We start from the raw sequence: 71,705 nt of genomic DNA, 5'->3' as shown, positions 1-71,705 counted from the left end.
GAAGGATTCTCCCTTATTGCTGCTCCCCTGACTTGGTTAACGCGGAAGAGTGTGAAGTTTGAATGGACAGATGAGTGTGAGCAAAGTTTCTAGGAGTTGAAGAAAAGATTGACTACTGCCCCAGTGCTCATTATTCCGTCCACGGATGAGGGATTTGTGATCTATAGTGATGCATCCCATCAAGGCTTAGGCTGCGTGTTAATGCAATGTGGCAGAGTGGTGGCTTATGCATCTAGGCAACTAAGGAACCATGAGAAGAATTACCCGACGCATGATCTTGAATTGGCAGCTGTGGTATTCGCTCTCAAACTTTGGAGACATTATTTATATGGAGCAAAGTGTGAGATTTATACAGATCACAAGAGTTTGAAATATTTGTTTACTCAGAAAGAACTCAACTTGAGGCAGAGGAGATGGATGGAACTAATCAAAGATTATGATTGCACGATCAACTATCATCCAGGAAAGGCAAATGTTGTGGCAGATGCACTGAGTCGGAAATCATCAGCAAGATTAGCCGGTATGTGGAGTGTTCACAATACACTTATTAATGAGTTGAGGTCATTAGAAGTTAAATTAGAGGCGACCAGTTCTGGAACATTGATGGTTATTTATGATGTGAAACCAGTGCTAATTGATCGAATTCGAGAAGCGCAACAATTAGATCCATTTTTGGTAGAGATGAAAAACAAAATTAAGGAAGGCAGAGTGAAGGAAGGCAAGAAGTTTGAATTTCTTTTGAAAGAGGATGACACACTCATGTTTGGGAATCGAATTTGTATACCTGATGACGTTGAGTTAAAGAGAGAAATTCTAGCACAGGCTCATAGCTCACCGTATGCGATGCACCTCAGAAGTACTAAGATGTATTATAATTTGAAGAGAAGCTATTGGTGGTTGTGCGCACCCGAATTTCGTCTCGTCGGGGCACGCATGCGCGCGCCTAAATGCAACGCGGCTTGGGAGTGTCCACCTTCCCGGGGACGCGCGACGGACGCACGTGAGAAGGAGTCGCCACTACCCGTTTACGACCCGAAAGTCGAGGGCCGGTGAGTCGCCCGAGTTTAGGGGTATGGGACACACCTAGTATGTTAAGGCAATGGTCTGTACGGAACCGGAAATTCCGAATTCGAGGGTTCTATTACATGTGGGCCTATATCCCACACGCCCTTTCGATACTCTAGCTTGCTAGGCTTGCCATTTTATTTATTTACCGCATGATTAAGTTCCGCTCATCTTACGCGTTTTGACACCGTAAATTCGAAAAAACACTCCGACCGTCCGCTCTCCGACCGAGATTCTTATATGAATAAACATACAACATAAATCATTACATTGTCCTCTCAAATAAATAAAATACAAATTACAACAACTGAATCCCGGTCGGTTCGCGTTCGGTCATTATTCCGCTCGTGCTCACCGTGTGGTTTGAAAAAAAACTGAAATTGAAATTAAGGTGCGCGCACTCGGTGTTTAAGGGATTAGATCCCGTAATCTACGATTGGGGCGTTGAACCCCATGTGAATTGTATCCTAAAGGATCGGGCTCGACCCGCATAACAAATAAGTGTAAAAATGTAACAAGTAGGCGCAAATAAACAAACAATGAGATTTATTATTGCCGAATTTACGTGAGTTAATCAATTATTATCCGGGGTATCTTGGCATACAAGTCCTACCCTAAAACAAACAAAAGGGGTGATGGATAGGGTATGTAGCATTCAGCAGCATTTAACGGACTCGACAGACATGATGTCCATAGTCAAGTCTCGAATGAGTAGGTTATTTTTAGATTATTCTGTATCGTGACAATATGGCTTTTACAGATTAAGAGTGTTTTCACCTAAAACCCAAAACCTAACCCTCTACTTGACTATTTGCCTATGTTGATTATGCCGAGTTTGTGATTAATCCGTTTTCTCATGTTTTAACCCGTTCTAAACACAAACCTACACTAGAGTGACGGCAGGACGAGAACCGGTAATCATGCCCTTGAATCGGTAAATATGTGTGTGCATGAAAATCAAGATTACGTTGTACGTATCTCGGTGCTTTTGAAATTGTGAATTTTGAAAAGGGCATGACTAACAGTTTTTGAACTGTCGATGCGATTACAGATTATTAATAAGTTTGTATAATTTATTTAAAAGAGTCCAATGATTTAATTTAGCCAAATTTAACGTCCCGATTACCCGTATGTAAAATTTTAGGTTAATTAGAAATTTACCGAATGCTTTGGTTTACGGATTTCGAGCTGTCGAGATAGCCATTAGTTGACCGCCCAATAAACTCTAATTTCCGACATGGTCACATTGTATACATATAATTACAAAAAATAAATGGGGCACATGCATTGTCGGTGGGTGATCCAAGTGGGAAAGGGTCGGATATTTTTAGAAAATGTCCAGGGGACTAAATTGAACTATTTTAAAAGATCGGAGACTGATTTGAAAATTCGGATGGAGTTTCGGGGACCGATTTGAAAATTCTGAAAAATTGGGGACTATGTAAAAATAACTGAAAATGCCCCAGGACTTGTTTGAAACGAATTTGAAAATCTGGACTGATCTGGAAACGAAAAAAATGGCCTCAGGACTAAACTGAAACAACTTGGAAAATTCCTTGGGATACTTGGAAAATTCTGGGAATTTCAGGACTGATTGGAAAATAGTAAAATGACTAGGACTTGATTGAAAAGAAATTTTAAAATTCGGGGCAGATCTGAAAAGGATGAAAAATGGCCCCGGGACTAAACTGAAACAACTTGGAAAGTTATTTCGGATGCTTGAAAAAATTCTGAAAAATCCAAGGACTGATTGGAAAATAGTAAAATGATCGGGACTTGATTGAAAATAAATTTTAGAGTTCGGGACAAATCTGAAAAAAATAAAATGCGTCCTCTGGACTGAAATGTGACAAAATAGATAGTTCATAAAATCGAGTTCGGGACAAATCCGATCACCCACGCAACCCAAGAACACTCATTTCACATTATATCCATCAGGCAAGCAATAACATTCAGGAAAGGAGCCCTCCACTAAGTCGAGAATTTACCTTGTTTGAGAAGAATAGGGGCAGATCTGTAAATAAAGAAAAATTTCGCCAGGCAAGTTGGGCTGCTGTGAAGTGGGCCGAACTGGGCCAGTGAGCTAGACTGGGCCGATGGAGGGCAGATTGGGCCGAATTGGGCCGGATTGGACCTCTACTGGACTGGGCTGATGGGGGCGGATTGGGCCTAATTGGACCGTGGGCTGCTGGACTGGTTGGGCTGCTTGCCGCGGGCCGAATTGCTGGGCCGGCACGGGTTGGGCTACTGGGTGCACGAACAGTGCTGCCGATCGCGCAAACGATACCGGCCGCTCACGAGCGTCGCCCCTGCGATTCGGAAGTACGGCAGATCCGGTTAAAATAAATTTGAAAATAAAGAAGAGAAGAGGGATGGTCCCGGCGGAAGGCTCCCGCGATGAGGAATTGAAGGGATCGGATCCCGTGGAGTTATGTCCCAAGTTCGAGCACGAGGAGGCAGCGGACTCCGATGTCTGAGCCAAGGAAATTCCGGGGAGTCGTGGGCGAGAGGAATCGAGCTGTGAGGAATAGCGCCCCGGGGAACTGAGGGGTTTTTTTTCTCTCTTTTTTTTTTGGAGCTTCCTGATTTCTCTCGCCAACCTCCCGCATTTTTTTCCTTTTTTCTTATTTATTCAATCCGGGCGAGCTTAGGATTTTCTTGCCGAATGTGCTGTCGTTTTTTTTCCATAATGAGCTGCGAGTTTCCTTCCAAAAACGGATTACGGTTTCCTTTCGAATTCTTCGGAGAATTTCCATCCCGAGAGAGAGATCGAGAGAGCCGGGCATTTTTCTTGGGTTTTCCTTTTATATCCAGCTGAAAGAAAAGAAAAAGAAAGAAAGAGACGTGGAGAAGGTGGCGGCTAGGGTTTCGTTTTCTTTTTTTTCCATTAGGGTTTTCGCTTTTTTTTGGAAAGAAGAAGAAGAGAAAATAAGAAGAAGGAAGAAAGAATCGGGGGGTAAAGGGAGCAGAAGAAGAAGGAAGAAGAGGACAAAATAGGGGGGAGGGTGGAGAGGCAACGGTCAACTGACCGTTGCCACCTTTTTTTTTTTTAAAAGAAATTAGTCGGTCAGACCGGCTCTGACCGACTTTGACTTTTCTGACTTTTTCTTTTTTCTTTTTTTTAAAGAAATTCGAAAATTCAAATTTAACGCGCGTGGAGATTAAAATTCTCATCTTTGCAATTGGATGTCCAAAAAATGATCCGTGACCGGCATTAAGTCTAGAAAAATTTATGGATCAATATCGTGCAATAAAATATTTCCCGACCTTGAGTTTTCTTCTCAGATTTTAAAATTGACGTCGACGCGCGCGAAATTCAAAGACACCCCGTAAAACTATTTTTTTTATAAAATTGATGTTAAAAAATAGAAAAATGTCACTTTTTCGAAGGCCATGAATGCTCGAGCAATTTACTAGAAATACTTCCCTCATTCGGGGTGACAAAGTGACAATTTTGTCCATTCTGTAGCCGATGGACCGAAATGGGGTGCTGACAGTGGTATAACATGAAAAAGGAGATAGCCGAATTTGTTGCTAAATGTCTAGTATGTCAGCAGGTTAAAGCAGAACATCAACACCCATCCGGGTTATTACAACCTCTTCCGGTACCTGAATGGAAATGGGAGAAGATCACCATGGATTTTGTCTCGGGACTTCCACGAACACGAAGAGGGCATGATTCTATATGGGTGATAGTTGATAGGCTGACAAAATCCGCTCACTTCCTACCAGCTAAAACGACATTTGGTGCTGATCAGTTGGCACAATTGTTCATTAAAGAGATTGTGAGGTTGCATGGAGTGCCGGTATCTATAGTATCAGACAGAGGCTCATATTTTACTTCCAAGTACTGGAATAGTTTTGTTACTGCTCTGGGCACGAAGCTGAATTTGACCACTGCTTTTCATCCCGAATCAGATGGGCAGAGCGAAAGGACCATTCAAACATTGGAGGATATGTTAAGAGCGTGTATCATAGAATTTCAAGGTAACTGGGATGACTACCTTCCTTTGATGGAATTTGCCTATAATAACAGTTACCAATCTAGTGTTGGAATGGCTCCTTATAAGTCGCTTTATGGTCGGGCTTGTCGAACACCTTTGTGTTGGAATGAAGTTGGAGAGAGGCAATTAACTGGACCGGAAATAGTCGACTTAACGGCCGAAAAGGTCAAGGTTATCAGGGAAAGATTAAAGACCGCTCAAGGGCGACAAAAGAATTATGCGGATAAACGAAGGAAGGACCTCGAGTTCCAGCAAGGGGATCGAGTTTTCTTAAAAGAATCACCTTGGAAGGGTATTATGAGATTTGGCAAGAAAGGAAAGCTTAGTCCCAGATATATCGGGCCATACGAGATTCTGGAGCGCATTGGGAAGGTGGCATACCGGTTGGCTCTATCCCCTGAACTGTCCCGTATCCATAACGTGTTTCATGTGTCAATGTTGCGTAAGTATATACCGGACCCATCTCATGTTCTGAGTTATCAACCGGTGGAGTTAAATGAGGACTTGACATATGAGGAAGAGCTAGTGGAGATCTTGGATAGGAAAGAGCAGGTCCTTCGAACCAAGAAAATTCCCTTAGTAAAGGTGTTGTGGAAGAGTCATTCGAGAGAAGAAGCCACTTGAGAACCCGAGGATTCTATGAGAGTCAACTATCCATACCTTTTCCCGATATCAGGTAAATAATTTCGGGGACGAAATTTTCATTAGTGGGGGAGATTGTGAGGCTAGTGTCCACCAAACATGCATATATGCTCATATACATATCCATATGCACATGCATGGTTACATAACATACATGTATATAATATACCCTTATTTTTTGGCTGGATCTTTAAATGTATTTAATATACCACAACTTGTGGCTGGATCATTATCTATATGAAAATAATAATAATAATAATAATAATAATAATAATAATAACGAAAAAGTGAGAAATCAGATAGAGATGAGTGTAGAATGGGCCAAGTGGCCTCCTCTTCAGCAGCCCTTTCCTTCCCACCGCCTTTGACCATCTTTGACCACCTTCTTTTTCTTCTTTCCATCATTATTTAAGCCATACCCTCCCTTGCTCTACCCCTAGCAGAAAAAAAAACGAAAATGAACCAGAAGAGAGAGAGAGAGAGAGAACTGAACTGAGTTGAGAAAATCCAAGAGAAGAAGAAGAGGAAGAAGACTAAGTTGGAGTATTGATTAGTAAGTTGATTATCTATGATTTAAACATTCATATTCACTATATTAGGTATAGTTTGGTGATTCTTCTTGCAATTATCTTAGCTGTTCAGGGTTGAGAAGCTTGGTTGATGTATTCGGAGTTAGTTTTATTTTGTGTTAGGATGAGTTTGGTCACCCATACGAGCTGAATATTTCGGTGGTGAGGCAAGGAGCAAATTCTTGATTGCATTAGTAGGTTTCTAATATGAGCGGAAATGGATCGGATTAATAGAAATTTGTGTGCTCTTTAGCTAAGTTGACTTGCTGTAAATGAGAATAGAGTATGAATGAATCTGATTTGAAATTTATCATGCACTATAATGATATCATGTGATGGATTGATTGACTAAGGTCTTGTTTATTTGTACTTTGGAACCAAAGAAGTACTTGGAATTCCTTGCACTCTTCTTAAATTGGGCTGATCAAATTAGTCATCCATGTGATATAAATTGCAACGTACCATAAGTTGGTGTAAATTGAGGAATACATGTGCATATCATTTTGCATCGTTCCCTATTAAGAGAGTTAAGTAGAAATCGAAAGAGATAGGGAATGAACATCGTTAGTTATGAATGTCTTACATTATAGCTATATCGAGGAAGTAACATGGTGGTTAATGCAAATTTTTATTCTTATTCAGCATATTATCTAATCTTTGTGCTTGAACTGAATAGGGGCTGGGGAGACTGAGACCATACCTTTGGAAGGCTCGACTCATTAAGTGGTCATTTCAGGGGTGTTTGTGAGTATTTTCTTCCATCGTAAAATGATAATATATCTATATATATATATATGTGTGTGTGTCTGGTTATAGAGGTGATCGTGGCTAAATGATTGCGGAACATAGTTGATGTGCATGCTTTGTATGATTGTGATTGTTGGACTATAGCCATGGGACCGCTGGACCCGGCGGATTATAAAAGGGGCCTGATCGGCCGCCGAACCCGGCGGAATACAAATAGGGGCATGATCGGCCGCTGGACCCGGCGGAATACAAATAGGGGCATGATCGGCCGCTGGACCCGGCGGAATATAAGTAGGGGCATGATCGGCCACTGGACCGGCGGAATATAAATGAAGGTCAACTCTTACCGCCAGAGGTTAATGGGCGGCCCCCGCTGATGAGATATGATATGTGAATGAACAGATAATTCTTTGAGGTATGCGGGGTCACGGTGCCTTCAGAACTTGTCGCAAGGCAATGCGACCCCATGGCTATATTATTGTTGTTTGGATTTGGTTGCCATATGAGTTGTGTGAAAGTATGATCTTGGTATTGGATTCTATATCTGGTGGAATGCGGACATAAGTAGATACATGATTGATTGTGATGAATTGTGATGTTAACATATTAGTTCATTTTACGTTGGAATATCGTACTCACTGAGCTCACCCCTTGCATACATTTTTCTAGATGAGCTAGGAGCTAGACTAGCCGCACAGGAGGACTTTGGATAACGGGAATCAGCGCAAAGGATTTTGGCAAGTAGGCCCACCCATAGTATAGGTAGTAAGTGTTCGTAAATGTTACAATCCTGTTACGACCTGAAACTTTTGTTAGTTGGTTTAGTGGTATGGTTGTAGCTGAACACACTATGGAGAGCATATATGTACATTAGAATCCGTTAGACTCATTATATATTCATGTAGAGCATGCCGAGTTAGTTTAAAGGTTGGATGTGTTGTAGAAGTATGCTATATATATATATATGAATGCTTTTCGTTCAGTCTGTGTTACAAGATGATTACAACTGAGTAATCTTTGAGAGTTTTATGCATATATCTGAATTAGTTAGGTGGTTATATGTTTATATAGAGCTTGCTGGGTTGGTTCAATGTGTTGGGAGTTAGGAAAAACGGATTATACATATATGAGTTGCGTATATGATAATGAATATTAAGGAATAGAGGGGAAACTCTGCTATAAGTTTCGGGTCGTGACAGATATATTTTGTTATCGGGCCGGAACAATCGACTCCTTGGTTCCCGATACAAATAGCAATTAGAATACGCCTGGAAAACCTGCAGTTGGACTTCTATGACTGTTTCCTGAGTGTCTCGAGGAGTCTAGAACTCACTGTGTTCTCCATATCAAACCCCGAATGTTTGTTGGGCTGTATTGGAGACTTTTTTAAAGCTACTCGAGAAGCCTAAATAATTTATGCAATCCGATCTGAAATGTTCTCCCTCATCCTTGTGGTCACTGGGACCGCCTGAGCCTGATCTCAGTTTTTAAAATTTCGCCTGATGAGCCGGCGGCTTGAGAACCTCTCCAGAATGGCTCCTTTTTCTACTCGGGAATCACTCGTGAGGTGAATATGATTTCCGAAAAGCAATCTGAAGAGTGCTCCATGATCCTGAGGATCCATGGGTCTAGCCGGGCCTAACCTCGGGTAATCGAAGAGTCAACTCGAGAACCTTGCTGGAAGGGCTCCTTTTTTCACTCAGGAGTCACTCCTAAGGTGAGGATGATTTCCGAAGAGCAATCTGAAGAGTGGTCCATGATCCTGAGAACCCCTGGTCCTAGTTAGGCCTAACCTCGGACGCTCACAATTCGCCTAACAAATAAGTGACGTGGGCGCCTCGTTGGGAACCCTCTACGATTAATCAAGAGTGCTCCAACTCAAGCAAATGATTTGCGAAATATGCTCGAAGGTACTCTTCATTAGTTTGGCACCGTGAGGAATTTTTAGAGTCCCACATTGGATACCTTTTAATAGACTGGTGAGCCGGCAGTGAATAGTATTGTCGGAAGCCGCCTACCAACTCGAGATCACGTGTCGTTCGGACTCTTTGGGACCTGCAGAGGAATTTCTGAGACTCTCTGCATGGTTATGCTTCAGTGTCATCTGGTTGAACTCGTTGACCTAACTATGAATAGTGGTTCGGGGTCTGTCAGGCTATTTTCTATTGGAATTTCAGAAGGTTGCGACTGGGAGCCCTATTGATGGCCCTCAAAAGCTAGAAGACCAAAACGGGACGCTGATAACCCCTATATGTATATACTCGCGAATATTACCCTAGAGACTATCGGAGAGATTCGATAATCCTGTAATAGAGAAACCTGGACTTAGCAAATCGGTGTAATGGCAACTCCAATCTTTGTCCCAAGCAAATCACAGACTAACTATTGACACTTTTAGGCATCACAAATCTCCCCAACCTTAATTACCCACGTGCCGCGGGGGGGGAGGCGAAGACACTTGCCGATCCCATGCAACTTTATATATGTATATAATATACAAACTTGACAACGCCCTATTCAATATATGCAGAATAGTGAATGTCTTTATAATATAGTGTGTTGTAGGAAATTTAAATAATATTTATATTTATATATAACCTTGATTATGCCTTAATAAATAAATGTGCATAATTTAGTATGTTGTATAGAAATTAAATAATAATAATATAAACTTGATTATACCCCAATAAATAGGAGTAAGGTAGTAAATCACTTTATAATTTAGTATGTTATATAGAAATTAATTACTAATAAATATTATTATTTTAATTAAGGAAAAATATGTCCAAAAAATATTATCATTACTTTAAAATTTTATATTATGATTATAACTTTAAAATTTTATATTATGATTATCATTACTTTATTAAATAAATCTAGGAATTTTGAATTACTAGGATTTTAATTTTCTTACGGCTTAAATTGATAATTAGGATTATATGTCTGTGATATATTTGATATGAATTACTTGCTATTGAGCTCTTGAATTACATTATTTAGGTTAAATTTGAAAATTTACAGTATTAAAGTTTATATAGTATAAAATTAAATTTTATATATATTAATATTAACTATAAATTGATATCAATTATTGTGTTAATATTTAATTTTCATAATAAATTTTCTTTATAAAATCCAAGTGATCAATAACTAGCATACATATATATAGATTATATTAACAAAGGTGAGTGAAGAGACTCGACCAGAAGTCAAAGAAATATTGAAAAATGTGATATGACAATCTCACATGAAACGAATTGGAGCCTCTTATTGCTCTAACTGGGAAGCCAGCTTTAATATAATATATTAAAAGCAATGAAACAAACGAAAAAACACTTTGAGAATTGGAGAAAAAAATACTCCAATTATTAAATTCATTATTTATCTTCATATTTGTATTACATTAACAAAAGTGAGTGAAGAGGCACTTAACTTTAAGTCATGGAATGCTAAAAAATGAGATGCGGCAACCTAGTTAAGGAATACTGGAAAATGTGATGTGGCAAACTCACATGAAACGAATGGGACTCTCACTGCTCGAGCTCGAGGAGCCAATTTTAATATGACAACTATAAATATATATTTTATATTAACAAAGGTGAGTGAAGAGACTCAACTAGAAGTCAAGGATTTTCTAAAAAAAAAAGTGATGTGGCAACCTCACATGAAACGTATGGGAACCTCTCGTTTCTGTAGCTCGAGGAGACTACTTTAATATAACTAGACTAGACTAGATGAACGTGTTACGGGCATGCACAAGTTTCGAGAATAAAAGAAAATTACTCTTATAACTCCATAGAAATTTATTTTTTATCATTATTGTTTATATTAAACATTCTAACGGACTACTATTATATATTTTCCTGGAAATTCAATATTTTAAAGCAAGTGTCTCAACCAAAATTACCCACCCAACAAAATATGAACATTCTAATTGATTTATTATATTAATCTTATTGTATTGCAAATCGTTTCGATTTCATGAAGTGACATAACAAGATGATAGTGTGCCACTTGTGAAATGATTATTGACGGTCAAATGAAGGATCACACAGGGAGAAGCCTCCTTCATCCTAAGTGGCACTCCCTGATGCTTTAACTCATCTTTTAATATTTTATATATACATATATTAAAAGAAACGAAACAAATGAATAAAACAAATCGAGAATAGGAGCATAAATATGACAATTATTGAGTTCATTATTTATTCTTCATGTATAAATTACATTTAAAAAAGAGAGTGAAGAGACAATTAGAAGTCAAGGAATATTGAAAAATGTGATATAGCAACCTAGTGAAGGAATGCTGAAAAATGTGATGTGGCAAAGTAGCAAACGAATGAAAGGTTCTCATTATTGGATTTCGAGAAATTAAGTTTAATATAACATAAATAAATGGATATATAAATATTTTTCAATAGAGGTTATTATCTATATTACCAAAAAGACCACCAGTAATATAATATTATTAAAAAATGGAACTTATCTGAATAAAAATCTAAATTGTCAGTAATTAGTTTACCAGAAAATAACATCAGCAATAATGCACCAAATGCCACCATAGAATCTCCCTTCCATATATGTGTCTATAATATATTGATAAATAAAGAAAAAATACCATTCCATTACAAAATTGTTACCAACTTCAACTAAAAAAAAAAACAATTATTCTATCGCCCCTAAACCAAACCGGCGTCCCCCTTACGGTCATGGAGGTGGAGTCTCAGATACCTCATCCAGTGTCGCCACCTAGGCCGAAAGGGCTGACGGTGGCGTCCAGGCTCAACACGTACGTGGCAGGTAGTTGGGTGGGGAAGCGGTTCAAGCTGTCGGAGCGCGGGAGCACCTTCACGACCGAGCTGAGGGCCGGGACTGCCACCTTTCTCACCATGGCCTACATCCTTGCTGTGAATGCCTCCATCCTCGCCGACTCTGGGGGCCCCTGCTCTGTCTCCGACTGCGTTCCCCTCTGCTCCGACCCGTCTGTATCGGTCTCAAACTGCACTGGTCCTGGCCACTCAGTCTCCCAGCCGAATGTCTCGTGCAAGTTCAACCCAGTCAACCCGGGCTATGCTGCCTGCCTAGACCGGGTCCGGAAGGACCTGATAGTCGCCACCGCAGCCTCCTCCCTCATCGGGTGCATCATCATGGGCACATTTGCTAACCTTCCCCTCGGCCTTGCTCCAGGGATGGGCGCAAATGCTTATTTTGCCTACACGCTGGTCGGGCATCACGGGTCCGGCCACATCTCATACCAGAGCGCCCTAGCAGCGGTGTTCATGGAGGGCCTACTCTTCCTCCTAATCTCCGCTGTTGGGCTCCGGGCGAAGCTCGCAAAGCTCATCCCAAAGCCCGTCCGGATCAGTGCATCGGCTGGCATCGGGCTGTTCCTGGCCTTCATTGGGCTGCAGAACAATCAGGGGATCGGGCTGATCGGGTACAGTCCTTCAACTCTAATCACCCTCGGAGGCTGCCCGAGTTCATCTCGGACCTCACTCGCACCTGTGATCGCCGCTGCCAATGGGACCTTAAGCCTGATCCCCAGTGGGACCGTCTCAGGAGAAATCCTCTGCCTCAAGGACCGTATGGAGAGCCCGACGCTCTGGCTCGGAATCGTAGGATTCGTGATCACAGCCTACTGTTTAGCAAAGAACATGAAGGGCGCTATGATTTATGGCATCGTCTTTGTCACAGTGGTCTCATGGTTTCGCAACACTTCTGTCACAACATTCCCGAACACAGAATCGGGGAATTCTGCATACGCATACTTCAAGAAGGTGATCGACATCCACGTGATTGAGAAGACGGCGGGGGCCCTCAGCTTCGCGAGCATCGGGAAGGGATCCTTCTGGGAGGCCGTCATAACGTTCCTTTACGTGGACATACTCGACACGACGGGTTCGCTCTACTCAGTGGCGCGGTTTGCCGGGTTTGCCAGCCCCAATGGGGACTTTGAAGGGCAGTACTTTGCCTTCATATCAGACGCGTCTGCGATAGTGTTGGGGTCACTCCTTGGGACATCGCCAGTGATGGCCTCCGTCGAGTCGATGGCAGGGATCAGGGAGGGCGGGAGGACAGGGCTGACGGCCATCATGGTGGCGGGCTACTTTTTCCTGGCCTTCTTTATCACGCCGCTGCTGGCCTCGATCCCGGCCTGGGCGGTCGGGCCACCACTTGTGCTGGTCGGGGCGATGATGATGAAGGCCATCGTAGAGATTGAGTGGGACGACATGAGGCAAGTTATTCCGGCGTTTGTTACGCTAATGCTCATGCCGCTTACCTTTTCCATAGCCTACGGGCTTATTGGTGGAATCGGGACTTACATCGTCCTGCATCTATGGGACTGGGGCAATGAACTCCTAGGCCACTTGGGATTAGCCAAAAGGAGGAATAGTGCAGTCAACAGGGATGCGTATGCCAATTCGATCGAGGACGGGAGTACAAAACCGGCTGTTCCGCTGAACCAACCATGACAATCTCGACTGGCTAGTCTCCTCATCTTATTGAAAGGACAGTGTAGGATACAATTTCAATTTTCGATATTACTTTGATCGAATGTTGGTGCATTCAAGTTCTTATAAGTTTTTAATGAAATTATTAATTACATGGCGATAAACGGATTATCCATCAATGTTTAAGATGTAAAATAACATAATAATTAATCAATGTTGGGAGTGCTTTCATGCTTGAGTCGTTCCAAAGGGAGAAGGTCTCTAATTTGTGGGATTTTTCCATCCATAAAACTCAAATTTGATGCTTTATTTAGGGCGAAAAGTAATGAATTTGATTGTTAAGGGCTTAATGGAGGCTTGCGTTCAGAGGGGAATAAAACCATTTTAAATTTTATTATGTGAAACTAAAGGGAACATGAGCCGTGATAAAGACTGTACTCCAGATCCTCCAGCCCAACTAACTAAGACAGATCACATTTTCCACTCTTCATGACGAAAGATTTTGATTTTAATAGAACTTAGGGAAGGAGATGAGCCAGCCGATGACCCTGATCGGGGTGGGTGGCCGGCGGGGGACGCCCTTATCCTTTCCTCCGATACCAAATTGATTTTTTTTAATATTATATTTTATTTATTGCCCTCAAGTTGTTGTCTGGGCAAAACTCCCTAAAAAAAGCTACTATGTCAGTATTCTGCTTATTTTTTATGAAAAACCGACTGCATGTTGTGCATTGAGGAAATTTTTTTTTGTTTTATAGGGAAAATATTTTGATTTGTACTGTCACGTGAAAAAGTCAAAAAACCGTATTGTACGGTGTTATTTTTCCTAATTCAAATTCCAATTCAAATTGGAACTCATGCGTTTAACAATGTAAATAAACTTTTTTTTCATAATAATGACGTCGACATTTTTTAGTTTATAATAAACAGTAGATAAAAACTTTTTTTTCCGGTAGGTAACATCACAGTTGACATCATCTCTACTGAATGATCCGATCATGTATGTGACAATGGTCACAATTAGTGGTCCGTGTCCTCGGCTTTCGATCCTACCATGGGCTCGGGAGCCCTGAGCCCGAGCGATCCGCTAGTGCCGACATCCCCCGATGGTCACTAAACATAGGCTAAGAATTCAATCCTTTCATATCCGGTCTCTTTCCTTTTTTTTATATATACTAGAATTTATTTCAATCTTTTCTTTCATATTCTATCCCTTTCTTTTTTCTTTTTTCTTTTTTCTTTTTCATTTCTAAATGCCAATCATGAACTAATATATAATTCCTTCGTATTCCATCTCCTTTTCCTTTGTTTTCATTTCTTCGGTACCAATTTCCTTTGTTTTCATTTCTTCGGTACCAAACATACGCAAATTTTGACCCTTTCGGATCGTATGAATATTGTTGTCATGCAATTATGGTCGCTTGATCATCACAACTGTGTTATATAGCATTCTATTTTTGGGAATTTTTCGAAAAATTTTCCATCTCTTTAAGTAATATGAATAAGGAATAATATCATAAGCATGGTTTTGACATAATGTCATCAAGATATCACATAGAGCTGAACTGACGTAATAAAGCTCGTAATGTAGATCGAGCCCAATCAAAAATGGTCATTCGCTTAGATTCTATTTCTTTCAACCAACACAGAAACAAAAGATGATCAGGTCGCTTGAAGAATTTTCTCGCATTATTAAAGGCCAAAGGGAAGAGCCCGTTCACTAAGATCTGTACATATCCTCAATGCTATATACAGTACTTCAAAATCACACATCGTACATGGATTGGTTCAGACAATAACCTCCCCAGCTCGGGCCGAGCGTTCCATGATACGAATACTCAAATGTTCAACATCATCGAGAAATATAAGTTCCTACTTTCGAGAAATGAACCAACTGAACAGGTACAGTTAAGCTCTGCAAAGAGTGTCCATTAGCTCCCTGCCAATCTGTTCAAGAGACTAGCACATCTCTACTAGCTTGATTCTCCCCTTTTTGTTCAGATCTCCACGAGCTTGAATCTCCTCTTTTTCTCATGGATGTTTTAAAATTACGTAGCTTTTTATGTCAAAATCACATAACCACCTAATTGACAACACCTGAGAGACCCAGGCGTGCCAGGAAGCGATTCCAATATATGAGACGTGCCACTAGCCGACCCTATCAATTCAAAGCGTGTACCATGACCTAAATGTCTGCGAGATTAATCGACGGCTAGATCTAACTAAAAGTAATAATTCGCGTCTCGGACGATAATACGGCTCGGGGATTTAACCGTTTGAGTTCTTCACCAAACTTTCTACTTGAACAGGAACCCAAATCTGAAATCAATCAAGCGGCTAGGAGCCTGCTTAATAGAATTCGACCAATAACTCGACCCAGGAAGCCGAGTTCAAAGTGAAGGAAGTCCATGCGATGCGAGTTAATCCAACCCTTTGATAATCTTCGGCAAAGTGGTGTCGAAGGAAACTAAAAAGTTCATCTTGAAAACCTGGGAACTCCAACGACGAATTTTCTCGATCCACGGGAAATCGATTCTGGGATAGACAAACAGCAATTGGAAAGGTATGAAAAAGTAAGATGCGATAAATGAAAGTGAAGGTAAAGTAAAGTGCAGTAAAGTAAAGTGCAATAAATAAAAGATAAAATAAAAGTATGTTGATTGATTGATGTGCAGAGAGGTACAAAGAACTCACGTATAGGCATGTATAATAAAACCCTAGGAATATATCGTAATCGGATACGTCTATAAAATACAATATCGAAATAATATCTAAATATGAAATTGATTACTATGACTATCTAAATTGCCTAAAAATAAGATATCAAATAAAATCGAAGAAATATTCTACTTACTCAACTTCCTAAAATCAAATATGGCACGAGATAACCTGAGAATATTACTTTCTTAATCTCCCAGTATATCAACTGCCAAGGAAAATTAATAGTGCGTTTAATTTTAGAGTTAAGTAAAGTTGAGTTTTGATTTTAATTGAATTATAATAATTGTAGTGTTGAATTATGAAAAGAAGTATGAAAAAATAATGAATAGTTAAAATTGTAATAATTGTGGTGTTGAATTATAAAAAAAAGTATAAAAAAATAATAAATAGTTGAGAGAATTTAATATTAAATATTAAATTGAGTATAATAAAATTATATGTGGATTTACGTATGGAGTCCACCTTTTTTACTTTAAAAAGTTAATTTTTATTGTGTAGTGAGTAGAGTTAAATTAAAATTAAAATTTTAAAATTCAATTGCGAAACCAAATAAAACATTAATTCTTCCACCGCCACTGATGATGTAATCACGCCCACACACATGCATATATGTGTATATCTCTTCATATTGGGCTGCTATAAACAATCAAATCTTCCAACCACTGTGATCAGAATGCTTCGCTCATGCACGTAGTCTTCCGTGATGGGCCCTTGATAATGGGCCTCCTCTTAGCCAGGCTTTCCTCCTAAAAACATGGGTTCGGCTTTCTTTATTCGAACTTTAAACTAACTCAATTCATGCAAGGATGATTGCGGCCCGCTCGTCAAGCTCGGACCAATACATCATAAACCCGGAAAAATCATCGACATCTCCAGTTACACTTTATAACTAAGCAATCCTCACGAGATATGGAAAATAGGTGTTACCATATAGATGCCAGTCTATCTAACCCCTGCTCGTCTTGGAACCCAATGGTTGGATCGTAGGTCGAGGACATCTTGCACCATAAACCTCAAGCGAGGGGTGAGCGGAGGATTCGACATCAGCTCCTTCAACCTGCAGAAGTACTTATCATTGATCTCACGGGATATTGAGCTCTCATCAAGCTGCTTACCAATCGTATTGAACAATTGGCAGGTGGCTTCAACATTTTCCTCAGCTCGGCAGACTTTGTTGTCATCCCCCAAAAGATCCTGCCCGAGATTATCCGGTGTTAGATATCCAGTAAAAACAATCCTCCCCCCGAAAATTGCCTCGAATTCCCTCCCTCTTCCCCCGGAAATATATTCAACGAGTGCTACTCATCCTCCATGAATGATTAACAACCAATCAGAGTATCCAAAAGTGGGAATAGGTGGGATCATTGTGGAACTAGTTTCCTACTTTCAAGGACTCTGTTTGGGTGTTACCCAGCCAAGTTAATGAGTAACACTCACCTAATATCTACTCCATTTGGTTGGAGAATACATCATTTTAAAAGTGGGCAGGAGAAAAATGCTAGATTGCACTTTACCAGTCATGATACTCGGAAAACCTTGAGATTTTTCCCTACCTATGTTTTCCAAAGAGGAAACTGGAAAACTGAATTATTTTTCCGAGTTATCTGGAGTCAAATAGGCCAAGAAACCTCACAAACAAATTTACCAATCACAGAGCTGCGGACCTGAACGATGTGGTGCACAATTCTCTCTGAAATCATTCGCCGCTTCCACAGCTCCCCTATGAGGCATATGTTCCCAAGCGCTCTCAGTTTTACTAGCCGCTCCTTCTCCTTTCGTTCCATTTCTTGCTCCGGGCCAGCCATCTGCGTAATTCCTGCTCTAAGTTTATCAGCTCCTTCAAATGCTTCCTGGCAATTACTCAAGAGGATTTGCTTGAAAGTGATTGGTCTCCCATAAGATTCCTTTGGTGGGAATGCGGGAAGCTCATCCTCAAGGTCGGAGCACAGAAGAGCATACAGTGGACAAAACATGGGCTCCAGAACAGCCTTATCATATATCAACGAGACAACACCCTGAAAGATGATGAAAACACCTCGTTATGATGGCAAAACTGGGAACTCATCAACAGAAGATGATGCACTAGAGGCTAATGTATGAGAACCTTTAAAATTTCCGCAGATGTAATTCCAGAATGAATAAGTTGACCCTTGAGAACATCGAACTTCTTTGCGGTCAGTTTGTTCAAAATACTGCAACGAAGAATTCGAGAAACTTTCACAATAATTTCAAATGTCACTGGCGAAAGAGAGCACAAAGTTGAAAATATGAAACAGTTCATCAAAATGAATTCCCAACTATTTTGGAAGAGAATGTAAGTACCCTCTAACTGTCCTCAAGACACGTTCCTCTTCAGAGATGATGAGTCCTCTTCGGGCCGACCATGGAACTTCGGCCTTCACAAGGCCAGGAGCTGGTCCAATCTACATTTGCAAAGATCACGCATGAGATGTCGATTGTGATGGAGAAAACGAAACGCAAAGTAAAAAGACGTAAAAATAGTGAGTTGCATTTCCTTGCTGATATGATATCATCATTTGAAAGAGAGAACAGAGAGCAGGAAGAAAAAAACCCTCATGCTGGCCATACAGACCAACCCTATTTCCTTAGCTGATATGTACCTAAAAACATCTAATAGCAGTGAATCAGGCTTCGTCTATACATGAAATGAACCTAAAAGAAAGACATTACTGCCTGCGACATTGAACTTATTCTAGATCATTCAAATTAATACTTGGATTTCCACCAATCAAATAAAAGGAAATGTTTAGTGAATATATATGTTTCTTCGAAAATGTTGAAATGTATACATTCCAAAAAAGTGACAGTGATAGACTTTTGATCTTATAAATTGAAATTGAATCTGAGTATTCCAAATATTACTTGCAGTAATCTAAAATAATCTATTAGGAATAATTTAAACAGAGAAAATTACATCTATGATTCTGAAAAGCCGAAAATTAATTTCATCTGTATAGCTCATTTATCTGAATGATATAATGCAGAGAGAATTGCCAGAAACAAACAATATTAACCCTAGATTACCGGATATAATGGATCCTATCTGGATAGTCGATCTGGTCAATTAAAGACCTTTTATCTGAATCATGAAAAGGGGTCTGAGTATTCCAATTTTTACTGGATCTAAATAATCCATTGGAAACAAACCCAGAAGCAGAGATATCACATCTATGATTCTCATGCATTATGCATAAATTATAGCTCATTCATCGGAATAAAATACAGAAAAAATTGTCGGAAACAAACAGTTATTACCTTATGGTTACCAGACATTATAGATCCTTTCTGAAAGTTAGTTGGCCTTGGCGATTATTTATCTACTGCTCCTCATTGCCATGACTAGTTTCCCGTGAACTATCATCCCCAAAGGCCGACAACTGACCAAATCGACCATGCCAATCTCGCTTGTCAACCTCAAAATAATCGAACCCTGAGAAATAGGCTGCTGCTAAAGTAAAAGAATGTTAGCTAAAGTGTAGCTCAGAAAATATAAAAAATAGAGATCAACGGGAAAATTTCAAATTGAACAGCTCACAGCAGTTGCAGGACTCTGCTGAATTGAACCTCTCTGCGGGCTAAACAATTCGAGAGTATAGCGCTGAACATCACAAAGACTCGGAAGGATCCAGAAAATACAGAAGGAGCATAATTTTTTATATGACGACGATATGTCCCGACAACAATAAGGTAATAACAGAGATATCAAGTGCATACGGTCGCATTCAAAGAACAAAAAATGACGGTACACTATAAACTCCGCAGTTCAGCTCCGAACTCAGCCCTACTCGACTTACCTATATATCTGGTTCGCTCATACGATACATACTGACGAACCTCATGTATCAGCTCAATCCTAAGCGAGATATCAAAAAGTATGTCGGGAAACAGAACGAGGCAGCTCAGCTCAAAACCGAGAGAAACCGATCGACAAAATCTCAAATACAAGCCGGTCTGTAGCTCGGTTTTAACTTACATGTGAGATTCGGGCGCCGTACGTCCGGCGTCGAAGAGTCGAGAGCTGAGACGGAGAAGTAGACAGGTAAAAAGAGTCCAAATTCCAGCCGGAGCTGAACCGGAGAGGGAGAATACGGAAGTTCTCAGGTGAACGCCATAAGAGGAGATCGAATCATCACCGTGATGATCGGCGGTTCCGGCTGCTCGTATCGGAGGCGCGTGGAGCTTCACGATCTCTCCTCTTCGCTCTCTGTGCAGGGAGTACCTGGAAGCGAATTTTGGAGCGAGAAAATGATTTGTTCGTGGCAAGCGAGCTATTACTTGGAAAACCGACTAAAGGCTTGCTTTAGGAGCGCGAGGCGGAGGGATAAGTGTTATCTAATTGAGTTTTCAGTATGTTAGTGAATTTTTTGAAAATTGTGATTTGACTAATTTTTTGCAATTAAAAATTTAATGTTGATAAATACTTGTAAAAATTACTCATATTTATTATCTATTATAAGTATTAATTTTAATTTCAACAGTTGCAATTGTTACATGCCAAATGTTTTTGCTTATCATAAAAATAGAGCATGTAATCTGCGCTATGCGCGGAATACATATAAATTTTATCCATACTAAAGATTGTGTTATATTAATCTTGTAATTAATTACGCACATGCGCAATTGCTTTTGTATTTTTATCAAATTTTTATTTTAATTTCGCGGATCATTTGTTAAATTTATAAGAATTAAAATTTAGAGTAAATTTCGACGATACCCCATATAATTTATTAAATAATCAACAACACTCCCTCCTTTCAAAATTAGACACACACTACCTTTTCTTTCATTGACATGGCATTAAGACCACTAGTCTTTACCATGTGGATGCCTTGTCATTGCTCTACAAACGGATCCGATTTCATTAATTGAACCAAATTGTATATGTATATTATTTTGAATTGAATCAATTTCGATCCGTAATAAATCGAATAAACCAAGTAATTTATTAATATGGTAATAGGGCGTATCCACGTGGTAAAGATTAGTAGTTCTTGATGCCACATCAACGGAGAAGGTGTGGTGTGTAGTTAATTTTGACAAGAATTGAATGTCGTTGGTTATTTAACAAACTATAGGGAGTGTCTTCAAAATTTATTCTAAGATTTATTTGGTGGTTAACAAATTAATAGAAGGGTGCCGTTTAAATTGAAAGAAAGTGGTAGAATTTTTAGAATTTTACTTTTCCATGAAAATAGGAATAATTAGGAGTGAGATTCTACAATATGGTCAAATCATATAAAATATTAAAGGGGTTACAATTTGAGACTCTCGCTTGAGTAATAGTAATAGAGTTCATGCTCGCGTTACGCGTGGCTAGGTGCATCCGCAATTGCTTTTGTACTTTTATCCAATTTTGATTATGATATTCACAAAAAATCTGTTAGATATATCTTTGTGGAGAGTTTTTCTGATGGAAAGAAAATTGGCCGAACTTTTAGATGTTCTTTTTGTTCCATAAAAAAAATAGTATTATAAATAGGAGTGGAGTTTAACAATAAGATCAAACTATATAAAATATTAAAGTGGTTATAATATAAGAATCTCGCTTAAATAATAGTATGATAAGACATGAGATGAGAAGTATAAGATAAGATAAGACAAGATCATACAGAAATTATTAGGTTATTAGAATCTATATATATATATATATATATATATTAATTTAAACTACTTTAAGGAGATTTCTCCATTCTATGGGTAACCAATAACTCATGATCGTTGCTCTTTGCATTCCCTATGCATATGTAGATCTATGAAATTAATTAATTAATTAATTAAAAATAAAAAATTAAATGAAATATTTGATTAATTTATTCTCTTCAATTTTTGAAAAAATATGATTCATAAACATAATTTATAAAACACAAATTAAAAATATTATAAATCATAATTTCATTGTGTTTCAAAAATATATTTCACAAAAAATTAATGAAAAAATCAATTTGCAGAGGCCCGCACATCACGTGGGTAGTTATGATTTATTTGATAGTTGTAACTAATTAATTGAAGAGTGTTTTTTAAATATAAAGAAAGTGGTAGAATTCTTATGAATTTTATTTTTCGATGAAAATACGAGAATAAATAGGATTGAGATTTTACAATAAGATCAAATTATAGGAAACATTAAAGCAGTTACAATATTAGACTATCAAATAATAGTACAAGATAATCACTTATTTTTCAATAATTATAATTCAGTACTTTTGTTTCAGCAACAACACTCGAAAACAAACCTAAAAAAGCTGTGTAAAATGCATGAATGCGTGAGTTATGGCAATATACCTCTTTTTAAAAATGGATAGATATTTAAAAATAAACAAGATTTAAAATTGATGTTATTGAATTTGACGTATGATTCAACTTTGGATCTTGAATTTTAGTATCCCATGATCTTGTAAATCGTATGTAGCAAATGATTATAGTCCCTTAAAGTCTAATATGTTTTCAACTTTTAAATAAATGAAGCAAACTCCGATACAAAATAGAAAAATAACAAAGAGATATCGGAGATAATCAAGGATAATACCAAGCAAAATGCTTACCATTGCGGACCATCGGACGAAAAAAATCTGGCTAAGAAGATTTACACATAGGTGGGCTCAAATTTTATATTAGAGAAAAACAAACTAGGGAATTATTCAGCAAGGGCGACCTCACTTTTTTTTTTACATGATATACTTTTCTTCATAGATTTAGTTTACATGATCTATTAGCCATATATATTACATATATTCATAAAAAAAATATAAAAAATAGTTTTTTTCGATGTATACTTTGGTATCCAAAAGCCCAACGGATTCCGACTAATTTAGTTTGAACTGGCCTACCAAGGGATAAAACTCTTTCAATATGAATTTTCTATATAAGAATTTTCTATATAAGGATCTCTGATTCATCGGCTAAATCATCCATTAGATTATACTAAGAATTTTGGTATTGTTTGTAGTAGATATGATGATAATGAGCTTACTATGCAACTTAATTATGATGAACCCTCTAACATGTTTAATGGACGTGTTGCAATATGACGGTCGTAGCATCATATTTAGAAAATAGTGAAATGTCCAAGGTTTTATATAATTACTTTTTGTGTGAACTACAGAGCATAGTTAAGAAGATAGCGTTGTAGTTGCACGAAATAGAAGAATCATAAATGATGTGCAGAATGCTCCTCATAATAATTCAGATTATAAAACTGATAGTTCTAGTTGGCACGCTTTTGAATCGGAAACGTTTGTGAGTAGTTTGTTTGTAGATTCTAATTAAAAAATATATTTTGAAACATGTCGACTCCGATCAAGAAAGAAGAAATTGATGACGACCAATTTGAGGAGTACCACAAGGATGTGAGGCTTCTCATAGAAAAGTTTGACAAGATAAAACTCAGTGAAGATCTTGAAGGTAAGAAGCCTTTGAGGAAGAAATTAACAAGTTGGTATTGACTTGATGCAGTTGCAGAGCTAAAAAAATCCATAACATAGTTTTAATGCCGAACCAGATATTGAACAGATCGTGTCATGGGTCAAGGGCTTTTGGGTTCAATTGGGGTTTGATAAGTTGAACTGGATTTTTAAAAAATATTAAATAATTCATAGAGATATGTATATTCTAGTAAATTAGTATTATGAGGCATTTGAAATTGAATAGAAAGAAATTTATGTTTATAATTTATAACTTAAGGAAATAAAAGAAAAACCTAGATTGTGAGAGGAAAGGAAAAAGAAGAAAAGAAAGAAGATTGAAGTGGACAGAAGAGGCCCTGTCCATCGTCGTCCTTTTGTCTCCATTTTCCCCTTCCTCCTTCTTCACCATTAACGCACGGCAATGCAAGCTCAAAGCTTTATGGCATCCACCCATTTTCGAACATTCTTCTTTTCTACAAATTTATGGCGCCTCCTCTTTCCATAAGAGCTTTGATGGTGCTTGTCTGCCCTCAAAGCTCTGTGTTGCTCCTGCCCATAGATCCCTTGCCTTTGAACTCAAAAAGAGAAAAAAAGAGAAAATCCAACAAGGTTGGCCAGATCCTAGTCACCACCGACCTTAGGAGGCCTCTGTCGGCCTCTATCAAGCCTTCAACCTTGTTTCAGGCATTCGTCGCTTGCACTGAAGCCACCGTGGCTCCAACTCTTTTCCTTTCAGTTCAATTTTTATTTCTTTTTTTGGGAAAAACTAAGACAGTTTTAATGGCAGTTCAACTGAGTTCAACGAGTTTTCATAAAACTGCCCGGTTTTCATGGGTTTAATCATGTTTGACTTGCAAAAGGAGTTGATTGCCGAACCAAATTGGATAGGTGTTCAGTTGCCTATTGAACCAAATATACGGGTCTGTTCGATATGGTTTTTAAAACTATGACCCATAAAGAATCCAAACTTTCAGATCAAGAGCTGGAAAAGGTTTAGCAGAAAATAAAAACCCCATCATCCTTGATCCAACCAAAAGAGCTACCAATGAAAAGGTAATGAGTTCTTCAGGTAATCTAGCACAAGATCTCAGAAGATCTATGGGATTGGTGGAAGGAGATCCTATCCGAACTGATGATAGGACGTTGAGTGAATTTCCCACGAAGAGGGCTATATATCACCTTAATTATCCCTATGGAACTAAGTTTGTCCCAAGGGAAAACAAGATCGATGAGTAGTTCATTCTAATTTGGATGACAGCCAAGACTGACGGCTACCAAGTCGCCACTACTTATGAGCTATGTGAAGCAACTTTAGTCGGTAATGCCTAAAAAAAACTTGTTTGAGCATATCGCTTTAAAGGAACACATAGACATAGAACTCACATCTGATGGAGTTTTGACTATTGTGGCTCATGTGTTGAAAAGAGAATTCTATGGATTCTCATTTTCTGTGGAAACAATACAAGTAGAACAATCTTTGAATGCTTTAATGAAATTGCAATTTTGTTATAAGATAAGCAAAGCTAATTGTATTGTGAATTGTTACGACTTTGCAGACAATGGAGAAGCTCGGAGCAGTAGTTTTCGGTATAAAGGAAACTATTGAGCAGAGTTGAATAACGATGCAATCCATGGTGTTGTTAACTATGTATTGCATCATATCAGAAACTCTCTTAGATGTTTTAATGTTTGATGTTCGATGGCCTCGGCAAGACTTCTCATTGTGTAGTAATTTTAGTGAGAGAAGGAACATTTGGACTGAAATACCGATGTCAATCCCCAAAGTTCTTGCTTTTCGTAGTTCTGCTTCAATTACTTTTTCATGGTCGGTAATATAGAAGCGAGGTATTTTATGAAGAAAACCATCCAATTGATACACCATGTTGCCTGCGATCCTCAATTTGGTATTGTTTCCGTTGGAATTCGCGATCCACTCTCTAACTGTCGAGTGATGATTAGATTGTCAAGAGTGTCAAGACACAGTTCCAAGATGTGAGTGAGGGTGAAATCACTAGTTATCCTCACCAGGCTAAAGCGTTGCACCAAGGTCCCTGGGATTAGTAGGAATAGGCGGTGACTGGGTTTTTAGTGTGATACTATCAGTCGGGAGGTGATGGAGTTGTACAGATGATGTCACGGCTTTGAGGGTTAAGCTGTTTAAGTTCTCCCAGATGTGCGCGTGATGTTTAGTCCAATTCTTGTACGAGAAGGCTCGTAAACCGATCTTTGTGGTGTCGAGAGGGCTAAGAAGCTGAACTAGTGAACAATGGTCACAACTTACAGAAGGCTCGTGAGGGTGTGTCTTGACTAAGAATAACTGAAAAGGATGAGTTTCGGCTAGGAAGCCGTAACTCAGGAACGCCGCCTAAAGGTAGCCGAGAGTTATAGTCATGACCCTATAGCTGATCGTGGAAGGATAGGACGACAGTCCGTAGAAGGTCCGTGTTTGGCGGGTCTCGGCTACAAGCTAGTCGAAAAGAAAGAGTCTTAGGCAATAACTATTGACTTAGTGGAAACTATTCTTAGCCTGAAAGCTTTAAAATGGGTAGAAAAGATAGAATGGAAACGAGGGCTCCGGTGAGGAAAAGGTGAGAGAAAGAACATTACAAGATGTTCCAAGGGGTAGGTGAAGAGGAATGGAGCCAAAAGTTCCGAGACTGAGGAAAAGAATGGAACCAAGGGTTCCGCGAGGTAGGTGACGAAGATCAAAGGTAGAAAAAGGTGCGATATGTAGATATTGAAGTGCATATGCGATAAAGTAAATGTTAGATGAATGTAAAAATAAATTAGATAAGCATTTTCTTGTGTTAGTCGTGGGGGAGCCCTTTATAATTAATGGTCTCGTCTACTCTTATAAGCTGAACTTAGGAGACCTAATCCGAGTAATATTCGGGCTTATTCTAACAAAATAAAGAGAGCAAGCAACTATCTACTAATTGCCCAACCTACTTGCTAAAACTAAGAAAGATATAATATTCTAGCTAGTCTTGGAGAGCAATCTCCAATTATTCCTAATTTTAAAGAAGACACAAGGAAAAGGAAATGAATTTCATCCTCCATGCATGTCGAGAGAAACACCCAAGCAAGCTTTCAATTCTATGGACATTCTCTTGTCATATATGATGTGTGTGTATATATACATATACTTGCATGTGGCAATCTTGTCTCTTTCCAATTAAGCAGAAAAGATATTTCCTACACATGAGACAACTTTCCCATCAAAGGAAATAATCTGCACATTACCATTCTTCTTCTTAGGACTCCTCTTGCCTTCATACTCATGCCTAGCTTTCCTAAGAAAGAAATCGAAATAATTTCCTTGCATGAGCTAACAGCCATATACATTTGGCTATTCCCATGTGTCATTCTCCTTACCAAAGAAACAATGCTTGGTTGCCATATAGAGATGTCAGTTGCGTCCATGTCCAAGTTTGCGATTGGCTTCAGTTAGGAAAGAGTCGGAAGACCTCCATGTGTGAGCTAACTCGCCAACCTTCTCGGTTATTGCCATATTTGATCCACCCAGCTAGGAAATGCTCCAAAACATCCTTCTTCAACCAGCCAACCCATCCACGACTGTCTAAGACTGGTAGTGTTGTGAGTCCTTAGGCTGGCTCTTCGCGAATTGGGTCGTGGGTTGCCCTCCCGTGCTTAGTCCTTTGTTTGCTCAGTTGAATCGGTCATGGGATGCCTCTAATTAAGCCCAGTTAAGTCCATGGAATCCATCATTCTTGGTACGTGTCCCTCGAGCTCCGCAATTATCGTTAGGTATAAAAAATGGGTGTAAACAGGTACATGAATAAGTTTTGCCATCAATTTCATACACAATGTTTGATTCCATTTGTCTAAATGCTCAAAACAACGTCGTATTGATTTTTTTATTTAAAAAAATACGGATTAAAAACTGTCATTTTGAGCATTTTGATAGATAAAATTGAACGTTGCATATGAAATTGATGACAAAATTTTTTTTGTACCAAATTGAGGGTTGTGAATAATATGGTGCATAATTTGATAGTTTTCTCTATTCTATGTATCCGTTGTATCGAGCGTGTGGAGATGCTGTTGTTTTGTTCGATTGATGGTTAATCATATAACTGCATTACCTGTAAAATGCATTCTCAGAAAACAATTGCTGCTAGGAATAGCTATAGAGGCCTCCTTTCATGTACAATACGTTGAATTCGGCTTAGAGGGACAGGACGTGTACGGAGCTTCTGAACACTGATCTCCACAGGGCACAAATCTTATGGATTGAAGTGGAGGAATAATTGAAAAAACCGATATTCTTTCCGCATACGCACAAGTTACCCTTAATCAAGCTAATTCCTTCCCATGCGGTTTAAGTAAGATATATATCTATACTTTCCATTCCATACCATCCAACCTAACACATTCATGAAAGTTAATCGCGCCTCCCTCTTCGAACCAAGCAAATAGTCTTACCATTTGAATTTTTTTCATGTACGCACTTGGTATGCAAAATTCCAACAAACTTTGATTCATTCAGATCAGAGCTAAGTCAGTTTATGTAAGATTTAGGCTCCGTTTGGGAACGGAGTTTAATTTTAGAATTGTGATTTTGATTTTAACTCTACCCACTACACAACAAAAATACACGTTTTCCAAGTCAAATTTATAATACAATCTCATTTTTCCTTTTCTAGAATCAAAATTAAAATCAAAATCAAACTCTGTTTCCAAACGCACCCATAATCTTATATCCGTTTTGGTCGAATGAACTATCTTCCCAATCATATATTCTTGGAAACTAGTGGTCTGTAACAAAAGTAAAGTTTGGGGGCTGTAACAAAAAAATTGTTTCTGAGTGAGGAAAGAAAGAAAGAAAAAAAGTTGAATGAAGGGGGGAGAGAGAGAGAGAGAGAGAGAGGGCAGCCCGGAGATCGGACCGAAGCATCGGCCCTCCTGAGATCGGCAACGGGAGACCGACGATTCGACTGAAGATATCGAGCCTTCTGAGATCGGCAGCGACGTTCTTCTTCTACTCGGTGGTGTCTTATCGTGTCTGCACTTTCGCTAGCTTGATTTCACCTCGCCGCAAATGGTAGGGCTTTAGCCGCACGGATCTTGCTTGTCGCGTCCTTGATCGCTGCTTCGGTTTCCATTTGTTTGAACTGGGAAGTTCCCAACTGGATCCCGGTGCCTCTGAATCCCTTTAAAGCCCTCTACCAAAGGGAGCAGTGAGCAGAAGTCAGTTCTCCTCGCCGCGCTCTCGTCCCCATGGCGGTAATCACATTCAATTCTCCTTAGATCATCCGAACTCTCTAACGGTTTCCTCAAGCATTGGATTTTGAATTGTTTCGAACATTTTTCGTTTAATTACTGGGTTGGCTTGAGTTTCAGGACTCATCGGGGACTACGCTTATGGATCTTATAACGGCGGATCCGGGGAAGGCTCCTTTGGCCTCTTCATCGGCTCCGTCTGCCCAGCCGACTGCTCTGGGGAAGCCGGTCGTCCACGGGGAGAAGAAGTCCAAGAAGGCAACTCTGATGCAGATTCAGAACGACACAATTTCTGCTGCTAAAGCCGCATTGAACCCTGTCCGGGCCAACATCATGCCCCAGAGGCAAAAGAAAAAGGTATTTACTTGCTCGCTGCCCCCAGTTAAGTGCTTCTTGGTTTGATGCGGAAGATCATGATTGGAGTGCTTTCTCTGCTTTGCATTTCTATAAATAGTGAAAGAATTTGAATTTCATTTTTAAGGATTCTGAGTTTAGTGTGAAACATGTCTCTGGAGCCTTCCATGTTGTATATTTTCATATGTTTCTAGTTTATCTTTTATTGGTCAGAACAACCTTTGCCTCATTTGTTATAATCTTTTACATGTAAAGAGTTAGAATTCATGACTGGATTTGCAAACCCGCAAAGTGAGAAGGCAGTGAATGGTAGTGCATGTAAGTGCACCGATGTGGTTGTTTGAAGTAAGAAGAAGATATTATAGCTGGAAGAAAGAATTAGAGGAGCTCTGAACCAGTAGTTGTGTTAAGAATAGGGGTTCAATACTGTGGGCAACTGCAAGCGTCACAAAGCAAACATACGAATTTATTGTCACCAGTTATTTAATGATGGCTATGTATTTTTTTAGAGTTTAGTTTAAGAAAATACTTATGTTAGTTTTTGTACATCCCATATGAATTGTAATTTTCATCTTCTATGGATTGCCGAACTTTGTTTGTTTGTCTTGGAGAAGATAAAAGTTCTTGCTCTTCTGCTGGAAAGTAAGGAGGCTGCTCTGGCAGAAACTGTTAAAAAGAGGAAGCACATTCATTTGAGTATGCTACTTGTAGACAGTTATACTGATGCAGGTAGATAATCTTGTATAGGCATTTGAGCATTTTTCTTTAAAGCAAGTGCATGACATTTTGGGTACTTGTATGTGATTGTGAAGCAAAAGGCAGTAGTTCACTGTGGGGTTCTAGTTTTTTGAATGGATAAAGAGCATAGGATGAGATGATTTCTTGAGAAGCCTAGCAAGTGCCAAACTTAATGAAGGAAGGTCACTTTGTTCCCTTGAGAATGGATGAAAGCACATAGGTTCAACTTTCTTTATCTTTTATTCGAAAATTGATAAGCTAGACTACTCCATAAGAGCATCCTATCTAGCAATTTTACTAAAGGTAGTAATGAAGCAATCTATTTGTGGGAAATTATTTAGTATTATTGGTTATTTTCAGTTCCGACTGGAGATCGGCTAAATTATGAGTTTAGCATGGCATAACTTTTGAATTGGATTTATATTAATTGTTCTAGGTAACTTGGACTATGGAATGTAATAAATGGATGCATCCAGATGACTGTTTAAGGTCACTTGGAGACAATAACAGTACTATACAAGTTGAGTATTGGCATATAAATGTTTTGGATCCTGCTTTCTAGTGCTCCTTATGTCTAATGTTGCTGCTGGGGAAATCATGCAATGACATATTTGGTGCGGCAATTAGATTACTTTAACTGCAAAATCCACTAGAATGCCATTGATTCAGTTTTATTAAGGATTGAATTCTTCGAACACTTAAAGTAGGATATCTGGTAGCTCCCTATTCTTGCACGGCTAGGGTTTAGTTGGTAAGACAAAAGGATGTCAAAGAGAGGATTATGTAAATTACCATGGTAATATAAAATACACTGGGGTGTGATGACCAGATATGGGATGCATAGTACTGGTTGCAAATCTTTTGTAATTTTAAGATTACCTTACACCAAATAAACTACGATTTTGTCTAGAATCTAAATGAATGGAGTAGTGATCTTTTATTGGCAGGATCTTAGATGCCACTTGGACCCACTAGGTTCTCTAAAAGTGAGTGAGATAAAGCTATAGGATGCTGTTTATTGGATGTTAACGTGATCTAAGTGGATTTTACCTTAGAGATGTGACCTGTCAAAATGCACTCTTCAAGAACATGGACATGGATTTTGTGAAACATTTTCAAGATGCTAAAGGACAAACATAAGCAAACGCTCTTTATGTGGCGAAAAGTGTGTACTTGTGGCAATAGTGTGTACATGCATGATAATGTACTATTGTTTTGCATTGTTTCTTTTATGAACTTGCAGAAATCTTCGATAATATATTGGTATTTGACTATTTGTAGAATCTCAAAAAGGTATGCTTACAAGGTCCTCCTAACAGTCACATCGACTAGATTTCATTGGATTTTGTTGAGATTACGCCTTGTTGCACTTTGAGTTGAACTAGGAGAATCTTTAGGTCTGCTATTAGTGTTTAGGAACTATAGAAAATATTCTATGTTATTAGATCTATGTTGTGCCGGCATTCACAGAAGTTCCTTCTGCTTCATATTTTGTATGAGCATGTTTACTTAAATAGCCCCTGGAATCGGTTTGTATAGGTCTTGGCAAGAATAGAGGTTGTACGTAGTGTAACTTTCTTTCTGTTCCATGCTCAAAATTCAAGCAGCATGTCAGATAACCCTGGAACGGATTGTTTAGGTCTTGGCAAGGAATGAGGTTGTACATAGTGTAACTTTCTGTTCCATGCACAAAATTCAAGCAGCATGTCCAAACTGAAAAGATACGATCATGAAATATGAAAAGATAGTGTTGCAGGTAGGACTTTTTTTGCCCTCATTTACCTCTTTAAGAAATATATTGTTTTGTGGTTGGAATTATGTGAATTTTCTTGCCCCACGGATTATTCTATAGGATGGCTTGACTTCTAGTTTATGAAATAACTACTTGGATGTGGGTTTTCCTGAACTCAATGCCTCTTATTTCCTCTTACATTTTGTTATTTACAGCCAGTTTCGTATTCTCAACTTGCAAGGAGTATTCACGAACTGGCAGCCGCTTCTGATCAGGTTTCTTTGCTCTTTCCTTAAACTTAGACATTGTACTTTTCTTGCGTTAACTAAACTCATTTGTTACTTTTCTTTCTGAATTTGTCTACAGAAAAAGTCTCAGAGGCAGTTAGTAAATCATGTATTTCCCAAACTAGCTGTGTATAATTCTGTTGATCCTTCCCTCGCACCATCTCTTCTTATGGTATGATCCCTCTGGTCCTCTCATACAAAGTATGTTTTTTTATGTTGTTTCTTTTATATCTTTAAATTTCAGCTAGAGAAGTCCTGTAATTAAATTTATGAGGACATCAACATTCATTCATACCTGTTAATTGCTTCATGACTGCGTGTATGTTCTCGTTTCTCATTTGATTACTTATTAATTTAACTCACTTTTAGGGGACCTTTGCCTTGCCTTATTGTTCTGTCCAAAATATGGGCCTCTTGGTTGTATGCTGTTGGACTTCTTTTTCAATAAAAAAGTTGTGGCAGATGATTTTTCTGGGCTTAGGTTGAAGAATTATTCATCATGTACACTTTCAGGATAGGCAATTAACTTTCCTAAGATACCACTTTTATTAGCTTTCTGTTTGAATTGGACGGGTAGTGTTTCATAAGATAAGTGTGGACTGTAGCAATTGACCTCAGTTTGTGGTTAATGCATTGGATGGAGTTGATTGTGTCTCATACGAGACTATCATGTGTTTTTGTAAGTTATAATGATGAAACTTTTTCTTGGTAGTGATTGTTCATGTACCTTTCCATGTTGCAGCTTAATCAACAATGTGAAGAGAGGAGTGTCCTTCGATATGTATACTATTATTTGGCTAGAATTTTGTCGGATTCGGGTACTCAAGGTTCAAATCCTGGTGGTGGTATCCCCACTCCTAATTGGGATGCTCTTGCCGACATCGATGCGGTTGGAGGGGTGACTCGCGCTGATGTTGTGCCAAGAGTGGTGCAGCAACTAACATCTGAGGCATCAAATGCTGATATAGAATGTAAAACTTTCTGATCTTTCCTCATGTTATACGTATCAAATTAAATATCCTCTTATTTTAATATATTATTTTTTTATTCCTTCTGTTTTTTCTAATTTTACCTAATCTTATATCTAGATGGTTTGAGTTTGCACATTTTGCTAAAATTTGAGAATTCAGTTATTTCTAAGCATTGTTATGTTTATATTCATTTTGGTTTATAATTTAGTTTTACATCTTTTCTGAATTTTTTGTTGCCGTTTTGAAGTTCATGCACGGAGACTCCAAGCTCTCAAGGCTCTTACATATTCTCCTTCTAGCAGCTCTGAGATTTTGTCCAAGTTATACGAGATTGTATTTGACATTCTTGATAAGGTTTGTCCTACTTGCTTTACCTTTTGAATGTTACACTGCTCTTTGCTGTCATGATTTTAACCCTCATGATGTGCTTTTATTTAACCTTCTTTATTACAAAATGAAAGAAATAGATTCTGTAGTACCTTCTGTGTGGTTGCCTGAAAAGAAATTATTTCTTCAGACAAAGAAGAGGAAAGTATAGGTTGTGACCTACCAACTTGTTGTTTGTTGATTGATGCTTAGATAGTGCCCAATCCAGCACATTATCTTTTAGGTGGGTATTTTGTAGCTTTTTGCTCAGTTTTCTCTTTTGGCTGCTTGGTGTATTAAGTTTGTAAATTCCATCACTGTAGTTAATTTTTTTCCTATTCCATGGGAATTTAAGGCGTAACATTCCTTTTTCTTCTCTTACGCGATTCTGAACGCCTTCAGAACAGCTTATTCTATTTTGAAGCTCCTAATTAACAACCCGTTCTCTTATATATAATAACTCTGTCCCCGCCTCTCTACTTCAAGTAATTCAAGAGTTAAGGAGCATAGCAGTTAGCAAGTTTAACCTAGTTATATAGATAATTCTTTATTTTATCCAATTCTTATAATTCTATTCAAACATCGTATCACTATTTAACGATTTTTTTTTGAGGAATTAATAAATTATTTTTTGTTCATAGTTTGGCATGTGGTATAGAGGGGCCATGTTGTCGCTCTACTCTTTCATCTTGCTTTTGAGTAATTTGAACATTTTTATGTAGGACGATAATTTTTAGAGGAAAAAGCATCCTCTTAATTAACCGAAATGTGAGAAAAAGAATGCTCCTCATGCTCTATGTTATGTCAACTTCCCCCATGTCTCATAGGGAGCCTCCAAGTGTGGAGGATATATTGCTACCTTTTTTATGTACGTGACTATTTGTAATATTCACATTTAATATTTGTTTCTACTGGGGCAAGGTATTTCAAATTCAGACAAATACACTATATTTATAATTTTACCCCTTTTTTGACAAGCAGGTGCTTGGCTTTAATAACAAACTATATGAAGTGAAATTCTAAAGAAGGGGGGATAAGAAGAAAAGTTACATCATCAAAACGTGTAGGCCAAAACTCTTCATGACATCCCGGGCATAAGAAGCTATTTCATATATCGATTGAACTAAAACTATATTTCAATAATTTTTTGTTTTATGTATTTTATATAAAGCCTACATACAGAAGGACATAGAAATAGTTACCTATTGCAAAGTTAGTCTATCCTATATGAGAAAGTTCTTGCTCCTTTACGCACTTATTGATTAATGTGGACTAATATGTTCATTCCCTGTTTGTCAGGTTGGTGATGCTAAAAAACGCAAGAAAGGTGTCTTTGGGGCAAAAGGTGGTGATAAGGAGGTATATCATGTGTGATCCTTGATAAGACTCTTATTTCATCTGCTTGTTGCCCTTTCACTGCTCAAAGTGTGCCAATTCTATGCTCTAATGTCATTATGATTTTTTTCGTTCAGGATGGTGGTTGGATGACAGTAGGTGTAGCATGAAAATAGAAGCAATATATAATGGGAAAATTCAGACCTAAGTAAAATTGAAAGGGAACATCATGGAGAACGAATGTAGATTTTTTTAGTTCTCACACTATATCATCCTTTCAATTAAAAAACATTAACAGGTGATTGTGTTGAAGCAAACATGGTAATTGTTTGTTTACTGTCATCTACATTAATATATGTGGCTAGCCTAGATAAACAAAAGATCACGGTTCTATCAACCCTTTGCATCTCTGATATGGAAACCGTCATCAACTCAGAGTGACTCTTCTTCTATTCATATGGTACCCCACTGCAAAGATACCTCTGAAAATGTGAATAAGTAATCCTCTGGGAGGCAGCAGTGATGCGATGCCCTGTGTTGACCTTGGTGAGGGGAGGGCTTTTGCCAACACCATTTTAGGTGGCACACCTGGATCACAGCCAGGTACCGTTATGTGTGTTATGGCCCTCTCTAGAAGGTTATCTGTGGTGTGTGGAGTGAGTAAATCTCCATGACGGTAACCGACATAAAAGGTTTCTATAATCTAAGAGGTAGCAGGGTGGTGTGCGACATGGATCTCAGGGATGGTGTTTCATGGGATGTTGATTATGACAGTGAATGTAGGATACATAGATTTACTGCTTCTACAACAGAGAAACTATGATATAAGGATGGAATGTCCGACCTTTTCTGAAAATTTATACCATGTTTGAAACTGCTTCTTCGATTCTTTCGTTGGGTAGAGATTAGTACTGGAGGGAATATTGGTATCATCTCAAAGCCATGTGTCCTCCATTTCTAATCCAAGTTACCATCATTTATTCTGCTTGCTGTGCGAGTCTCTGGCATTTTATAATCACATAGCATCCTCTTTCAGTGTTTACATCTTATAGTAATCTATATTTACTGCATTTCATATAGCTGTAGCATGATTTCTTCAGATTGGGGCACGATAAGTGAATACTACATCAGAATCTGTATCATTTTTGCAAATGCTTTAATATCAGCTTTGTTTGTGTGTAGTTTGAGTTAATGAGTGTTTCTTTCGTGATTGTTTTGTCAATCAGTTCATTATTCGGAGCAATCTTCAATATGCATCTATGAGTGCATTGAGGAGACTTCCCCTTGACCCAGGGAATCCGGCATTTCTGCATCGTGCTGTACAAGGGTAAATTTTCTTTTTATTGGTCTCTAGAATTTTGTTTTAATGAAAGATACATGAGGTCCAGTAAATTGCAGTTGATTAGTAAATATATTTTATCTTGTGTTTGAACATCATAAGCTACTGTAGTATCCTCGCATGTCATGGTTCATTATCGGCTCCTTATTCTTCTACATATTTGTTTGTTTCTCCAACCTTGACTGATTGCTTCTGCTCAGTCTTTAGATGTATCTTCCTAATTGATCTGTATTAATCTCTGTAAGAAAGAGTGGTTATGGCTCCCTAATTTTTCTGATGAAAATGCATTTTATTTTGCTTAAAGATGCACTTTCATCCTGCATGATCTATTTAGGTTTTGCATGCAAAGAACTGTAAAATTTCTTGCATCATCTGTATAGATCAAACATACCTTATTATGAGATATTTTTGTGAGTTAACTTCTTATAGACAAATTAATCTAATGCTGCATGGTAGTACAAGAGAAGGGAGCTAACTATACTTAAAGAGTGCTAGTCAGGGCTCAGTTCTAGCATGTAGGCAGAATTAGGTTTTCTTGACAATTCTAGTAAGTGAGAATATGGCAAGGGGGCAAGAATAATTTATATGGAGAGTACTTGAAGCTTGAGCACATATTATTTAATTGAAATGGATACAGCATTTTGCTCTGTGAACTCCCGAAATAAACAGGCCTGCACGGTTCTAGGGATGCATTGATTTGCTGATTGTTTCAAACTGGTAGGAGAATAACCTCAGTGTCGTATAACAGGGAATCCATATTTTAATTGAGGGAGGTTGTTGTGCACTTTCATAAATTTCTAGGATGCTCAGTGAATTTGTGTCTTGCATGGACTGTAAGAAAAATGTAGCACTCAGAAATCTACATTTCTCTATGTGGAGAGTTCCACTTCTTAAATTTTAGGTGTGGAATTGAGAATCTGATATAATTTTTAGTTCTTTGCTCCATGCATACTTAATTTGTAACCTCCTGAGTAATGCAAAGTTATCACATCCCCGAGCACTTGATCTGCAGGGTTTCTTTTTCTGATCCTGTTGCTGTGAGGCATTCTTTGGAAATCCTCTGCGAGTTGGCTGCAAAAGATCCTTATGCAATGGCAATGGCATTAGGTGAATTGAGATTATTTATGTAATACCTTTTGCATTAGTTCTGGTGTATTTTTAGTTGTAGAAATGATCTTTTAATCCCTTGATGGATAAAAAGTTATTTCCTTGTCTCTAATTGTTTTTTTTTTAATGATTAACTTGCTGCAGGAAAGCTTGTTGCTCCTGGGGGTATGCTTTCTTCTCTCTCTTACCCGCATTTCGTGGCCTGTTACTTCCATTTTTCCTAATGTTTTTAAAGAATGAGTTTCTTTTGCTGCTAGTACAATATTTCTTATTTCGTGCATATAGAGGTAAGAAGTTGAAAAAATTAAGAACTGTCACCATGAAAGAAAAATAAAATGTCATCGTCACACCAAAATGGATCCTAGATCCGAACACCATAGTTTTGAGTTGTGCTGACAGCAGCTTAAGTGGCGTTTGGTAACGGAATAGAGTACGATTCTACTTAACTCCACGGGATGAAGACAAGTATGTGAGAGAATTTATTATTAAATTGAAGAAAAATATAAAAAAGTAATGATTGTGTAGTTGAATTGAGGGAATAGTAAATTAGAGTTAAGTGGAGTATGATTCAACTCCATTGCCAAACAAAGCCGACATGAGTCTCACTGTTCTTTAATTTTTACCAATAATAAAAGGTTAATGTTATCATATTCTACTTAAGCCCAAAAGAATGAACTAAGTAAAAGAAGCATAAAAATTTGTGAAATGCATGTTGGGGAACTTTATCTGCCAAGTAGCAGAAGTCAACCCAAACAGATTGGTAAACTTAATAAATTAATTCGGATCTTGATTGAAGTTGCTGAACTTCTATACAATTAGGCTGAAGGAGAGTCGGAATGGAGCTCTCCCAAGCCATCCACGTGGCATAGTGTACTTTAAGTCAGTTTGAAAAGAAAAATCTAGTAGTACATCAACCCCATTAAATTATATTTTTAATTCAATTATAAAAAGATTATATATCATATTAACCCACCCTCCTTATTCTCGTATAATTATATTATATGAGTTTCATATCAATTATTAATTAATAAATAATACCAAAATGTATTTACAATTCCATGGGCTAAATACCTCTTTCTTCACATTCCATTTCTCCCACGGTTTCTATTTTATCAACTACCAAAGCGATGAAGTCCCACATTAAGAGTATACTGCCATTTCTCTTAAAGTTATTCGTATGTTTTACTTTGGATTATCTTTTTCTTATTTACTTATTTATTTGGGTGAGATACGAGGCGAGATGTTAATTTTTTGACTATAGAAACTAATACCCTTTCACCTGAATGTAAAATGATAAATGAATTTTTCTATATTTTCTCTTTAAATTACTTTGTTGAGAAAGCTACTATAAATGAGTTTTAACTTTTTTCTTTTGAGTTTGAAATTTTTCATAAACACCATGACATACTTAGTGTACCTATTAATAATTAATCAATTTTTAATTCGCAATATGCAAATATGCAATATGAGGTAAAAAACTAATTGTGTATTTAGAATTGATTTCTATAATTTGGTTAAATTAATTGTATAAAATAATATCTCAAATTATAATGTGTAATTCCCGTGCATCGCACGTGTTATATTCACTAGTATGTTATTACAGGTGAATTCATGGTTTTGTCGAATTTGGTTTGTGGTCTCACTGATTTTCCTTGACTATGTATATAGGTTACATGGTCCTACAGCATAAAACGCTACCTTGTGTCTAGGCCTTTCCAAATATGGGTTTCCCAATTTTCTCCTGTCTATAAAGTGAACTCAAGCGATACTTTTCAGCCTCTTTCTCAACATGAATCTGTTACTACTTTGACTCTGTCAGCTTCGGACATTTCTATCGCCTCAAGCCTTGAAAACTTCCTGTTGATGTGAACAATTGACTTCTCATAAAAAAATCCAGATATTTTTATATCTTTCGCTCAAAAAAAATAAAAAATAAAAAATAAAAAAAAGAAAACCTCTGGATGCGTGATTTATAAAATGTTGTAAAACATGAATCTGCAACTACATTGATTCTCTTGACTTCTTTGGACATTTCTATTGCCTCAAGCCTTTAAAGCTTCCTGTATATGTGAACGATTGTCCTATCCTTATAAAAAATCCAGATATATTCGCTGGATGCTCCATTTCCAAAGTGTTTTAAAACATTAAAAGTTAGTGGCAATTTCGAGCATTGCCTTGCCATGATTTTGAATTTTGAAGTTGCAGTCTATTGGCTTTCTATGGAGCTAGGAATGCCCCAAGCTGTTGGCCATCTTGGTTATTTTTTGAGATGTGTCAACTCTTTTTACTTTTACAATGATTGTATGCTATTCCCGGCGCTGCATTTTCTCGTTTCTGGTGCTAATATGTTTGGGTGATGTTCAGGGGCTCTGCAGGATGTTCTCCATTTACATGATGTTCTGGCTAGAGTTTCTCTAGCCCGGTTATGTCATACAATTTCTAGGGCCCGAGCACTTGATGGTAAACTGTTTTATGAATATTAACTGCTGTACCGTATATATACATGCATATGAGCGAGAAAATAACTTAACTTTGTATTTGTACAGAACGCCCTGACATAAAATCCCAGTTCAATGCTGTGCTATATCAGTTACTGCTAGACCCCAGTGAAAGGGTATGCTACGAGGCAATCTTATGTATTCTAGGGAAACATGATAACACCGAGAGGTATATTTGTATTTTTTTTTTACTTGAATATTTTTAGTTTCTTCAGCACATTATTACTCACCTGTTCTCCAGTTTATTTTAATTATATTAGGATTGCTAAAAGTTGATTCTGCATAGTGCCAACTTCCCATTCAGTTTTAGTCAAAGTTCTATGGCATTGTCACTTCAGGACTGAGGAGCGGGCTGCTGGCTGGTACCGGCTAACCAGGGAGATCCTTAAGTTGCCGGAGGCACCTTCAGTTACATCAAAGGAATCTACTGGTGAATCTAAAGATGCTCTTCCACCAAAGCCGACTAAGGAGAAGTCTCAGAAGACTAGGCGTCCGCAGCCCCTGATTAAGCTTGTTATGAGAAGGTCTGCAAGCTCCTCTTCTCCTGCTTTTCATAAATGTCTGCTAATATATTTTCTCAGAGAAAGCGTTAAAACATTCTGTGTTTTGGGATTTGATTCTTCCTGTGGATAGGGTTCTTAAATATAAGCTTCACTTGGCTAAAATGTATATTTTTATGTGAATGACTCATTTTTCATTATGTATCCAAGTATCTAACTATCTTCCATTGCTTATTATGTCTTTATTGGTGATCTGCTTAAGGTTAGAGAGTTCTTTCCGTAGTTTCTCCCGGCCAGTGCTTCATGCTGCAGCAAGAGTGGTGCAAGAAATGGGAAAAAGTAGAGCTGCTGCATTTGCATTGGGGTTGCAAGACGTCGACGAAAGTGTCAATATTAATGTCTATTCAGAGACTGCTGATTCGGTGGATTCAGATATGAATGAAAATCCCTTCTCCTCTGCAGGCAAGCTCCGCCATATTTCCTTTTCACTGCTTTTTTGCTGGTTCATATTTAAGGCTTACAGCGAGTTGCAATTAGCAGTCTTGTCATAGAAGACTAGTTTTAGGTTTAATGAATTACTTCTTTTTTTTTTCCCAAACGAACAGCCTCTACATTCTCTACTCCTCTCTCTATATATGATTTTATGATTTGCTGTCACTTATGGAATTGGCGGTATCAACCTTGTATTGAGGGTAACTGGTCCAAATATTTTGATATAGGCGTTCGGAGGACCACTTCTGTTGCAAATAGAGAAGCCAACAAGGATACGATAGCTAGTCTGTTGGCTTCACTGATGGAAGTTGTTAGGACAACAGTTGCATGTGAGTGTGTGTATGTTCGAGCAATGGTCATCAAAGCTTTAATCTGGATGCAAAGTCCACATGAATCTTTCGAAGAATTGGGGTCAATTATTGCATCAGAGCTCTCAGACCCTTCGTGGCCAGCGACTCTGTTGAATGATATTTTGCTCACTTTACATGCTCGGTTTAAGGTATGTGACTGATTAAACAGGATATAAGCATATTCACTTAATTGCGAATTTGGAAAAGTACTGTGGTGGTTGGAATTTCCATGGCATTCTCCTAATCTGTCATTTCTGTTAAGATTATGCAAAGCTTCCAAATTTGGTCCAGTTGAAAAATTAGTTTCATCTCTCTTGTATGGCATGTGCTAAAAGATAGTTAGAAAGGAAAACCTTTGTATCCCCCTCATATGCCGGGTATTTATTTCGTCCATTTCTTGTAAGAGGTTGAACATTGGTAAAAAAATATGGGGTTCATGGGTTGTGGATTAAACATTTTATCTTGTGTTGTACTTCTTTGATGTAAAGTTAACCCGCCCTGCCTTTTTGGGTAGAGAATGTCTTTTAAATAGTAACAGTAAGAGGTATGTTAGTTGTAGGCTGAGGACTAAACATTTTCATCTTTGAATTACCTTAATTTCCTTTGCCTTTTTGGATATTCTATGCTGTGCATTCTTAGCAATTTAATTTCTTTTTTGGAAATTAACCATATATTTGCATAGTATAAAATTACATATTCAACGGTTGTTTTCATCTCAGGCAACGCCAGATATGGCAGTTACTCTTCTCGAAATTGCGAGGATATTTGCAACTAAGGTTCCTGGGAAGATAGATGCCGATGTGTTACAACTACTATGGAAGGTTTGATTCTCAAAACTGTTGTAGTGATGCATTGATTTATGGTGGCTTATTTTGCATATTTTCAATTGATTGTGCCAAAACTTTTTATCCTAGTTTTGCTTTGTCAGCATATGGTTGACTTCTTGTTCTACGTCTGCGGTCTAGGTTTCTTCGAGTCCTTTTAAGATTTGCAAGACTATGTTTTCATTAATGGCGACAGTGACACTAACGTGTTACAACTAAATCAAAACAATGTACAAAATGTTCATAGAAGGTCATCATTGAAATCTTATAAACTAAAATATGAAAAGGCGTTCTAACAATGAGCTTCGAGGAGCCAAATTCTAACGTTTGTCACGTATATCTAGCAAGAGGATAGTGCTAATTTCCTATCTTTGAATGATTGCGGTTTCTCTCTATTTTTATTTATTTATTCCTTTTTTTTTTGTGGATATTGCTTGAACTACTTATAATCTAATATGTGCTTATGTGTAGAGTAGGGCAGTAAAAGGTCTTAGGATGGTGGGGATAGCTGCAGAAGAGGAATTAATTAGATTAGAGATCAAGAACTTTTAACCAATTTAAAGTATAAACTTTGGTTTTGGAACTGTGGGAGTTAATAAAATGTTGGATTGGTTGGTTTTCAATTGTATCATTGTTCTATTATTATTATTATTATTATTTTTAATTACTGTTGTTGAGGATGGATTATCTTAGGATTCTGTTAGCTGCTAGGCTGGGCTACTAGTTTTGCTTAAATTACAAGTAGCCCTTTTTTCTGCAAGAACTTACAAGTAGCTCTTTTCTTTTGGAGTATTGCTGCTTTATGGTGGTTGTGCCATTTATTACACTAACCTCCTTCTGCACGGCAGTGTAACTTCTTCTAATGGTGGTAATCCTTGCTCATTTGTGCAGTAGCTTCGTGTCTCGTCTGATATTTAGGATTAAGTGCATAATCTCACCAGTTTCTCTGTGGTTAGGATTTACATGGTAAGATTAATGCTTTTCCTCTTGTCTCTTCCAATAGACCTGTCTTGTGGGAGCTGGGCCTGATGGAAAGCATACAGCTTTAGAAGCAGTTACGGTGGTGCTTGATCTGCCACCGCCACAACCGGGCTCAATGTCTGGACTCACATCAGTAGACACAGTATCTGCATCTGATCCAAAGTCAGCTCTGGCATTACAGAGGCTAGTCCAAGCAGCAGTAAGCTTCTCTCTCTTGCTACTTTAATTAGTGCAGAATCACCTTTTGTTCTACCATTACATTCAGCTGATATTATTTGGTAGGCACAAGCTTATCTTGGAATTAAAAAACCATTCGCAGATTTGGTTTCTTGGAGAAAATGCAAACTATGCTGCATCTGAATATGCTTGGGAATCTGTGACTCCTCCTGGTACTGCTTTAATGATGTTAGATGCCGATAAAATGGTTGCTGCTGCCAGTTCTCGTAATCCTACTTTAGCTGGTGCATTGACTCGACTCCAAAGGTGTGCTTTCAGTGGTAGTTGGGAGGTATGACTATCGACCCATGCTAGGTTGGTTACCCATCTTGTGAACGTATTGATGAGACAAGATGTTGGTTCTGTAAATCCAGCTTTTGTCTCATTAATGGTTTTCTCTTTATTTCTTCGCTAGAAAACATCAATCTAGTTGAAGTTACAGCAAGAATTACTAGTTCGTTTTAGTTCAAGAACCCATACCCCTTGTAGAGAATCCTACTCTGCAGGATTCACCTTCATATTTCAATATAGTATCTCAGATTTTGTTCAGGGCTCCCTTTTCTTTTCCAGTAGATTGTGAAGATTTTTGGAATTGGCACTCTTTTGTAAATTACTAATCCTTTTGATTTGGAATTTCAGATCCGTATTGTTGCTGCTCAAGCACTCACTACTTTGGCAATCAGGTCTGGCGAGCCATTTAGGTTGCAGATCTATGAATTCTTGCACACGTTAGCTCAGGGTGGCGTGCAATCTCAAATTTCAGAGATGCATCTGAGTAATGGTGAAGATCAAGGGGCCAGCGGTACTGGCCTTGGAGTTTTATTGAGCCCTATGTTGAAGGTTCTTGATGAAATGTACATGGCTCAAGATGACCTTATCAAGTAAGATGGTTCAGTCCCTACTTTTACGCTTAATGTGTTTTCTCACTTGAAAATATGTCATAGTTCCCATTCGGATATTCAGGGAAATACGTAACCATGATAATGCAAATAAGGAATGGACGGATGAAGAGCTGAAGAAGCTGTATGAAACCCATGAGAGATTGTTGGATCTTGTTTCACTTTTCTGCTATGTCCCAAGAATGAAGTATCTACCCCTGGGCCCTATTAGGTACTACTCAATTTCATGGCATATGCTTCAAGCTTTTGTTGAAGGGTCTTGAAAACTGGAACTTATAAATTCTCTGATGACTGTTGAACTATCACGGGAAAGTTAAAAATCTAGATTCTCCACTCTTATAATGGTAGATAAAGGGGCCATTTTTCAGTCTTTTTAATTTTTTATTGGAGTGGTGATTGACAATATGTATTATTACTGTGTGTTTCGTGATGATAAAAAATTCTTTTTAATACATAACTTTTACATGACTTTTTTAGACTAGAATCAAATGTTTTTTATACTCTGTGATTCAGAAAACACTTTTAGGCCGTCTGCTGATCTTGTATGTAAGAGCTGTTCCAGAGAACATTCTTGTTGTGAGATTTGGAGGTTGCCTAAACTGTTAGCTTTTACTAGATCCATGTACATGTTTTTTCACATTTTTGTACACTGAACTTGCTATGATATCGTATATACTTCTGAGTCGAGTTCATCAACTGGATCTAAATTGGATGACCATCTCTAGCACTCGCTAGAAAAGGCACTAGAAGTTTGATTTGTTCGACAATGTCTCGGCCTTTATTCGACGTTTGATTTTGGGTACATGTGTTCCACTTATCCAGAAACGTTTTGCTATGTTTATCTTGAGCATCGCGCTCTTCAGTTTCTCTTCTTCCTCAATTTTCTGTTGTCTTATTTTTGCATTGTACCTTGTGACAGTGCAAAACTCATTGATATCTATCGGACACGACACAATATAAGTGCATCAACCGGTCTAAGTGACCCAGCGGTTGCCACTGGAATTTCTGAGCTAATATATGAAGCCACCAAACCTGCTCCAGTTGAGGAGCCTGACACACTTGATGATGACCTTGTGAATGTCTGGGCAGCAAACCTTGGTGATGATGGCCTGTGGGGTAAAAATGCGCCAGCAATGAACAGGGTATGTAGCCTGCTTCTGCTTTATTTATGGCACACTGTGCGTACAAGGCAGTGTTCACCATTATGACCACCTGCATTCCATCTTGGCTTTATCAGTTTAGGATTTAACTGTCTCACATTTTTGTCTCAAGACTCACAATGTCAATATCCCTGGTTTTTGATATTGTAAATTTGCAATCACGAACTTATTTTTATCTGATTATTGAAGATCAATGATCAAAAAATATAAAGAGGAGCTGCAGCATTTTACATTGAATGGCAACCCTGTGGATAGCTATCTGGCAGGGTACTCATCATTTTTTGGTGGTAAATCCTTAGGTTAAATATATTTTGGGGGGGGGGGGGGGGGGGAGGATATATATATAGACTTTGGTTAATCATTGCTTATGCATATTGATTTAACAATTCCCATGGGTTTATAGTTAGAAGATCAGTCCCCCTTCTTGAATTGCAGTCTTCTTACCATTGCCAACATAATGCAAGTGGTGGATCATTTCCTATGTGTTCTATGATGTCATCATCTTTATTTCAGGTTAATGAATTCCTTGCTGGTGCTGGAACCGATGCTCCAGATGTAGAAGAGGAGAATATTACATCCAGGCCTTCAGTTAGCTATGATGATATGTGGGCCAAAACACTCTTGGAAACTTCAGAATTGGATGTAAGCACTAAACTTTTTTCTGGTCACTGCAATAGCAGCACTGTTTTCTCAAAAGAAGGTTGTCATCTTGTAAACAACTTATGCAAGTTTATAGATTTACTCTTAGCAACTGAATGGAGTTGGTTCAAATTCATGAATCACTGCACAGTGAGCTGACTCACAAGCCAACTTGTTGAATTCTGTTCACGCTTGAGTTGGCTTCAATTTTCATTCTGGGGAAACTTGGGCTAGAGTGGTGCAAGTTCCTTCAATAAGAGGAATTGTTTTGTTCTGCGGATTAAGCCCAGGCCCACAGACAAAATCGTGAAGTTTTTTCAACTGGCTTGGATTAGGATAAATTATGTCAACATCAATTAAGCCCTATGAGCAATTGGGTTTTATAAGATGCTGCACACTTACTGCCATCCCAAACCCCACCCATCTGCACCCCCAAAAAAAGCCCCCTTCATAAGTTGTATCATGCAATTGTAAAGTCTGTTCGATCTTTTTCTGTCTATTGAATTGTCTTATATCATTCAAGTAAAGTTAGTTTGATCTTTTTCTGTCTATTGAATTGTCTTAGGTAGTATGTGGTTAATCCTTTTAACCTTCCCCCTGTTGAACAGGCAAATCCTTGAAATTTATGTTACTTGCAAATATTGCTGGGTCATAAGTACATGTAGGGTGTGCTTACTTTTCTTAATGGACATTTGATGATTTACTGTCTGTTTTCGATTAAACCTTTCAGGAAGATGATGGAAGGTCATCTGGATCTTCGTCTCCAGACTCAATTGGATCAGTGGAAACTTCTATATCATCCCATTTTGGTGGAATGAACTATCCTTCATTGTTTAGTTCAAAGCCTTCTTATGGCACGGTATGTATGCAGCGTTTGGTGTTAAGGTTAATATATAGATGTAGTTTTAAGAGGTGTTGGAAAAATAAACAGAGTAGGGAGGGGGTTTAGTGCAGTTTCTCTAGCCCTCCACGTGGAAACAATAAGATTGTGGGTTTCTCATGAGTTAAACTTTCTGTTTTCCTTTATTCTCCATTTCCCTATCCGCCACTAAGCCCGGGGGCTCTCCCTTGTAACTGGGAAAGAGAAAAGGAACAAACATAGTAAATGCAGATCCTCGACACTCTTTGAGAGGAAAATATGTGGAAAGAAAAGATTATGACACAGGGGAGATAGTTTGAGATTATGTGAACATAACTGTTCTTTAATGGGATTGTATTTTCTGCAAAAGCCAATGCCGATATATCCTGCTGCTAAACTGGTCTCCGTGATGGAATTGAAGCACATAGAAAGTTACAGTTGCATTGGCATTTACTGACAAATGGATTTTAGTAGATGGGGTGAAGCTTTTTCTCAAAAAATAGGTGCACAATCTAACACATGTTCTCCTGTTTTTGGAAATTTGACCCTCTATTTAACAGGAGAGATCTGGAGGACAGAGGTTTAGCAGTTCATCTGTCAGTACGCCATCAATCTACGAGGATCTCGGTTCCCCGGTTAGTTTGCAAAATCATGTTTAATAACAGCTACGAGTTGGGACATCATATCAAAGATATCATGTGATTCTTGTGCTTCCTTTGCAGATTAGAGAAGAACCGCCGTCATACTCGTCTGTTATGAAACGCTACGACTCTTTTGAGAATCCCTTGGCGGGGCCGGGAGGCCAGAGTTTTGGATCGCAAGTGGAAGAAAGAACTTCATCTGGAAATACTCAGCTTGGTTCGGCATTATACGACTTCACTGCTGGAGGAGATGATGAGGTAAAAACTTGCAGATTTATTGTTCAAATTTATGGCTTTCCAGGTATTTCAGTCTTCAATTCTGTTGACTGGTCATACTTGCTGCAGCTAAACTTGACAGCAGGAGAAGAGGTTGAAATCGAATATGAAGTTGATGGCTGGTTTTATGTAAGTACACTGAGAATTTGCAGCGGAAGCCTATTTTCCTCTCCAAACTCTCCGTAACACTGATATTATTGGTTGTTTGGTAATACAATACACTTTTTTTGGTTGCTTCCACTTTCACCTGTAACTTGTGTGCGGTCTCAACATGCAACCAACAGTCTTTTAAGTTTTTAATTTGCCCTGTGAAGTTTGCAAACTCATCATGATTTATCCCATCCTTTCTGGCCTCCAAAAATACATGATTGATGATCTTCTAGGAGCTTTGGTTTCAGTGCAAATCGAACTGTCTAAACTTTTGGGGGCAAGAATGAGAGTGCATGTTATAGAAAATGGGTTTTAGGACTGTGTCATGATTACCTTGGTTCCTTCAACTAAGATTATCATATTCCTTACTCCATCCCTGACTTTCTGATGGCTTTTGCACCGTTTGTTGCAGGTAAAGAAAAAGCGCCCGGGAAGGGATGGGAAAATGGCAGGTCTAGTGCCTGTCCTTTATGTCGGTCAATCATGAGAATAGGAGGATGCTTTTTTTCCGTTCTTTCGTGGATAGTATGCTCCTCCCTCTTGTGCAGTGATCGCCGTGAAACGTCAATCCAATAGATCATGTCCTTTAAGGAGCGTTTCCATTAAGGGGTGCTAGAATTTCCTCCCTCTTGTGCTGTTATTGTTGTCGGTATGGACCTAACTAACAACACCTTCAGCAGATTTGGGTGAAGGTGATCTTTTCAGGGCTGATTCTCCATCGCTTGAGATTGCGCCGCATGTGCTTTCCTGGACTGTATGCAAGCTTAGGTTATTATTTTTGTAATATGCTGTTGATCTTTTTGACCTCCCGAATTCAGAGGAGTTTTACGGGGGGAAGGGTATCTGTGTGCAGTTTTCAGTTCATAGCTATAGTATGTTGCTGTGTCATGAGGACTATACTGGATGTTGAATGGGTCCAGTCGTGACCTTGGGCCCTATGGGTTGGACCAATTGATTTCGTAATTTGGTTAATTTTTTTGATATTGCGAGATATTACCGTTATTTGAACTAATGTAGCTGGCAGTAAACCCTCTGCTTGATGTAATTTAACACTTATACATCCCTCACTAATTAGTCACACCAACATATCATTTCGGAATTTGATTTGAGCAAGGCAAGCTAAACTTTAGCCGTAACTCTTGGATTCCTTTCTCTCCAACAATTGTGAGATGGAATAGAGTTGAGCTGCATTTGCTTCACCTTCTGATCCTTCATGGAGCAATTCATGGAAATCATTCATTCCTCTCGAACGACTTTCCGAGAAACTCTATGTCCTTTCCCCTATGCAGACTTTCAGAAAAGAGGAGCGCGAGTGAGAGCAAGAGGGGGTGGGGGCAAGCATGTTTTCTTGATCTTCGGTGTCATTCTTCTCAAATCTTGTTCGTATTGTACGCTTTTCTAGACTAAATTTTTGTGAAGTTTTCAGTAAAATCTAGAATCCCCAGAGCAGACTGGTTCTCAACCGTCGATTGGACAAATCAGCTGATTGTATGGGCTCAATGGCTCAAACATGCAATTGGGTACGATGTAAAGGAGTTGGATAAGATAAGGTGCTGTATATGATGAAGAAATGGGTTGCTGCATTTGAATTTGTTACTTGCCGTTTCGCGAGTATGTGAGAAGTCTTGCCCCGTGAGAAAGAATTTGTCTGACCTCTCATTGGTGAGATGTTCTAAGAGATGCCACGACAAGAACTCGGATAAAAACGGTTGCACTGCTTTACGTGACGGTAATGGTCCATGTCTTGGATTAGTGAACAGGGATAAGGCTATGATCTGCTCGACTGAAAATATACAGGAGCTGCATAAAATGAAATGCAAGATCAAGAGAGGAGCTCATGCATGATCATAAGATGTTTGCTTATATTCGGCCAAGGTTTGCAGAATCATATGCTAAAGCATCTTGTAATATCGTTTCCAGGGACCGGTAGGAAAATGTCCAACACTCTGCCATCTCCATTACCCACATAGTTACTCCTCGATTAGACATATCGTTAGTTGTTCATTATATTATTATGGGATATAACGATTGCTGAGATACTTTCTTCATAAGCACCCTAACTATTCACACGAGGATTCGTTGTCCGTCACGGTTACATGTGAATTTGATTGAAATTTCATTAGCATTATTTGTGAACTTGATTGAGAAATAAGATGTTGGAAAAATAAGTCATGTTCTTTCTTTTCTCGTCCTGAATCTTAATTAAGATTTAAGAGGCTAGAAATATCGAATCGATATAGATCAGTATCTATCACATTCCTTTGTTTCCCATTTGATCTAATAAGTCATATAACTTAAAGATTAAGGTTATACAGCACGCACACTAAGAAGCCAAGACACTGGGAAGGGAATGAATTGGGGGAAGGCCTACACCATTCAATCAAACGATTGATCGGTCATTAGAATTTAGGTGGTCTGAGCTTAAAAGCTTAGAAATTGCACACCTCCAACATAAGCATCTTGAAATGCTAAGGTTGCAATTATCGGATATAAAATTCTCATTTTTGGAATTAGTAGCAGCTTAATTGTCATTTGCCACATGCCCTTAGGCATAAGTTTCTCACAACTCTTGCTTTTCACAAGTCATTTGCAATTGCTTCTTTTACAAAAATCTCATTCTTACCAATTAGCTTTTGCAATTATTGCTTCTTACAAGTAGTTTTTCCTTGAATATATTAGTTTCTGCTGGGAGCCATAAAAGCAAATATGGATAGGAATAGCATTTTTTGAATCACATATCCTCTTTATTAATTTCTATTCCATTTTACTTTTAGAGATTTGGACAATCAGCTTGGTTCTTTCCTGGTTTAACTTTACCGATTGGTTGCGTTACTCCGTCCCCTCGTACCTTTCAGGTGAACCATTATTTCGCTCCTGACCTTTTCCTTATTCTCTTGCTCTCTACTCTATGCTTTGCTCCATCTCTCTCTGTTCTTTCACTCTAGAATGCGTCCCCTGGAAAAAAACTTACGTGTATGCCTACTCCCAGGATCTGCTTTGCGACAAATCGCTTTTATGGAAGATCGGCAACGTCTGTTTGATGAGCTGCCACCAGCATCTCCTCTTGTCCACTAGATCCTGATTCAACTTCATTTGGTATCTGTCTAGACTCAAAATTAATTAAACTTAATGTTTTTTGAACCAACTGCCTTTCAAATTGACGAAAAGGAGAAGGCTGCCTATTTCAATTTTTGGTTTATTCAGCTTGTTATGGAGATAGAAAATGCCACATCTGACATTCGTGGTTAGGTTATAGCAATAGTAGCCCTTGATTTGCTCTGCTGTTACTTTCTGGTCCCGTTTGGCTGAGGCAAATGACTATTTTCTTAAGCTTTAATTTTTTACTAACTCATAATCAGGCCATACCTGAAAGCTCATACCAAAAGGTCCACATTTTTTGGCCTTTCTCTGTTCTGAAGATATCTTTCCCACCCATGAATTTCGCTTGATTCGACTTTTCAGTGAGCCTTCTGAAATGGATTTTATTGTGGCACAAAATGAATATATGCACAGTGGAAACAATTCCTCTAATAGATTTCGTTACATGTCGCTCCTATTACGGGACATGCACATCACAATCAGCATCCAATATATATATATATATATATACATACATATATATATTTTTTAATGTCGGTGCCGGCAGTTCGCTCTGGTAATACCTCCCAATATTTCAAATGTGCCATGGATAATGATGGATAGAGGCAAGCCGAGCCGCTTTCTTCCCTATTTATATAAGACTGAAATGGGTTTCTACACAAAGCAAAGGCTTGGGACCCGTGCTTTATCTAATTATATACTGTGCTTAAAATTTTTTAGAGATTCTACACGTGCAACGTACGTGTACTAAACTGATTCATGGTAAATAGTAAAGCTCTTCCTTTAAAAGAGGTGCTCCATATGAGTTTTTTTTTTTGTGGTAAATATAAGAGCCACTCTCTAGAGGAGGACACTTGAAAACTTCATGTGAAGAGGGTCGGGACATTGATTCTCCATGCACATGTAAAGCTACCAAAGTTGTCCATGGTGTGCATCGGATATGTAATGTGGGTGATCCTCTAGGACAAACTTCCGAATAGAAACAACCTACTCCAATCACAATCTGTCTGTAAACCAATTAAAGCTCTAAAATATTAAAAATTCTAGGCTTGGAATAAGACAATAGTCTCGTGACACTGGGGGTTCTATTCCATTATTGAGCTTCATAATTCACTAGCTTTGGTGCAATTTTGTTTCAATTATATGGAACAATGTATGCGGCCTTTTCTCTGTTCTTGGAAAATCGAAAATCGGATTGCTAGGTCATAATTTTCTTGTCTCCCACAAATTAATTGATAAGATTGACAAAGGGTTTTTACACTATATATTCCATGAGGTTATCATTTTTTCAAATCTATTACATGCTTTAAAAATTATCCAAAAATACCTATGGTTTACATCTTGTTCCAAATCTATCACGCCGTCAATTTGTCATTCAATAAAACGTAAGTGGGCTCCAAACCTATCCCATGATTTTAATTTTTTTCAAATATATCCTATGGTTTTAACTTTTTTCTCAAATCTATCCCGGACAAAGGGCTACAGTGGCAAGAATGTTACGTTCTGTGTCAGCAACACCGTTAAATGTTGACGGAGAATTAATGTCATGATAGATTTGGAACCAGATGTAAACCATGAGTTTTTCTGGGTAATTTTAAACCATATGTTAGATTTAAGAAACGAGTGATACCATGAGATATCTAGCGTAACAACCACTAACTAACGATTGAAAACCTTACCCCCGATTCTTGAATGTCTTGCATGACTTTCATCAGAGCTCATTGTGGTGCAACCTGAATTAGAAGAAGATAATTAAGTACTACTTTTGATTCTTGAATGTCTATCCCGAATATCTCTGCAGGTTGCAATCTCATTCGGGAAGATAATTCTGCTATCAATTAGGCCAGAAACGAAATTCCTAGGGAGACTTCCAGGAAGTGATATCTTCTGTGACATCAGTCAGTACCCTATGGCCACTGAAACTCCTGGCATCACCTTAATCCGAGCCAACCCCGGCCAAATATGCTTCGCTAATGCCAATTTCATTAGAGAAAGGTTAGCAGCTTCTTTATAAAATGAATCTTTCTTTCCTATAAAGGACATGGGAAAAGTGCATCATACAATTGCGATACAATACGTACTTGTGTATGTTATTAAGATAAGGGCTCCTTGGTCTTATTGGTTTGTTATTGCTCCAGGATAATGAGGCTGGTCAATGAGGAAGTAGAGGAAAAGGGAAGTGGAAGGGGAAAGATTCAAGCAGTGATCCAGTTAAGTTCCGTCCAGTTAAGTTCCAATCCTACTATGAACCGGTACTCATATTCCCATATATTTACAACGAAATGACTGAAACGAAATAGAATTGCCATGTGATCGGTATAGTCCAATTCCATGTGATCACTTCCTTTTCTTTTGTTGCCACTCATTCTCCCTAGCTAGGCCAAGGTTTTCACTCTAGGACTAACCTGGTGCTGGATGGGCCTGGAAGATGAATTAGATTTAGAGACCTGATTTTTGGGCAGGCATCAAAATTCATCATCAAAATCCAATCAAACATGTCTAGGATAAACACAATCTAAAGCATTAGGTCGCCTATTTCTAGCTATATATCCACCGGGGTGATTCATGTACAAAGATAAATTCGACCATGAGGATATAAATTAGGAGACATGACCGAACTGACATTGCTTACAATATCTAGCCTGAATGTGCCGGTGTTTTCTCGTTTCTTTGCGCTTTCCCCTAACAGGTGTGATGAACATAGACACTTCTGGGATCGTTGCCCTCAAAGAACTGCATAAGTCATTGATCTCATCTGGTGTAAAAGTAAGACATAAACATCATACACGTTCATAACCATTAACTGCAGCATGTTAATTGTCATGTTGAGTTTCTCTGCAGGTAGCCTTTGCCAACCTGAGGTGGTGAGTGATGCACAAGCTAAAGTTGTCAAACTCTGTAGATAGGGTCGGAAGAGAGAGATTCTTCCTTGGTGTAGGGGAGGCAGTCGATGTACAACTCTGCCTGAAACATGCCGGTCCTGACAGTTGTTGATGCGATCAATGGATGTTGTTTTGAACTATCCATTACCAGCTCAAGGTTTAGCAGAGCTACTTCTAAATTTAAAGTGTTTTAAGTATGTCTTTTCTTTCATGAGCATGACAATGGGACATCAGCGCACTTGGTTTTCAATTGAAAAACTGTTTGTTCTGTTCGAGCTTTCTGACATGAGAAGAGAACTTGTGGCATTTTGCACTTGTATAATATCTAGCCTAAAAAACAACCAGAATTATTGTATCCTTAATGGTCTCATGAAGGAATAAAAAGAAAGCCGACATGTATATACAAACGGTCCCGTGCACTCCAATAAGAGCGAACATCATTGTGCTTCATGATAAAACTTACATGTTTGCACATTGCAAACATACTTTTATCCTGAAAAACCATATGGAATCATCTCACATGATAGAGCAACCATTCGGATCTTCATCACTAAACATGCTGGTGTACTGGTCCTCAATTACTGTCTCATTAATGGTAGCTGTGTCTGGGATGCTACGGACATGATTGGGAGGTGCCTTCTTGTCGTAGGCCTGAGAGATGTATGGATGGGCCACTAGAGTATATGGAACATAGGGCCAGGGCTCAACCTTCTTCTTCGTGGACTGAGCCGCTTCCAGTACCTTCTTCGGGTTCATGTACCCCGTGACAGTCACTTTGAGTTGTTTCAAGTCAACATCCACTAATTTAACACCTGTACGGAATAGAACAGTGCGCCCTTTTGCCAATATTAGTACATTCATAAAATGGATAAAATTGTAAATTGTGTCCTATTCCATAACTAACTACTTTAGTGATGTCTTTTGGAGGAAAATATTCAAGATTAGAAGAGTTTTATTCTTCAATAGGTCGACCTAGTTCGAACCTCAATTAATCGAAGCCCATTTATTAGCTTCTGGATATCAGGATGTGCTGCTGAAAAAAAAAATTTAATTGAAACTTTTTGGTAGGAAAAATTTGCTTGAAACAATATAAATACTTATATTTATTTATTTCAGTTAGAAGAGAGGTTCCTGATCTTAATGAGAATAGAAAAAGAGAAATAAAGGGGAAGTCCACTCCTGAAAATTGAACTTAAAACCTTTTGATTCTGGATAAATATAAGTTTTACTGCCTTAAATCCCCATTCTTAAGAACAAGAAGAAAAATTGACGTACTTTTTGGTGAAAATAGAAGTGTTTCAACCTATTGGCGAAGAACCAATTCTCATTCAAATGTCATTTAATCCTTGATCATGAGATACTTTCCGGTAAGTTTTGAAGCCTTGCAATTCATACAGAACCCGCTTACTAACCGCAAAATTTTTCTATCCAAACCACACCATATTCACGGCTGCAAAAATTATAGATCATTAACTATACTAGTTTTGCATGATTAAGGGAGAGGCTCAATATCACCAGGGTAGAAAAACGGGATCAGGATAGTCAAAATTGAACATAAGAGAAACTTCTACAGTTTTGATTTTTGTTAATTCCAACAAAGTCAAATTCAAAAGGTCAATAGCACTTGGTAATTCAAAGAGTTAGCCCCACTATTTTTCTAGTGTTTTAGGGTGAACACAACAAGATCAAACCATTGATTCTCTTGTTCTGTTTTACCATTGTGACAGGACAAATGCGTCACTTGTTTGATGCTTGTCATTTAAGTTTATTCTGAGCACTTGAGAATAATCTCTATCCCCGACTCTCGTAGCATGCACATGCCTGCAGTTAGAAGGAAAATATCATGATCAAACTACATTTGGCAAAGATCAACGAGAGCTACGGGTACCTTTCACGGAAGAGAGAACCCTCTTCATCTGACGTGCACAGCCTTCGCAGTCCATCCGGACCTTGAGGGCCACAGTCTGGAGTTGCTTCTTCTTCTTGCTCTTCGTCGCCTTGCTTAACATATCCGATAAATACTCCACTGTGCCTTCAACTCCCATTTCTATTCCTAAGAATTAAACGTCTACGATCACCAAAATCGATTATATTGATCCTAGCTAGACTAACACACAGCTCCCCAATAGTGAGATATATGTGCAAACATAAAAGAAGAGGACATGGTATATATATAGAGACGGACAACGGACCAAGAAGGTTGATGAACTTTTTGGAAAATCTAAGGCTGATTTTTGATGTAAAATAAATACAAACTGCTACTGCGGGCATCTTGAATTATTATTTACAAAGTGGGGTAGGTTAGAGAGTTATCTTAGCTAGCCCTGAAGCTCCTTGAATCTTCCCATGTTACTGTAATGTCGGGCTCCCTCCCTTATCCCCCAAAAGCAGAAAGCATCTTAAAAGAACGGCTCTCTGGGGGAGTTATTATTTTTCACTACTTTCAAATTAATTAAAACCTGTAACCAATATGAATTAATTTAAGTAATTTCAAACTTTTTTTTTTCGGTGTGTAACCTGGTAACCAGAAGCCCAATGGGGTCTGACTAATCCAGTCTGGAGATCGAGCATTAAAGATTATTCTCCCTCCCAACAAGTGCGCTTCCCGGAGATTTCGAACTTATTTCCCTTAAATGAGATATCGGATTTGAGTCTTCCGAATGGAGAAAAGCCACGTTGAGAGAGTTTTACCCCTTAGTGGGCTGACTCGGCTCGAACTTGATCAATCAAGGGTGCTTTGAACATCCGGAAACCCGGGTGCACATCCAAACAAAATAAAAAATAAAAAATTATGGACATGATTTTATTTCACAGATGCAACGGTGAGAGATCATGCGTGCTATCATAGTGCATTTTGCAGTGTGGATTTTACCCATAATCAAATCGACCGGACGTTTATTGTTCAGAAAATATATTTCCAGCTCTTTTTATAGAAGGAGCAATCTTCGTCTACCAATATTGAATTCTCTAACAAGTATATATAATTGCTAATAAGTGCATCTTTCGAAAGGTGTGTGGAATAAGGTATGAGCACATGACTTTCAGAATGTATATCGAAAAAGATACGCACAAACACATGATGAAAAATTCTCTAAAAGTAGGCCTTGAGGGTATTACAAAAGAAATTAGTCCATGAAAGTATGCCTTAGCAAAGCTGTACTTTTTGGCAACAAGCATCTGAGCAAAAGGACACACTTAGACAAAAGGAACTCATTGAACTCAATGACTATACCTTGTGTTCTCCACTATAGCTCTACCAAGACTTCACAGGCAGATACATTAGATGTACATGGTCACAATTATAATTCCGAAACCATTAATTAAAAAATGCATGCAAAAGGACCGAAGAATGATAAAATTCATGTAATATTTTTTTATCTGAAAAGATAATGAAGAAATTGATGAATGGAAAAATGTCGACTTGATTTAGGGTCGATGACTATTTGGCATGTTGATGATTTGACAGAGACAAAAGAGTGAAGTGGGAGAGGGAGAAAGGCACGTTGATTGGATCATGAGATGGAGAAGGAACAGACGGCAGAAAAGGTCGGTGACCGGGCGGGTAGTCATATCCGCGGGATTAATTTGGAAAACCAAATTTACATATTTTGTATTTTATTTCATATTATTAGAAAGGATCTGAAACCAGGCCCATCGAGTAGAGGAAGGTCCATCAAGTGGAGGGGGCGAGTGCGTCGGTTTTCCCCACTTGCACCCCCATCCCTTTTTTATGAAACCAAGTCCATCAAGTAGAGGGGGCGAGTGCGTGGGCGAGTGCGTGGGTTTTCCCCACTCACACCCCCATCCCTTTTCTTAAAAACAATTTAAGTATTTTTTTTATTAAATTCACTTATACAAATCTCTGTTTTTTTTTTCTACGGTGTCCACCATTTACTATTTCGAAATTTATTAGATTTGATTAATCTACATTCAAGTGAGATTGACCAATTTAGAGATAAATCTCTCCCGATCGTGAATTTTCTCCAATCACGAAACTTACACCCGATGTCTTACCTAAGAAGGACAATTGTTAATCACCTAAAACCAACGTGACTAGTCCACATTGATAAAAGAGTATATTTCAATTCGTCACAAGTTTTTTGGTTCAACAATTTAGTCACGAATTAAAGTGTCACTTTTTATTTGTGAGTTTTTGCTGTGTTTCACTTAATATTTGAAAGTCCATTAGGTCCTATTAATTTAGGTTCGAGCGAGATCGATCTACTAAGAGATAAATCTCTCCCGATCATGAATCTTCTCCAATCACAAGACTCAGACCCAAGGCTGTACATGCCATATGTGGTATTATAAAAAATTATTAAGGAATAATATATCATAATAATATTCTTTGAAAAAATAATAACAATCGATTTAACGTCATAGATAAAATTGTAATCATATATTATAATAAGTAAAAATTAAGTTCTATATTTATAGAAAGAAAAGTGGCTCAATAAGGGGTTTACTTCAAGTATCTTTTCCTTTTCTTACCCAAATATGCGTCATACGCTAATGTGGATATTAAGAGAGGAGGAATTCCTTATTTGTTTTTGGAAATTAATTAAATAAATTGATTATATGGGTAGTTTCTTCAAAGTTAATAAGATTTTTTAATATAATGAAGTCTTTTTGGTAATTCATTTAATACTTTTGTAATAGTAATAGATGCTCGAAAGTAATTTGGAATATACTTTCGGGTGTATACCCTAGTTATATAATAAATCCTGATATATCATAAAGTTTTCGTATTAAAAATATTATCTAAAATCTTTTCATAGATTTCATTATCCTAACAAATTGAGAAAATGGCCTAATATAATAGAATATAGCTTTATAACTATTATAAATAAATTTTACACAAAGCATAAAGAACTATTATACACATACTTTTGAATTAAAAGTAATATTCTTTTCCTTTATCCATACGAGAAGAGCTACAAACATTCCAAATATATTATTTTAGGATACTATAATCATATATAAATAAATGGACACAATAAATAATAATTTCTTAATATTGCATCTATCTAACAAATTATTTGAAGAAACTTTTGTACCCATAGTGAAATGCGGCACGTTCCCTAGTATTATTAAAAGCGAAAGTCTAATGTTATAAGTGTTTAATTTTTTTCAATAGTTTGATGCTGTTGTAAAATCCATCCGTATTTATTCTCCTATTTTTATGGGACAAAAAAAATCTTAAAAATTTGGCAACTTTATTTCCATTTAAGAAACACTCCACCTTTACTTAATTAGTTACAACTGCCAAACATGCACACAATAAATATAATTCTCATAAATCTAAAAAATTTTCTGTGAAAATTAAAATCGAGATTGGATAAAATTACAAAAGCAAAATTCTGCACTCGCGTAACGAATTAATAAGATTACAAAAGACCATCCTAAGTACTAATAAAATTTCATAAATGAAAGTTATATCTGTTTTATTCAGCGCACAGCGTAGATCACACGCTCTAGTGTTAATTATAATTAAGTGGCTCTTATGATGTGAAAAATTATTATTTACGTGATTTCAAAAATAAAAAATGAGCCGAAAGGGTCCTCCTCACTTTATAGTGGTAGAGATATGGATAGAAAATATGCTTCAAGATAGAATCAAATGAAACACCCAGATTGATAGGAGAAATAGTTGTATCCCCATTGTGTTAATTTTCTTTTCATTACTTACATGTACAAAGTGAGATAATTCATAGGAGATAACTCGCAACGAAGCTGAATTGAAAAAAGATATAACATTTGCGAAAAGGGGTTGGGATTCTACTGTCTTTTAGCTTTTGCACTAAATTAGAAAAGCAAAAGCAGGAATGAAGGAATATTCATTTGTCCCTTTATATAGTTTCTACTATCTTTTTATGCCTTTTTCCCTAAGGAAAATGGTTCAAAATCTCTGATATAATCTTGGAGGGATGCCTCTCTCTTATGAGATCTGTTTCTCCGTAATGTTTCGTTGAGCATTCTTTACTCGATATTCCATAATGACAAAAACTAAGAGGAAAAAGAGATCTCAGATATAAGGACAAGATGATTCTGATCATCCATTCAGTAGAATTTCGATCTACGTCCCTAAAGTTGTTGCACTTTAGAAAAAGTGATTTTAGCTTATTCCTCTTTAGTCCATGTATTTAGGCATAGCTCCAAGAACTTTAGGCTTTTTACTCGGACGGATTTTGCATATTGGTACCTGAACTTTAGATTTCACATTGATACCTTTCATTTTTAGGTGAACTTCAGCTCAGTCCCAATCTGAATTTTATCCGTTTAATTAAGAATTACAGGGTTTAGTTTTATACATTTTGAGCTCGTTTAGATAGGAGAATATTAGGGTATTTGGCTCATTGTAGAAAAGGAAGAATTATTTGGTCCATTGATCCACAGAGCAATAGTTCATGGTGCTGGAGGAAGTTGCTGAAGCTAAGGGAGATAGCAAAGCGGATGGTCAAATATTATATAGAGGATGGTAGGACTATCTCTTTTTGGTATGATTAATGGTGCGTGCAAGGACCATTGACCGATCTCTGTGAAAGAGGCTTTCGTTGATTTCCTTCCATTCCTCCCCATAAGACATTAAAATGCGTGTATCATGAAGGCCAACGGATGAGGCCACGTTCAAGCGATCCTCAGGCGCGTGAACTTCAGGAAATGGCTTAATCTTCCATTAAACTTTCAGCTGATGATGGTGTCTTATGGAATGGAAAAACCTGACCCACCACTTTTGCAGTCTGGGAAGACATCAGGCAGTGGGGCAACGAGTTTCATGGGATAAACTGATCTGGTTCCCAGGGCACGCTCCTTGTGCTTCCTTAATTTGTTGGCTTGCCATCGTTTTAGCTAGGTTCTCCACAATGGGTCGCTTAGAAAAATGGGGCGGCCTGGCACCAGAGAATCTATTTGTATTCTGTGCTGTTGCAAAGGAGTCCCGACAGCATCGTTTCTTCAACTGTGGCCCCTCCAATGCAGTTTGGTGCAAAATTCTGGAGCTCCTACTTATTGAGCAGGTTCTTGGGATCAAGAATTTGGCACCACTCAGTGCTGGATGGGGAAGGCTCTCGAGGCCCCTTGTCTTGGTCCGCTATTTTGCGTATTACGGAAGGAAAGGAACAAAAGAGTGTTTCGAGGGAAGACCAACAATATAGAAAGTTTAGTGAAGCAGATTATAGAACTAGTGAGACATAGGGTCGCATCCTTGCCAAATTTTGTTCGCAAGGCACTAGGGTGCCCCCTTAGGTCAACCTTTCGACTAAGAGAACTGAGGTAGATTCTTCGTGCTCTTGTACATTGTCTTCTGAATAAACAAAATTTTGCCTTTATCAAAATAAATCTCTCTCTGTACCATGCAACTCAATATATACATGTCTTGGCTGCCTAAGTACATTTAGGACACATTTCCATAAACCATTTGCATGGTATCGAGAGCTAAGCCTAATTCGCTGCCTAAAGAAATTCGATCCTGGCCTCCAACCTCTACTGACAAACACAGACCTGTCCCTCAATCCCCCGTCATCTTGTCTCATGACCTTGGCTTCGCTAGGCTCGAGTGACTCCATTAATTAGTCCAATGAAACCCTCCCAGGCCCTCCGCCTCACCCCACTGGAATTCCTTCAATTCCCATAAACCCGATTACCACTCCCAATATCACCGACATCATCGCTGTGCGGTTAAGTAACAACAACTTCACGGTGTGGAAATCCCTTTTCTCCACCTTTCTCCGATCACATGGCTTACTTGGCTATGTGAATAGCAACACACCCTGCCACACACCCACAAACCCGAACCATTCCAATTGACGCCATATGGATGATAACGTTCGATCTTGGTAATTTGCCACACTCTCCAAGTCCCTCCTTAAGAAGTTCATGACATCTCCACTGCCAAGGACGTGTGGATGCGCTATCTGTATCAATCTCGTGCAAGAACACTGGACATCTGCCTAGCACTCTTGAATTACAAATTAGGCAGTCAATCAATGGAGGATTATTGATGAGCTCACAGACTAGAAATGGATAAGAAGAAGGGTGGAGGGTAGAACCAACTAAACTCACTCGATAAGATAACTCGCCACGAGTAAGAAAAGTCGTTTTGATTCGCCATGCTCAAGGATGAACGTTAAGAATCGGGATTTTCGCCACTAAATAAGGAATTTGTTCAGATAAGAAATGAGAAGAAATGCTTTAGGCAATTTCATTCAAAAAATTAATGCCCTTCTTATTGATCAGAATATAGCTTATATAGTGCTTTTACAATCACTTAGACATTATGATAGCAATGCGAAGTAAAGACAACTAGTTCCCAAGCATGGGAAAGATAAAGTTTAAATGAAGATGGTTGAATAAGAGTCTCCAGGCATTAACTCCCCATCTAACTTGCTGCAACCACCATCATTTGAAGTAAGTTCGTCCAAAATGCAGGTGGGTAATTAATGAGCTACCTACTCTACTTGATCAAGTGTTTGACTACCTATTTCCTTACACTTAAGTATGGTAATGGGCTCGGGACGAGTTGCGACAAGCTTCTTACCTTAGAACGCGTGATATGACTCGAGCTAGATCTGGCCTCGTCCTGGACTGCATTCTAGGGCACATCAATTACCTTCGAGAAGCTAAAGTCCTCGCAAATCAACTGAAAGCCGCGGCCCCCTTCCATCGCTAGATGATCTTATGTTGTATGCTCTTATAGGGCTTTCACATGAGTATGAAGCCTTCATCACCTTGTAGCAAATGGAAGTGATCAAGGTTGTCAGAATCGCGATTCTACCTAGAATCGGTCGAGAGTCGTAGAATCGTGAATCGTAAAATTCTACCTGTGTCAGCACCCAATTTTGATCCACCGGCTCCAGAGATGCAAAATCGTCATTTTGCCACCCATGAGGGAAGTATTTCTGACTAATTACTTGAGCATTCACGAATTTTTGGAAATAGCAAATTTTTCTAATTTAACACCAATTTTATGATTTTTTCAAAAATAATACCGTTTGAGACGTTTTTGAATTTCGCGTACATCGACATCAATTTTAAAAAATTCAGGAAAAAATTCGAGATTGAAAATAATTTCATCGCATAATATCGATCAACGAATTTTTCTGAGCACGATGGCGGTCTCGAATTTTTTTTCCGACGTCCGATCAAGAAGACATAATTTTCAACTTTGTACGCGCGTCGAATTCGAAAAAAAAAAAAAAAAAGAAGAAAGTCAGAAAGTCATAGTCGGTCAGAACTGGTCAGGGCCGGTCTGACCGACTAATTTCAAAAAAAAAGAAAAAAAAAGGGGAAAGTCAAACTTTGACTTTCCCTATCCTTTCCGCCCAATTCTTCCATTCCTGTTCTTCTTCTTTCCTTTTTCTCCTTTTTCTTTCCTTTCTTATCAGGATCTAATCGGACGATTTTTTTTTTCTTCTTTCTTCCCTTCTTTCGAAATTTCCGGCGAAAATTTCGCCTCATCTTCATTCCCTTTCCTTCTTCTTCTTGCTCACTTTTGATCCGAAAAAAAAGGGAAAAAAGGGCCGGGGAACGCATTCCTCCGGGATCCGGAAAAAAAAAAAGCTCCTTCAGCTCATCCTCTCGGATCGAAAAACTCCCATAGCGGACCCTCACTTTTGGTCCCGAAGCTCCCACGCCCACAGCTGGCGCCCAAGATTCCAAAAAAAAAAAACCACAGCTCACGGCGGAAGAAAGCCCGAAGCTCACGAACTCTCTCGAAACTCGGAGCTCGTTCTCACCTCGTGCCACCCCCCAGCTCACTCTCCTAATTTCCCTCACCTCGGCTCCCTCAGCACGGATGCGCACGGCCGCCCGGATTCCCAGCTCGTCCTTCACCCGAATCGCGTCCTCTCTCCTCGATTCCCGGCGTTCGTTCTAACCGGGTCGTGTTACATTTTTTTTTTTTGACGCACAGGGAAAGCCAGCAGCCCAGCGATTCGGCCCACGTCCAGCGGTCCAGTCCATCAGTCTGATTTGGCCCAGTCCAATTCAACGCCAATCCAGCCCGGATCTCAGCCCGTTCGGCCCAGTCCAGATCCCAGTCCAATTCGGCCCAATCCAGCCCGAATCTCGGCCCAGTCCGGTCCAACAGACCAGTTCGGCCCAGTCTAGCCCAGCTCGGCCCGATTCGGCCCAATTCCTCAGCAGCCCAATTCGTCCAAAATCTCCTCTATTTACAGAACTGCCCCCGTTATTTTCAAACAAAGTAAATTCTCAATTTAGGGGCATGTTTAGAACTCCATTTCTGAATATTAATGTTTGCTTGGATGGATATGATGTGAAATGAGCGTTATTGGATTGCGTGGATGATTGGATTTGTCCCGAACTCGATTTTACGAACTTTCCGTTTTGTCTCATTTCAGTCCTGAGGATGTATTTTATTTTTTTTAGATCTGTCCCGAATTTTAAAAATCGCTTCAGTCGAGTCCCGGCCATTTTTATTATTTTCCAATCAGTCCTTAAATTTTTCAGATTTTTTCAATCATCCCAGGAAACTTTTCGAGTTGTTCCAATTTAGTCCCGGGGCTATTTTCCGTTCTTTTAAGATCTGTCCCGAATTTTAAAATTATTGTCAGTCAAGCCCCGGCCATTTTTACCATTTTTCAATCATTCCCTGAATCATTCAGAATTTCAAAACCTATTCCAGAACTTTCCAAGTTGTTTCAGTTTAGTCCCGGGGCCATTTTTTATTTTTTTCAGATCTGCCCCGAATCTCAAAATTTCTTTTCAATCGAGTCCCAGTCATTTTAATATTTTCCAATCAGTCCTGGAATTTCCAGAATTTTTCAAGCATCCCAAACAACTTTCCAAGTTGTTTCAGTTTAGTCCAGGGGTCATTTTTTCGTTTTCCAGACCAGTCCAGATTTTCAAATTCGTTTCAAACAAGTCCTGGGACATTTTCAGTAATTCTACATGGTCCCCAATTTTTTTCAGAATTTTCAAATTGGTCCCCGAAACTTCATCCGAATTTTCAAATCAGTCCCTGCTCTTTTAAAATCGTTCAAGTCAGTCCCCCGGACATTTTCTAAAAATATCCGAACCTTTCCTACTTGGATCACCCACCGACAATGTATGTGCCTCATTTAAATATTTTATTTTGTAATTATATGCGATAATATCGGAAATTAGAGTTTATCGGGCGGTCAACTAATGGCTATCTCGACGACTCGAAACTCGTAAATTAAAGCATTCGTCAAATTTCTAATTAACCTAAAATTCTACATACGGGATAAACGGGACGTTCATTTGACTAATTAATTCACTCGACCTTAATAATTTTGCACGAATTGGTAATTAATCGGAAATACGCGTCGATAAATTGCAAATATGTGTTGACGCCTTCTTTTCAAAATTCGCAAATTTCATACTAAAATCTGAGATTCGTGATTCGATGTGGCATGGATGTCTAGGAAGAACTTGCATGTTTTGACTCGAGGCCTCCTAATTTTAGGTAACTCAAGTAGGGGTGTGGAAGTTTTTTTTTAGATCACTTCCGGATAGATTGATCGTTTCTTTGACTTTTTTGGGGTTCTCGCATAACCCTAGAAGAATCAAGGAATCAGTCAGCGCCGGTCACAGGCCGAGGTGGCCCGCATTGCGTAGTCTCTCTTTCCAAAAATAAATTTTCAATACAAAGGCAAAAAAGACGTATTTACAATTTATTGTCATCTCTGCATGATCTTGGGTAGTTAGATCGGGAATAACGGTTTAAGATACCAACATTCGACTAAATCGCATACTTGGCCTAATAGAAAACAGAATGGGAATAGCGGGCTAGGCACTAGGTTGTAGGATTCTCGTGTCAAAATCCACATTCCATAATAACCTATCATAATCGAAATGTCACGATACATAACAATTTAAAATCAACCCACACATTCGAGACTTGATCACGGACACATACAGTCTGTCAGGTCCGGTAAATGATGCTGAATGCTACATGCCATTCCTCTCTTGCCTTTTGCTTGTTTTAGGGTAGGATTTGTATGCCAAGATACCTCGGTTAATAATCAATTAATCCACGTAAATTTGGTGATAACAAAACCCCATTGATTGTTTATTTGAGCTTGCTTGTTACATATTTTGCACTTGATTGTTATGCGGATCGAGCCCGATCCTTTAAGACTCGATTCACACTGGGTCCAACGCCCATAACCGTCGATCACGGGGTCCAATGCCCTTATACACCGAGTGCGCACTTTAATTTCAATTTCAGTCTTTTCAAACCACACGGTGAGCACGAGTGGAATAATAACCGAATGCGAACCGACCGGGATCCAATTGTTATAATTTGTATTTTATTTATTTGAGAGAACAATGTGAGGATTTATGTTGTATGTTTATTCATGTAAGAATCCCGGTCGGAGGGCAGACGGTCGGAGTGTTTCTTTGAATTTACGGTGTCAAAACGCGTAAGATGAGCGGAACTTAATTAAGCGGTAATTAAATAAAATGGCAAGCCTAGACAAGCTAGAGTACCGATAGGGCATGCGAGATATAGGCTCGCATGTAACAGAACCCCCGAATTCGGAACCTTGGGTTTCGCAGACCATATGCCTTAGCAATTAGGTGTACTCCGTACCCCTAGACCTGGATAACTTGCCGGCCCTCGACCTTCGGGTCATAAAATGGCAAGTGGCGACTCCTTCTCACGTGCGTCCGTCGCGCGTCCCCGGGAAGATGGACACTCCCAAGCCGCGTTGCATTTAGGCGCGCGCATGCGTGCCCCGACAAGACGAAATTCGGGTGCGCACAACCTGTAATTAAAAAAACATATATTTATATATGTAACATACTTTCTTGAGCAAAAAAAATCAATCATTGTTCATTCAAATAAAGACCACAAACCAAAAAATCAACAATAAGCCATAAAACACAAAATATTCTTACAAATTATCGAAATTCATGGTCCAAATCATAACTCAACAGCATACCGTTACAAACACAAAATATTGTTCTTGTGGAGATTTGCATTGGCAGCTGCAACAGCATACTCTACAGCTTGTTCCACAAAAGGGTTCTCTCGAATTCACTTGAAATGCAAACCAGTTAAGGTAAATGCAACTGATTCAAGTTCCTTTCCTTGTAATGTGACCATTCGAGATATAAGCTTACTCTACAGGGCACTGGGCAGAATGCAAAACAACACAGACAACTACATGGAATCTAACATTGACTTGCCTTGAAGAGATCGGCCAGAGAGTGAGCTGTTCAATACATGCTTTATAACTGAGGCAAAGCCAACTCACATTTGTCCAAGACTCGGAAAGAAATAGAAACAGATTACAAGAGTCTGTAACTTAACCAAGAAGCCATTAATAGGCAGCGGAATGGAACTGGAGGAAATAAGACATTTGATCAATTACAGCGGAAGATGGCTGGAGGAAATACCATATTTTATCAAGACCTTTCTTTTTCAATCTAGCTCTCTTAGTTTCGAGTTTTTAGATGTTCCTTTGGATCTGATTTATGTAATCCAGGGCCACGTTCAGCTGATATGATACTGCCATCTTTCCCTAAATACATTTACCCAAAGTTTAGTCAGAAAGCAAACCTTAATTCAATTTCAAGCTTATGTCATTCCAGTTAAATTTTTATATTAGCTCCAATCTCAAACCTGCACCTCATGCACATAAAAGGATCAGACGATTATCTCGAGATCATAATTCTTGGAAGCAATTAACCAACGACAGATGACAACCACAAATTTGCACACGAGTAGTAACAATTGAATTAATCATTTCTTTAATTTAGAGACAACAATTCAGCAAGCTTCCACTGGAAAATCTGTTAGTGTGAGTTTCCCATCTTTTTACCTTAAGGATCTGGGCAGGCAGCAAAGATCAAAGCGAAGCATAAAGGGTATTCATTTCTTTCCTTCTCCGCCGCTCAATCTTTCTGTGACGTGTCTTCTTCTTCTTGTTTTCTTCATCAACATCAGCATCTTCAGGGGCCTTATTGCTATCATTAGTTGTTTGTCCAGAGACGAAAGGCTAAGGAAGAGAATAATTGGGATGCAGCTGGGGCTCATGACCTCCAAGCATTTCTTGGCCATGAGACGAAAGGCTAAAGCTGAAGATGGCATGATCACGAGGATGAACATAATCAGTAAGAATCAGATCTTGAAAAAGAAATCGAATATACATTTTAACACTGGGGAAGAAGGGACTGGGACCATAATCGACTTTGAATCGAAGATTGTACCTGCCGGTCCTGCCTTGCCCCTGATCGAAGCTCGAAGTAGCCGCGCAACCCGAGAACGTATTCGCCGCTATGTAACCTGGAGAAGATGGATGGCAGCTCGGACAAGCTAGCTAGTCGGAGGAAGAACTAGCTGCACCGTTAATCGAAGACGGATGGAACTATGGAAGATTTCGATTGGAAATCTCGAGAAGTTAGGGTTAAACCACAGCAAAGAAGGAAGTAAGGGCGGGCGGGAGAAGGGGGAAGGGGGGAAAGGCTATGGGCCTGGGCTTCGGCCCCTTCTGGGCCCGCGCTTGGGCTGACTCGGGCCTAACCGTCGAATCGCAGAATCAGCCCGATTCTGCGATTCTTCGGTCCAGCTCGCGATTCCGGCCCGATTCTACAAATACTGACCCACCCCTTGTAATCGGAATCGGTGACCCCCTCATACGATTCGAATCGCGATTCTGACAACCATGGAAGTGATCCCATCATGTTCGAGGAGTTCCGAACAAAACTCATTCAGGTTTACACAATTTCCCACGGAGCAATCCTCCAACGCCATCACAATCTACCAAGCACAGGCATCTTCTGGTGGAAATCGTGGTGGTTGAGGATTTCGTGGTGGCCAAAACACACAGCAACAACGTGGGGGCCACTTAGGTCAAGGGGGCGGTGGCCAGCTGCATTTTGGGTCAAGTTGGGGTAATGCTCCACCTCCAAAACATAATGGTCGCGACTGTGGTAGTTGGTACAGTCGAGTTGCCACTAATCTCCCTCCACACTCGATAAGATCAAACAATTTTCAATCCCGTAATGTTAGTGATGGAGCTCGTAGTTCATATGTCATATGTTAGCTTTATAATTCTCCGGGTCATACCGCTCTACAATGCATGCAACTTTGTCAATTTTTCAATTCTCAAGAACATCCCAAGTCGTTGGCTGCTATGTCCTTAGGTGATGTTCCCGTAATGAATACTTACATAGACCCTGGTGCTTTTTCACAGATGATCAAGTTAGAAGGTATATTAACAAATCCTTCCCCCAAACTTAGTTCTAGTAGAGTCGTGATTGGTCATGAGTCTTCTTTGCCAATTAAAAAATTGGGACAATTCCCACATCATCTAGTCCAATTAAACTTCATCACGTATTGCATGTTCTATCATTAGCTTGCAATCTAGTCTTCATTCACAAGCTTTGCACAAATAATGACTATCATGTGATTTTTACTAATGCTGGTATTTTTGTTAAGGACAATCATACATGATGACTCTCCTTCATGTGTCAATCTAATGGTCATGTTTATCACATCTCTTTGAACAATTAGAAGGCCTTAGCTATGACTGTCCCTAAGATGACTCTTTGGCATCGGAGACTACGACACCCGCATACACGTGCTATGGAATTACTTAAGTCTGGGGATTTGATTCCGCATTTTTCTACTTCTCATGATTTTTGCAGTTCTTGTGGTTTAAGAAACTCTCGTAGACTTCCTTTCAATATTGTGGAACACAAATCAAAATTTCCTTTGGAGTTAAATCATGCCGATTTATGGTGTTCTTCTGTGCTTTACAATTTGGGCTTTCATTATTATGTGATATTTGTCTATGATTTCTCGAGATATTCCTGGTTATTCCAGTTAGTTAGGAAAAATGACACTTTCCAAACATTTTGCATGTTTTAAATCATGTTGAAAATTTATATAGCAATAAAATAAAATATTTTCAATGTGATGGCCCAAACTTTAGTTTGGAACTTTTATAAGTTTAGTGTCATAGAAATGATTATAGAGTAGAAACACATAGTTATTCCACGCCTAGAATCTCATGATGAGTCATGGATTGGATCGATGCAATAATTTGCTTATTATTAGGGCTAGGATTAGAGAATTATGATGGTTCACACGTGGTTTGCTTTATAATTTCTATATTTGTTTTGAATTGGCTGGAGTTTAACTTTATAGTTATTGCATGGTGGTTTTGGGTTGGTTCAAGCCCTCAACTTGATATGTTTGATTTGGACTTGATTGATATTTTAATATATTGACCCATGTTCTTATTAGGTTGGGCCTAGAAGTGGGTCATGATTATGATCCATTTAGAGGGTCTTATGGTATTTATGAACTGGGCTTATAGTTCTCATGCTGATAACTAAGATTTGGGTCCAAATTGAGGCCTATCTTCTAATCAGCTCTAGATGAACAAATTTGCATTGAATTGTGGGTATTTTAATAATTCTAAACTATTAGTAAGCTTGAAGTATTAGAAAGAGAAGAGAATTAAGATAAGGACAAATCAAAAGAAACAGTAGGAGTGGGATGTATTGATACGTGGCCTGGTGACTCATATAAATTCAACTATTTTTAATTAATTTAGCATTTTATAGTTACTTTTGTAGTTTCTACGAGCTTAGGGATCGTGGTGTAATCTAAGGCCTTCCTCTCCATCTCAGTCATTTTCCATTCCCAACTTAAAGTCTTGAGTAGACAAGAAATTACATTACCACTTCAGCCAGTGAAAGAGATTCATAAAATGTAGGTTTAATAATCTTTTGGATGTGTTATTTGTTAGTTGAGAATATATATATATATATACTTAGATTGAGATGCTGATTAGTTGCTTGATTTGCTCTATAGAAATAGATAGCCATTGAAGTTTATTGATCATTATAAAACAAGGTAAGTAAATAGTTGTCTTGGTCTTGGATGATTATGTTCTTTATGGTTGGGATGCCTCTTATATGATCATATTTTATTGAGATGGAAAATGGATCAATGCTTTGGGATATAGAGAAACAAAATGGAGTGCGAGTTGCCTTGGAGTGGTGTGTTGACTCTAAACTTGTGGAGGGTTGTTATTATCGCCGTGTACGATGGTTTCAAGAATTAACGATGTGAACATAAATTATATTGAGATGTGGTTGCATATATTTTATAATATGTGTTAACTGAAGATTCCTCATATCGTTGTGATTGTGAATAACTTCATTACTTTTGATATCTGCTTACTCTAAATGATGGCTCATTATCTTATATATATCACTATGAATATACTGGTAAATGTGGAGACCTGCTTAACAACATTAGTTATATCGTTAAGGTGTTATGACTTATTGATGATGTTATTTGATTTTCTTAGTGCTACTATATGCCTTGGATATCATGATTTGATTACTCCTATTTTGCAAGATTGATGGATTAAGCAGGTGTTTTAGTTTAAACCTATTGGATTTTAGCTCACCCAAATTCATCTCAAGTGATCGAGTCGAGAACGACGACGTGGTGCTATACTTTTAAATCAGTATGATTTTCTTTCCTTTGGGTTCCATGCTATATATATTAACCAAGTATATAGCATGGTCAACCCCTCTTAGTTTGAGGTTGACAATTTAATGTGATGGAGGATGGGAATTTGACCACTCAAATTTCCATAACTTATTTCACATATCAGGAATTTGTCTATGGACGTCTTGTGCTTACACACCACAGAAAAATGTAGTTGCCAGACAGAAACATCAACATGTCATTAAAATTTCTCGAACTCTACTTATTCAAAGTAATCTTCCATCAAAATATTGGATCGTTGCAGCTTTCACTTCTGTTTTGTCAATTAATTGACTCTCATCTAAAACCCCTTCATGGCACAACTCCATTTGGAAAACTCTATGGAACAATCCCTAATTAATCCATATTACGTGCGTTACGGTGTAATTGTTTTCCCAATCTTACTCCTCATATGTGACATAAACTCGAACCACAGTCCAAACCATGCATTTTTCTAGGCTATGCTCTTAATTATAAGGGTTATAGGTGTCTAGATCCATTCACTAGTCGAGTTTACATATCTAGACATGTTAGATTTATTGAGGATGAATTTGCTTTTAGTCGTATATCCATCACAAGAGTTATGGAACCTTCTAACATGTCCAAGTCTATTGTTTAGTTCATCCCTATTTATTTATCGAA

The 71,705-nt window shown here is 38.4% G+C and overlaps 4 protein-coding genes and 1 long non-coding RNA gene across 11 annotated transcripts; 3 read left to right on the top strand and 2 right to left on the bottom strand.

Annotated features, from left to right (window-relative positions):
• Positions 1-11,669: 11,669 nt before the first annotated feature.
• Positions 11,670-13,636, top strand: LOC116187296 (adenine/guanine permease AZG1-like). Its single transcript, XM_031515950.1, has one exon. The coding sequence runs from the start codon at positions 11,737-11,739 to the stop codon at positions 13,498-13,500; it is 1,764 nt and encodes a 587-aa protein (XP_031371810.1). The 5' UTR covers positions 11,670-11,736; the 3' UTR covers positions 13,501-13,636.
• A 3,303-nt stretch (positions 13,637-16,939) lies between these two features.
• On the bottom strand, positions 16,940-20,514 carry LOC116188616 (eukaryotic translation initiation factor-like). 5 transcript variants are annotated; one of them, XM_031518081.1, is made up of 7 exons: positions 20,355-20,514; positions 20,195-20,239; positions 19,477-19,669; positions 18,523-18,623; positions 18,305-18,392; positions 17,865-18,215; positions 16,940-17,394 (listed from the first exon to the last, which is right to left on the bottom strand). In XM_031518081.1, the coding sequence occupies exons 3-7, from the start codon at positions 19,492-19,494 to the stop codon at positions 17,143-17,145; spliced, it is 810 nt and encodes a 269-aa protein (XP_031373941.1). In that variant the 5' UTR covers positions 19,495-19,669; positions 20,195-20,239; positions 20,355-20,514; the 3' UTR covers positions 16,940-17,142. The 5 variants fall into 5 exon arrangements, with proteins under 5 accessions (XP_031373941.1, XP_031373940.1, XP_031373939.1 ...); XM_031518080.1 differs by having other exon boundaries at positions 19,477-19,666; XM_031518079.1 differs by having other exon boundaries at positions 20,195-20,513.
• A 7,959-nt stretch (positions 20,515-28,473) lies between these two features.
• LOC116187487 lies at positions 28,474-48,627 on the top strand. Its single transcript, XM_031516226.1, has 27 exons — positions 28,474-28,871; positions 28,989-29,225; positions 31,908-31,967; positions 32,059-32,151; positions 32,722-32,950; positions 33,198-33,304; positions 34,616-34,675; positions 35,878-35,978; positions 37,003-37,097; positions 37,242-37,262; positions 39,462-39,557; positions 39,644-39,764; positions 39,934-40,119; positions 40,358-40,557; positions 40,815-41,086; positions 41,657-41,758; positions 42,765-42,941; positions 43,062-43,250; positions 43,598-43,839; positions 43,922-44,068; positions 44,777-44,999; positions 45,531-45,659; positions 46,387-46,515; positions 47,076-47,150; positions 47,238-47,414; positions 47,502-47,561; positions 47,995-48,627. Exons 1-27 carry the CDS (start codon positions 28,866-28,868, stop codon positions 48,067-48,069), a joined length of 3,609 nt encoding a protein of 1,202 aa, XP_031372086.1. The 5' UTR covers positions 28,474-28,865; the 3' UTR covers positions 48,070-48,627.
• A 1,650-nt stretch (positions 48,628-50,277) lies between these two features.
• Positions 50,278-53,849, top strand: LOC116215865. The gene is made up of 6 exons (XR_004158581.1): positions 50,278-50,437; positions 50,572-50,678; positions 52,483-52,676; positions 52,820-52,906; positions 53,371-53,447; positions 53,523-53,849. It is a non-coding gene; the product is annotated as an uncharacterized LOC116215865 (long non-coding RNA).
• Positions 53,850-53,910: 61 nt separating this feature from the next.
• LOC116215864 (heavy metal-associated isoprenylated plant protein 24-like) lies at positions 53,911-55,914 on the bottom strand. Of its 3 annotated transcripts, XM_031551662.1 has the most exons (3): positions 55,452-55,875; positions 55,280-55,384; positions 53,911-54,399 (listed from the first exon to the last, which is right to left on the bottom strand). In XM_031551662.1, the coding sequence occupies exons 2-3, from the start codon at positions 55,320-55,322 to the stop codon at positions 54,080-54,082; spliced, it is 363 nt and encodes a 120-aa protein (XP_031407522.1). In that variant the 5' UTR covers positions 55,323-55,384; positions 55,452-55,875; the 3' UTR covers positions 53,911-54,079. The 3 variants fall into 3 exon arrangements, with proteins under 3 accessions (XP_031407522.1, XP_031407520.1, XP_031407519.1); XM_031551660.1 differs by lacking the exon at positions 55,280-55,384 and having other exon boundaries at positions 53,911-54,375; positions 55,452-55,914; XM_031551659.1 differs by lacking the exon at positions 55,280-55,384 and having other exon boundaries at positions 55,452-55,874.
• Between the last annotated feature and the right edge of the window lie 15,791 nt (positions 55,915-71,705).

This window comes from Punica granatum, chromosome 8 (genome assembly GCF_007655135.1).
Source record: "Punica granatum isolate Tunisia-2019 chromosome 8, ASM765513v2, whole genome shotgun sequence".
NCBI lineage: Eukaryota > Viridiplantae > Streptophyta > Magnoliopsida > Myrtales > Lythraceae > Punica > Punica granatum.
The sequence above is the reverse complement of the archived record's forward strand: the minus strand, read 5'-3'. Positions and strand labels throughout refer to the sequence as shown.

What these genes read in the sequence shown, in the direction of transcription:
- LOC116188616 (XM_031518081.1), bottom strand. An exon ending in CATCTGCGGAAATTTTAAAG is followed by an intron (nt 18,216 to 18,304) that starts GTTCTCATACAT and finishes ATCATCTTTCAG; the next exon opens with GGTGTTGTCTCGTTGATATA. An exon ending in TTGTGCACCACATCGTTCAG is followed by an intron (nt 17,395 to 17,864) that starts GTCCGCAGCTCT and finishes AATCTCGGGCAG; the next exon opens with GATCTTTTGGGGGATGACAA.
- LOC116187296 (XM_031515950.1), top strand. Translation starts at nt 11,737, where the DNA reads ATGGAGGTGGAGTCTCAGATACCTCATCCAGTGTCGCCACCTAGGCCG.
- LOC116215864 (XM_031551659.1), bottom strand. Translation starts at nt 55,608, where the DNA reads ATGGGAGTTGAAGGCACAGTGGAGTATTTATCGGATATGTTAAGCAAG. An exon ending in GGTTCTCTCTTCCGTGAAAG is followed by an intron (nt 54,400 to 55,451) that starts GTACCCGTAGCT and finishes TATTGGCAAAAG; the next exon opens with GGCGCACTGTTCTATTCCGT.
- LOC116187487 (XM_031516226.1), top strand. An exon ending in CAAAAGGTGGTGATAAGGAG is followed by an intron (nt 34,676 to 35,877) that starts GTATATCATGTG and finishes TTTGTCAATCAG; the next exon opens with TTCATTATTCGGAGCAATCT. An exon ending in ATGCGCCAGCAATGAACAGG is followed by an intron (nt 45,000 to 45,530) that starts GTATGTAGCCTG and finishes TCTTTATTTCAG; the next exon opens with GTTAATGAATTCCTTGCTGG.